Here is a 69426-nt window from a genome sequence, read left to right as displayed (position 1 = left end):
GGGCTACCTACAGCCTCCAACTACTAGGAGTCACCTCCTACAGCAGACTCAAGCCGCCATATCAGCAGCTCTTACAGCGACTGGGATTCAATGGCGACCTCAACAACGTGCAAGCCACAAATAAAGCGGCCCGAATGCCCATTAGCCTGGCAATGAGCAGCACCTATCAACTCAACCGCCAACAGCTCCAACGAGCCATAACTACACTCCAAGTGCTTTGCCAAGCCTCTCCGTCATGCCAATCTCTAAACCTATCCAGATAGAGCTTCTCCTTCACAAGTGACACCTCTACAAACTACCGACAAAGCTCAGTGACTCCAGCGCCAGCTTTACACTGAGTGCCACGGACATCAACAAACGACAGCAGCCTTAGAGCGATTGACTCTAAGTGCAATTGTGTTGCAGCGGCTCCTACAATGCTCAACACAGCCCACACAGCTCCAAGATGTGCCGACAGCTCCAGTCCCTGCTCTAGCACATGCACATAGCTCCAAGAGCAACCGCGATAGCAAGCAGCATAAGAATTAGATTTTGTACGCCCAGCTCCTCACAGACTCTAAGAAGAAGACGGGCCACTGTGTTGTTCGTTGGGAGCTGCTGGCAAAGGAGACGGGGTGAATGAAGCACTGATCCAGAATCAAAGATTTGAAGGCGGCGACTCCACAGGCCTCACGGGATCCACAGACATCCCCGTCGCACTTGCATCGCATATTTCCACAAAGGTTTCATAACCTTAGGCCACATGGCAGATAGGGATGGTCATGTTAACTGTGATAAGTTCAACCTTGGTTAAGTTTATAGTTAAGTTCAGTTTAGTTAGACCATGGTTAAGTTTATCTAACCTTGAGTTCAAAACGTTTGGTTAGATTACACAGGGTTCAGGTTGGTTGAGTTTCAATTTGGTCAAAGTTATGCCACATAAGCATGCACTGTCACCACAATGCCTTCTAAGCACAGAGCCTCTTGTTAAGCACAGTATTGAATTCAGCATGTGAATCCCTGTGCCACATCATCAAAGACCCTCTTCTTCATAGAAGCTTCAACAAGCCATAACTTGCAATCCAGGAAGAATTTGGACACGCTCCAAAAAGGAAAAGTGATCGTCTTTTCGAGCTCTACACACCTGTCATGTCAGAATCATTGTATGCAATTAGACACTGCCAATATTGAAAGAATTCAATTGGTAAGACCTTTGCAACCATTGGAAAAGCAAAGCATGAATGCAAACATCGATGTAAAAAGCAAGCCGAAAGCACAAGTGCATGAGATGACCATAGCAGAAAGCATGGCATCCACACACAAAGCATCAAGGCACATGGAAGAACAAAGCATCATGCATCAAGCAAAGAAGCCAACGAGTCGTCATCAAGCCATGAGCCAAAAGGTGACATCAATGGAATGTATTGAAAAGCAAAAACCTTGCCAACCTTGCCTATGTTTTGTAATCAAGCCTGACCACCTGAGAGTAGCTATGAAAGCACCCAGGGGAGGTATTGACATGTAAAAACCACACTTTACCACCTTAAGTAGCAATGTATGCACTAAGGGGAGGTGATGGATTTGTAACTCACATCTGACCACCTTGCAGTAGCCAAAGGATTATGGCACCAAGGGGAGGTGTTGAGAGTTGTGGTGCCATGAGCACATGTAGAGCAAAGGTATGAGCAAAGGGTAAGCTGCCACATGGCATGGAGGAGATATCCCACATGTGAGCAAGCAAATGGATGTAAGTACCCTCACCTATAAAAGGGAGGTTCATTTGAAGTAAATCAATCAAGCACTTTGCACTATCTCAAGATTCTCTTTATGAGTCCAAGCTAATCTATCTTGGAACCTAATTGACTTGAGATACATGTCATGAGCACTCTCTTCATCATGTTTCCACACAGGTTCCATCCACCTTAGAGTGCTCCATAGATCCTGAGGCACGCATGTTTTGTCAGGACTCTCCTAGAAAGTGACCACACAACATGGGGACAGGAACAACTGAGATCTGTCAGAGCAAAACTCAGGGCAGAAGCAGAAATAAATGCTAACCAGGCCAGAATCTACACTAGAGACTGGTGGGCAGGAAGAGCAAACAAGACTAACAAAGATATATTTAAAAGTTTAAAGAAAAAACACGCCCAAGAATCCCTCGACTCTATTCTAGGTGGCGACAGGAACATCAAAGATCCGGAGGAAATCCTCGAGGTAATCACAGTGCACTTTAAGCAGTTGCTGGGTGAAGAGGAGATCAACACAATAGAAAAAGCCATAGCCCGAGGAACGTGCTCAAGATCAAGAGAAAGAAGAGTCTCAGTGTTTGACAGCATTTATCTAGATAGAGACTTATCCCTAGAAGAGCTAAAAGGGGCGGTAGATCAAATGGGGAAAGGTAAGATGCCAGGGGAAGATGGACTCCCTATTGAGTTCTTTCAAGTCTTTTGGGAGATGGTAGGCCCCTGCCTCATGCTACTCTAGCAAGATTCCAAAGAAAAGGCCCCCTCGGATCAACACAAGCATGATTAAGCTGATCCCTAAAGGTGGCCCAAAAGAAAATTTAAAAAACTAGAGACCTTTGACTATGTTGAACAGTAGCTACAAAATCTTCGCAAAGGCTCTGGCTATTAGAATCAAGACCCTCAATCCTTTGCACTTAGAAGATCCATTAGACAAGGCTGCTCACTGGCCCCCCTGCTTTTCGCCATTGCGGCGGATGCCCTAGTTTGGCTCATCAAAAAAGAAGTAGACAAGGGCACAGTGAAAGGCATCCAAGTGGAAGGAGACAGAGAGATTGTGTGTCAACAATTCACAGATGACACAAATCTAACGCCCCACAATGACGAAGAATCAGTGAAGGTTACGCTCGAATATCTAAACACCTTTTGCACGGTGTCGAGTTTCAGGATTAATCATGAAAAGACAGGGATCTATGGCACTCTGAGTCCCCCCCTCTTTCTATCCAACAAGGGGTGTAAGGAAATCAGAAAGGGAGAAGTCTTTAGACTCTTAGGGATACCTATGGGATTCGGGTGCACAATGCATGACAGATGGGATTGGGTTCTAGATAGAGTCAAAAGTAAGATGAATAGATGGCAAGGACTTCAACCGACACTGGCTAGAAGAAAATTCATCCTAAACCACTACATTTACCCTTCTATTATTTACTATATCTCCTGCTAGTTCTTGACTAAGAAGTTCCTGAGACAGATCAACAGATTGTTTAGAACCTTTCTGTGTGGAGGAGATGAAGTCATAACAAGCTCACCAAGGTTAATTGGCAAACCTGCACCAAGCCGAAAGCAGTAGGAGGGCTAGGAATAGTAGATGTGGAAACATCAGCAGTAAGATTTATGGACAATGAATAATAAAAGCAATGCAAAACTCAAAAAAAATATGGGCTTACTTAATCCTTAGGAACATAAGTAAGGTAAAGATTAATAGGTGTAAACTTTGGAAACATCTCCCAGTGGGGTCTGCCCTATATGGGAAAGAAAGATGCTCTGCAAAGGGCTTAGACCTTTGGAAAGGCATGTGGACAGCCTGGGAGTCGCTGAGACCTTACGTGATCTGGAAAGGTTTCTCAAGAAAAATGGGCACCTTCATGGCAAATGACTCAATCTAGTTTTTAGTCATCTGGGAAGCTTCCCGCTGCTCAGGGATGACGAAATCAAAAGTGCCTTGAGACTCAACAAGAAAGGGGTAAGGGTCTGGGGAGACTTGTGGGATAGGAAGCAAAGGAAATGGTTAGAAAACGGCCATTTAGAGATTAGATTTAATCTTAACAGATTCGACCTAGAAATGATATCCAAGAGACAAAACTTGTGGGAAAGAAGCTCGATTGCATGGATGGCACCACCACTGACAACCAAAGAATTCAGGTGGGTAGGGAAAACTGAGCTTTTCCTGGTCCCCATTTTCATTGAAGGGCAGGAAGAGCTTTTATCCCATCTGAACAAGAAATGGCTGAGAGCAGACACAGAAAGAGTGTGGGCCAAGAGGCTTGAAAGATTATGGGACAAGGAAATTTCAGAGAAAGAGGCCTGGCTCTTATGGCTCATTATACACAAGGGAGTCTGGACTGCGAAACATGCACTAACAATTGGTCAAGGTGACGGTTACTGCCAAAGGTGCAGTAGGGCACAGGAGGATATCCCCCATCTGTTTCTAAATTGCAAGTCTTCTAGAGATGTATGGGACTCGGTCCACAAATAGTTTGGTTTTTTTTTAATCAATTATGCATGCCTACTACTGGGTGACAGACCAACGAGAGCCCCGATAAACTAGAATATCATGCACATCTCCATTCTTTGGGCCCTATGGGCTCAGAGATGCGCTAAAGTTTTTGGTAATGTTGTGACCGGTACTAACAAAATTGTAATGAATGTATGTGTGATCATAAGAAAGAGGAGCAAACCGTGAACTTTAACAACAAATTCAAGAGTGTTGCAAAAAGGAGGAGCTCATTGCAAAAAAGGAGACAAATCTACTGGCCCAGCTTCCAGCAACAGGCTAAAAAAGAAGAGCTCCCTACCACCACTACCACTCAGAGGATTCCTCCCCATGGCCAGGCATCTTCTTCGGCCAAATCCCCAGTATTGTACTATCACATTAACTATTCCCTGCCTCCCCTATGACTCAGATGACCACTGCCCCCCCTACAGTTCAAGATGACCACTGCCCCCCCTACAGTTTAGACTTCCACTGCCTCCCCTTCGACGACTCTCCCTACCACCATAGTGCCTCAGCATACGTCTTATGTTACACCCTCTCCACTGGCACCCCCTCCAATTGCTTACAAGAGACTGGTGGCAAGGAACGACCCTGCCGGTGTCTCTGTCAAAGTGCGCAATGAAGATACTCCTCCCCCAAATTTCAAGCCACCTGAACCCAAGCCTCGAAGCAAAATCCACAAACTGTGCCCACATCCTCGCATTCTTGGCACGATCGTCCTACGAGTGGTTGCCCACTTGGAGCCAAAGGAAGAACCGAGGAGGCAGCATAACATGCTTTTCATTAGTGGTTCGAATTCTGTTAAGATGATGACTGGTGTGTTTGGTATAGACTCTAGTATAGGCTCTGCTAGCAAGCAGAACTGTCGGATTTATGTTAGTCTTTTCTACTATTATAAATACTGTTGACTCTTTTTTAATATAAACCCGCATTATTTAAATTTTTTTATTTTTTTAAAAAGATGATCAAAGGGGTCTAAAATCCACCTTCACATGATTGGTGGAAGTAGATACTCTATGGGATTTGGATGAAGACTTGGTTATATTTAGTAGGTGTTCACCCCATTGTGATGATCCTAGCCTTACACTTGTGGAGGTGATAGTTAATCCATATTGATTTGCTCTATTATGTGTTGGTCTCACCATCTATTCTCTCCATCTCCTTGCTCATGAGCATCTTCTTCCTTTTGTGTGCTCAACTTTGTAACAAGATCTAGGTTTTAGGGTTTGGGATGTAGGGCTAAGGGCCTAGGGTTAAGAGTCTAGGGTTTAGGATTTCGGAGTAGGGATTACAGCCTAGGGTTTAAGGGTTTAGGATGTAGGGACAAGGGCCTAGGGTTTAAGAGTCTAGGGTTTAGGATTTAGATTTTAGGACTTATATGTTATTGTATAAGGTTAAGCATTTTAAGTTTAGAATCTAGGATTTAGGGTCTAGGCTTTAGGCTTAGGGAATTATAGGTTACTGTATAAGGTTAAGAGTTTAGAGTATAGAATCTATGGTTTAGGGTATAGAGTTTAAAGTATAGAATCTATGGTTTAGGGTCTAGGGTCTAGAGTTTAGGGTTTAGGGCCTAGGGTTTAGCGTTTAGGGTTGAAGGTTTAAGGTCTAGGGCTTATAGGCCAGTGTGTAAGTTAAAAGTTTAAGAGTCTCTAATCTAGGGTCTAGAATATAGGGTTTAGGGTCTAGAGTCTAGGCTTTAGGGTTTAGGATTTAGGATTTAGGGTTTGTAGGTTAGTGGATAAGATTAAGAGTTCAGAGTATAGAATCTAAGGTTTAGAATCTATGGTTTAGGGTCTAAGGTCTAGGGTTCAGGGTTTAGGGCCTAGGGTCTAGGGTTTAGGATTTGGGGTCTAGGGCCTATAGGTTAGTGTATCTTGTTTAAGAGTTTATGCAACATTGGCTTGGCAATATATCTAGGGTCTAGGCTTTAGAGTTTAGGGTCTAGTATTTATGGTTTAGGGTCTAGGGTCTAGGGTTTAGGGTTTAGCATTTAGTAAAAATATATGTAGCATTTAGAGTCTAGGGTCTAGGATTTAGGGTTTAGGGTTTAGGGTGTAGGGTCTAGCATTTAGTAAAAAATATGTAAAAATGCATTCCAAACTACGCGATTGATATCTAATGGGTATGATACTTTGCACAGGATTTAAAATATTGGAAATGGGCTAACCCCTTTGGGCGCTTGCTGACACATGGATTTGAGGCTCCTTAGTCCCATAAGCAATGTGGGATATTTGTGGGCCTTGCATATAATGGTAAACTAGGACTCTCTCTCTCATCCCCCTCGGGACTTTTTGGGGGGAGAGAGAGCATTGCGTGGCTATGGGGAAGGATGTGGGACCCTTGCACCGAGCGTACCCCATGGTTACACATGGCAGCAACTGCGACAGGGGGACTCCAACATGGTATCAGACCAAGTTTGTCCTATGGATTGTGTGGACTATCTAGGCAGCTTTCTGACACATATTTGACACATGCCAAAGCTAGCTATGGATAGATTTTGACAGCTACTAAGTGTCATGATTCGTGGTGGTGATTGTAAGTGCGACTCTCTGTTCGGTAGCGGCCGTTCTACATTGGCGGTGGTTGTCTTTCTGTTTGGTGTTGATGTGACTTTGAAAAGGCACTTTGGGGCCAGCTTTGATTTGCACAATGTCACGTCACACATTTGTGTGGTTGGGTTGGGTTGGCCTTTGGTTTGGTTGACTTACCTTTCAAGGTGCTTAGCCCATGGGGGGTGTTGGAAATGGGTTAACCCTCTTCGGTGACCCCCTTATGGCTTGTGCAAAATATGAAATATGGGTCCATGGAGGTGCTTGCTCACACGTGGATTTGAGGCTCCTTAATCCCATAAGAAATGTGGGATATTTGTGGGCCTTGCATATAATGGTGGACTTGGACCTCTCTCTCTCTCTCTCGTCACTCCCAGGACTTTTTGGGGGAAGAGAGAGCATTGCGTGGCTATGGGGCGGGGAGTGGGACCCCTGCACACCCGGCATACCCCGTGGTTACATGTGGCAACAACTACAAACTCCAACATAAACTAAGTAATGTTAAGGCTTGTGCAAAGTTACCGACAAGCCTGTGGGCCAAATGAACACCAACACATATTTTTTAATACCCATGCATGATGCATGATAAGAAACAAGGAAATATGCATTTCAAACCATGTAAATGATATTTGATGGGTATGATACTTCTTACAAAGGCCTTAAAAAAAGGGAGTTTAAAGCTTGTACAAAGTATCATACCCATCGGAGACAGGCATATATGCTAGAAGCACAACAAAGCATATTTTTCACCATCCAAGGGAGGATGATGCCCATAAGATACATGAATTTAAATGATAATGATTTTTAAAATTTTTTTAAAATAAATATATCATAATACTGAATAATAAAGAGATGATGTGCTAATGTTACAAGAATTGAGTATGAGAGAAATTTCTCACCTGTTGTACATTCAATAGGTTTGAGAAATCTTGAAAAGTTTCAATTTGACGTTGTATTGAAAAGTTTCAAATTTTTTAATTTGAGATTGCTATCCACAAAATATGAAACTTTTTTAAAAGTGCAAGAAAAACAAGCTTTTTAAAGTTGTATATGCAATAGCAGTAAGACTTTTTTTTTTTGAAAATGTGGGTTTATATTATAAAGAAATGGTGAATATGTACATAATCCAAAAAGTCCCTATGACTTCAAAAGGGGACATCTTCAACTGAACCAAAAGTAATAACAGAAAAATAGAAAACTACTAAATCCATCTCCCAATCACTACACAATAGTATCTTGAGGCTCTTCTTTGGGAACAACATGCACCACCACTCAAAGAACAACTATACCAGGAATTTGAGGGTAGGGGCACGATTTTATGGCTTTGACTTTCGGTCTTAGAGCCGGAGATTGGAAATCCCTTGGACTGACTTCGTTTCGAACTTTGAAGGTAACACCTGCTGCGTTGTTTCTTGGGATAGGCCTCTTAAACACCAGACGAGGTTGAGGGGCGAAAATCGTAGGAGGCAAGTGTGAGAGGGCACAATATAGGCAGGAGGAGGCAGAGGAGAGGCAGGGGTAGTATTAGCAGCTGGAGACAAAGGAAGCAAGGGAAAAGCTACATGAGGCAGTGGAGAAGCGGGAACAGGGAGCACAAGGAAGGAGAAAGTGGGCACAAGTTCCTTGGCCTACGGGGCTGTCTGACCTGGGGTATCGGGGGTTTTGTTGTGATGTAGGGTGGGGTCTGTTATCGAGTGACGAAAGAAGGGAGAGAGGGAGTGCATAGGGGGGAGGGAGGGGAGGTTGAGGGAGGAGCCCCCCCCAAACCTATTGCACACACATCAGTTCAAGGCAGGGGATAGCCCCCTTACACTCCTTTTCAACCACTCACCCCGCCCTCCCTCCCTCCCGACCTCTCACCTCCCTCTAGCCCTCGTCTCCCTTGCCCTCAGTCTCACTATCCTCCCTCACGACTCGGCCAGCCCCCTCCTCGGCCCTCCTCATTTTCCTCATCCGCCCTCCTCCAAGTCCCGACCTCCCTCCTTATTCCTCATCGTCGCCCCTTCCTCGGCCTCCCCACCCCTCTCCTCCATGTCTCACCTTTAAAAATGTAAAAATAAAAAATAAAAAATAATTTTATGAAATAAAAACATTAATTTTATTCAATAAAAATAAATTAAATACAAAATTATTTTTTAAAAAAATAATTACATAAATATATTTTTAAAAATTATTATATTTTATTTTTAAATAATAATTTTATTAATATTTAAAATAAAAAATAAATCTATATAAATTCACTTTTTAAGAATAGTTAATTTAATATATATTTTTAAAATTTTACAATATATTGAGTTATATATATATACTTTTAAAAAATAAAGTAAATGTATTTAAAATTTTTAATTAACGTAATATACTTTGTTTTTGTTTAAATATTTAAGAGAAATTATAATAATCAATTCCATGATATTTAAAATTAGAGATTTTAATTTTAATTTAAAATTTTGATTTAAGTATGGAATTTAAAGTCAAGTTAATAATTAAAATTTAGTTTGAATGTAATTTTTATAAATAAAATTATAAAGTCAAACTCCATGTAGTTAGTTTGAAGTTTGAAATCTAAAATATTTATTTTTTTCAAGAAATCATGGCAAAGTCTAATGCTCGAAAGTTGAATGTCATTGAGAAATACATCGATTGTGGTTGGTATTGTGTGGAGCGAAATTCAAATTGCTAGTTGATGATCACCTCCGAGAAAGTGTTAAGCTCCATATATAGTGTGGAGACAGTACAAAATGTTGGCCTAGTCTCACACGTAAAAATTAGAGACAATGGTTTGATGCCGAGGTTGTGTGCACACTGCAATCGCAGCATGGAAGAAAATCTGGTATATAACAGGCTAGCGACAAGAAGTACTTTCTACTCCACTTAGAATACATAATGGTAGTGTTGCTTTTCATGTCTGTGTCCACCAGGATTTCATCAAATTTTGGCATATTAAAGCTGCTTTGTTACGGTAGGCAGCCTAGGGAGATGTTTGGGTTTTCTCACCTCTCCTTGAGCCACAAGTTCAATTTTAGGCCCTCGATGTTGGATTGATCTGACAGGCTACAAGCACTCTTCCAAATTTGCTATTGCTTTTCTAATTAAGAAGAGTTATCAAAAGCGCTTTGTACAAAGACAACTAACAAGAAGAGCGATTCGGGTCAGCGCAAAGAGCGGAGGTTATAGAAGGGAAAGAAATGCATCACGATCTATATCCATCCTCCTTGTGGCCCTGAAAAGCGACATCCCGATATGGTCTTCCTCAAAGATATGTATACTATGTGAGAGATAGAGCAAGCAAACAAGCCATGTGCAGACGAAAAAGAAAAGCTTCATAGAGCAAGTAAACAAGCCATGTGCGAAAAAGAAAAGCTTTAGTTGAGTCTTAAACTTTACACTCTTCGTTCATCTGTCTCGATTATCAGATAGCTCTAATTCATGGTTTGGTTTTGATTGATCTCAGAATATCTCGATTTTTATCCATACACGATCGTGCAAAAACCTTCGTACTCAGGGGTACAAATTGATCACCGGTCCTCTCCTTGTTTTATTTCGTTGATTTGTGACTTAGAATCGCATCTCGATCTTTGACTCCCAAGTTCCATACAGATTCGCATGGAAAGCAGATATCCTAGCTGCAGCTCCAGATCAATGTTGGCCTTTATCATGTTGTGGGCGAAGGGCGAATAGGAACAGCAGAGGAAGAAGAAGCAGAAGGAGAGAGAGCCCTGTATGAGCTAGGGAAATCGCAACAGTAGGAGAAGGAGGAGGAGGAGGAGGATCGGCAATGGTGGCAAAGGGGAGAATGAGAAGCTTGATTGTGGAGTAGTAGGAGGAGGAGGGCGAGGACGAAGACTCCACAACCCACCTTCATGCTCAACAGCACCTCCAGTTCCTCCCCGATGGCTCTCGTGCTAGATTCTTCATGTTGGTGTCGGAAAGGGTTGCACCATTGCTGGGCTAATATGGTAGAATTGGCACGCAGAGCCCTCTGGCTTTCCGTTGACTTTGACCTTAAGTTTGATGCCCGGAGAGATCTCGACGATGTTGGCGCTCGTTGCCTCCCTGTGCATGCCCTCAACAAGTTTTCTTACACAAAGCTGGGCGTGAATGAAGGCGTGCTTTTCCTCCTTACAAAAGCTTGATTGCGAAGTCGAAAGCCGCCACGCGAACGCACTTCCAGCAGGTGGAAGAATGGTGCGGCGATAAGGATTTTGATGGCATTGATACTCCCTCACACTTCAGCTATGTTTGAATAGGATCTAGTTTTTAAGGTATTGTAGAGGACTCGCTTGCTATCTAGCAGAACATTTCAATGCAATCATTGGTGGGAAGCAGAAAGAGTCTGCCCACAAGCATCCTCGCGAGTGTTCCATCTCAGAGACCTATCAACAACTGCAAATGTTTGCAAATTTGCAAGTTTGTCATGGGACAGGTTCAGTTCAAGTTGCTGCTTGGTTAATAGCGACCCACATTTATTTAGATGATTTCTACGCTTGCAGGGCATAAGCCTACTGGGAACGCAATTGGCCCCCATCTCTCCCAGCACCGTGTTCACTGCCCAAGTTCCATAATCAACGAATTCCACCACCTTGTGTCTGTGCTTAGAAAAAAAGCATGTACGCAAAGTCATCACACAAATCGAAATGCACCTTGCTTCATAGATCAAGAAGATGTTGAAGGCGATGTTAGAACATGAAGCAGCAGAACGCCCAAGATGAAAGCAATAGTTTTTACAATGATGGGCCTGTCCAAGCGTTTTCCAGCACTAATCTGAACTGTTGTAACTTCAAAGAACGTAGAAAGATATCAATTTCATTGCTTACATACATGATCGATTGCCTTTCGATACGCAGCATTCAAGTTGGGTAGGGTGATTGTGCGAGCACAGTGGAGAAAAAGATCGGCTGAATTTTTGACTTGTGGAAGGTCAATCTCGCGTTTTCTTCAGTCAAGCTCTAACGATAGTTGCGATAATAAGTGTTCTTATGGCAAGTTGAAGTATTGCTCATGGGATAGGGGCTCTCGCTTGTTTTTCTTGTCAAGTATGAGCTTCGATCTGTTGTAAGTGAAAGCTTTAATGCTTGGGAGTCACAAATGCCAGGTGCTTCTTTGTTCAATTTAGGGAACGGGTACCTATTTATTTCTCGAGTGAAACTTGACTAGGCTACCCATTGATCCAATGCTTTTGGCTGGAAAGCATCTAGCGTTGACCGTACATGCTCACTGAGACTTGCTTGCAGGCAAGCGTGACAATTCCATTTTGAAATCCCATTCTGTTTGAAAAGAATCCGACACAAATTATCCTTGCTTTTTTTCTAGATTATCCTTTGCTTTTTGAAGAACTTTATACCTTTTAATTCCTTCATTGGATGAACACAGATATCCAGTGTTCCATCAATCCAGACGCTGCAAACAGATTCAAAGCCTGCAAGTTTCATTGGTGGACTGGTGGAGGAAACTCGAGCTCAAAGCTCAACAAAGAGACGAGAGGAAGGAAACTTTCAATGGACTTACCACGTGCAACTACGATTATGACTATTGACACTCACGTAATATGCCAACACCTTATCCATTCGCGAAACTTATTCTCGACACTAATATTCTTGGCGTTTATATTATTGATGCTTATATTCTTGGCGCACGAGGAAAGGCCTATTCCCTCGGATTATAACTCTTTGGAAAAGGAAGCGCGACGCCTCCCCGCCCACACTGTGTGTGGTTATAATAATTATACACAAATATTTTGAATTACTGATCCATTCAAAATTGCTTCTTTTCAATCTGAATTCTCCTCTTTTTTTATGCATGTTTTCGATGCGAGGGAGCAAGGAAATCCAAGCTAGATGCAAGATCGAAAGATATGGACACCTTTATTCATATGATTATAGTCCATGTGACAATATTGCAATGAGGATGAGTTATGAGCTCTTTTGAGCATCGCCTTATGCAAGGAGGATCAGGTCCTAACGGACCCTACGTTGTGTCTCATGTCCATTTTCCATTAAAAAGTTAGGATTCAAGTTAAATTTCGAGTTACTAGTAATGTGATCCACGACGGAAAGGCTGCCTACCGCAACCTAGTTCTATTAAGCAAATGTGACGGTCTTTATAGCATAAATTGAGTCACTATACTTTTGTTTGATTAGAGAGAGCTTCATATTTTATGCAGTTGTCATATGAGGCTTTGTAGAATTTCATCACTTTTTCTAAGTTTTTTGATGCTTGAATTTCAAGTCATTTACGATTCTCATAGCCTTGAATAGAATCCAAGTTCCATGCAAGTTTTGACACCAGATCCAAAAAGACAAGGGCAAAGTGATTCTTTATAAGAATTTACTTTTCCCTAAAAAACCAATTTACCTCATGCAGAATGGGAAAACTAAATATGTCAATTCACTACCATGCCACTTTCCCCGCATACTTTTTGATAGACATGGAATCCTTGAAATTATCAAATTATTTTGGAAGAAGATAAGAAATACAGTTTGGTATCTCTTTGGTTTTGCTCCTTATTCTCAATCCTTTCCAAAAAAAATTGTGGAAACAAAGAAAGGTAATGCTAACCAATAATAAATGTGCATGACCTTAGCTGAAGTCTAACAATTGAGTTTACAGCAAGAAATCTTTTTCTATTCCATGCCTGGCCCAGCTGTACATGTCCCCTCAAACAACTCTCTACATTTCTTCAAGCTTGTCACCGCACATATACCCACTCATATCTATATTGTAATTAAAGTGCACGCTTCTTGATGATGTTCCTCCTCGTCAAATTTGTATCCAGTCCAAGGATCATTATGCACAAGAAATTGATTGGCATTATTCTCTGCCAAATCTTCTGTGAAATTTTCTTTGACCCTTCATGGTTGAGGCTGTGGAACCAAGGAATGCTGCCTTTTTCCTCTTTTACCTCCTTCATAAGAAGGATCTTTCTTAATACCTGTTTATAAATACTTGAGCTTAAAATCTTTTCACACAGATAGAGCTTTAGTAGTGAGCCTCACTTAAGTTGATCAAAACTTAATGCTCCCTCTATGTCCGGTAGCCTGACTTTGACATTTTCACCAAGTCATTAGACATATGCTATAGGCATTCAAGTCCATTTTGGAAAACCATCGGGCATGAAATTATCTCAGTGCATAGGGAAAAGGAAAAGGAAAAACATTGGACTATGTTATTGCACAAAAAATTACCTTACTATAAAATGACCACTTTTTCTATGCAAACTTTGATTTCCCCCAATACCCCAAGTAAAAAACCCCTACAGCAGTATATTTCTATTACAATTTGCGAATTTTTGCTATTTATAAATGCCTTCTATTGAACCCATGTGATATATTTACATATGATGAGTGACCCCCCCCGAGGGCACTTGGGATCCCACACTGGACACTTGAGCTTTAGAGAAGGTGCCATGTGTCGCAATAACTCGTTAAAGATGTCAATCAAGATATTGTTGCTTGCTTCCTGTTCTTGTAATTGCTCCATATTTCGAGTGTCCCATCTTGGCCAACACCTCATCCTTTCTCAGTAGCCTGATTCAAAACAGTCTGGATGAATTCTACAATACATGATCTTCAGCCTGTTGCCTTCATCCTTCCTCACTTTGAAAAGGTTTATCAGACGTTTCATGGGATATTACACTTGTGCGATAGCTTCTAAGAAAACTAATAAGGGTTGAGCCTCCATTTGATCATTCACAGACCATGTTTTATCTTTTTAATTTCCAAAAGCTTGTCATAAACTACCCAGGGGAAACTTAATAGGTGTCCATGCTCAGAATCCTCATCCAAAACATAATCTGGATGGTATGTCACGTGGTACCATGCTGATGCTTTTGCTAATTCTTCATAAAAATCTGTTGTTCCATCAAAACCATCTTCCTCTATGCCGTCTTGATTACCTTTCAACCAGCTCCTAGCTGATGCTTTCAAAGAGCCCACAGCTCTCTGAATCCTATCTTTCACTTCACCTGGCCTCTTCTGGTACCACCTAGACATGCTTAAAATATTACCAGTAAAAATCTCTGCCTCAGTTTTAATATCATACTGATACATTAAAGCAAGTAGCTTTTCATCATAGAAACTTTTCAGTGCCTCTGCTTCTTCCAGATAATGCTCAAAGCCCCAAAATTGCAGATCATCATCATAACATTTAGCTGCCTCTCTTCTTGTAAAAGAGGAGATTCTTGTATCATCACTTTTCTGTACAACTGATCTATACAGCTTTCCAAGTACCCCTTCTGATATATATGTAAGCTTATCAGTTTTTTCCATAAAGTCAGGGTATTGAGTGGGTCGCAGGTCTGCAGGTAAAATGGCAGCCACTCCAGTTTTTGGAAAATCAACAGCGATGGAGCATAACTTTGCGAGTTCCAGACACTTACCATTACGGGCTTTTTCAGGCTCACTATCCGCAAACACAACATGTGCATTGCATATTACACCTAGACTATTATTGAGCATATACTCCACAAAATATTCTTCAATTTCCTGTGCACAAATCCCATCCCATTAGTAAAAATGAAACAAAAAAATATTGGAAACTAGCCCAGCTAGATTAGAAAGAGATGTGTCATGCCCACTTCCCATTAAATGTACATATCAGAAAAAATAAACTTAAGCTACCCAAACTACAATGCATTCATTCCAATGTACACCTGAATCGTTACTGGATGAGCTTGCACTTTTTGAGGAGGTGGTTGGTAATCCATTGGTGGATCTACTTCAGGAGGAATTAAATCCTCATCCCAGCTTACAAAATATAGGTCTCCATCAAGATCACTACCTGAACATTCATTTGGATGAGGCCTGAAATGATTGCATGAAAACCTCATCAACCTCAATTTAATCACAGCTTGTTATTTTCCTTCTACCCATAATCTCTTTCTTTTTTTTTTTCAAAAAAGAGACTTCTATTAAGTAAGAAAGAAACCCGCTAGAGCAAGCTCTGTGCAGAAATACACCATGCTAATCTCTTTCTTTTTTTGGTATGCGCACCGAGAGAGAGAGAGAGAGAGAGAGTGTGTGTGTGTGTGTGTGTGTGTGTGTTCTGTCCCTTCTTTTGGACTGTCTTTTTTAATATAAGCTTAAGTGGATTTCACCCAAGGAAAAAAAAAAAAGAGTCTGTGTGCGCGCCCACGCACGCATGTTGAGTTTCACTAAAAAAAAAGTGTGTGTATGTTTATTACTGTTTTTATTTGTGCGTAGTAGCTGTCCCACTCTGGGACAGCTATGAATGTAAATGCTTTCTTAATGCAAAAATTTTTTTACAAAAACAAAGTGTGTGTTTTACCCCCCCCCCAAAAAAAAAAAGTGTGTGTGTGTGTGAGCTCAGCCTTGTTGATCTTTGGAAGTAATTACAGCATGAGAATATGCAAAATACACAGAGCAGGATGTGCTATCGTTGCAAGTTGACATTGCCAAGGCCTTTGACACAGTTCAATGGGATTTCATCTCACAGACCATGCATTTGGCACAAAAATGCAGCATTGATATTTTCTGGCTGTACAATGACAGGAAAGCTTCATGTATATTATTGCCTGGGGGAGAGATCTTTCTTCCCTCATGCATGCTCTAGCATTATATGGCCTGGCTGCTGGTCTACATACAAATTGTAAAAACAAGAATGGAGAGAGATTGTGAACACAAGAGAACATGAGTGAAGTCCAACTAAAATGTTCAACCAAATGAAGTACAAGTACTTGGTATGTATAGTGCAAGTACTAGATCACACTAAAAATCCAAAAAAGACTAGTCTATCCTAACCACCATATCATTGTATATATCTCAACGAATCTCCCCTCAATGATATGGCTGTAGTACTTTGGAATGATCTCAGAAGTACTTGAAGAACCTAAAGTACCATGGTTGCACAAATCCATCCACATGTGGATATAGCAACCTATGGGAGTACAAAAGAAAACAATGTCATTTTGCAAACCCCCCTTGATATTGTTTGAATGTCTCATATCCCCAAGCCATGTCCATGTCGTGTGAAGAGAGGCACTGACAGGATTTTAGTGAAGATGTTACCACATTGTCCTCAGTGGAACAATACGTGAGATCAATGAAGCCATCTGTGATACAATCCCGCACATAATGACAGTGGTTTTCTATGTGTTTCATGCGAGCATGAAATACAAGATTGTTCCCAATAGCAATGCAACTCTAATTGTCATAGAAGATCGGAGTTGCGTCACCATTCTCAGCATGATGCAAGTCATGTAAAAGCTTCCTTAACCACATACATTCCACAGTGGCTGAATTTGCAGCTTTGTATTCTGCTTCACTGAAGGAGGGAGACACACGGCCTTGCTTCTTACTGAGCCATGAGATGCACGCTGAGTCCAATGAGAAGCAATAACCGGACGTGGACCTACGATCATCGATGTCCCCTGACCAATCTGAGTCGGTGAAGCCACTCAGAGAAATGTCACCATCTGAAGCATAATGCAGCCCATGGGAAAGTGTACCCTGTACATATCTGCTGAGGCCGCTCTTTGCTGCATTCCAATGCGTGACCGGGAGACAATGCATGGACTAGCTAAGAAGCCCTATGGCATAGGCAATGTCTGGCCGTGTGGAGCATAAGTAGAAAAACTGCCAACCAAGTGTCTGTACAATGTGCCATCAAAATTTTCAGCTGTATCATGCTTACTCAGCTTGATTCCCTTTTCCAATGGAGTGGCCATAGTCTTATAGTTCTCCATCTTAAATTTCTGCAACAACCCCTTCAAATACTTTGTCCGTGATATAAAAATCCCCCCTTGGGTCTGCAAAAATTCAATGCCAAGATAGTTGTGTAAGAGGCCCAAATCTGTCATGTCAAAAGTGTGACTGCACTGCTGCAATTTGCTGCAAAATACTGCCAGTGAGTATGATGTCATCGACATAAAGCACAAGCATAACCAAATCTCATTTTTGTTGCGGAACATATAAATTTAGCTTTGTATGAGTATTGATAAAGCCATGGGACAGCAAGAATTGATGTATCTTATGATACCATGCACAAGCCGCTTACTTCAGACCATACAAGGCTTTCCTAAGCTTGCATACCTTGTGCACTTGTCCCTGAACAACAAAACCCTGGGACTGATGCACATAGACCTCCTCCTTGAGATCCCCATTGAGAAAAGTGGTCTTGACATCCATTTGGTACACAAGACAACCACAAAATGCAGCAAGAGAGATGACAGAGCGAATGGTAGTCATCTTGGCCACCGGAGCAAAAGTCTCCTCATAATCTATCCCCTCTTCTTGTGCATACCCCTTGGCAACTAAATGGGCTTTGTACTTCTCAACTGTACCATCTGCATGATACATTATCTTGTAGATCCATTTGGTGCCAACCACATTCTTTTTAATGGGCGCATCAACCAATTCCCATGTAGCATTCTTTTAAATGGATCTAATCAAGGTCCTGAGCTGCTGCTCCTTCCCGCTCCCTTGCTGCCCCCTCTCCCTCAGCCCCTCCCTCCCTCTCTCCCTCGCCCTCAGTCCCTCCCCCTCCCCCTCCCCCTCCCTCTCCCTCTCCCTCAGCCCCTCCCTCCCGCCGCCTCCTCTCCCTCTCAGCCGCCCCCTCCCCTCTCAGCCCCTAATTTCCTTCTTCTTAATGAGTTGATGAGCCATTTTCTCCAATCATCATTTATTGACTATGGAAGAGATTCATACCATTGTATAGCTAGACCATCCAAGTATATAGGAATCATCTCTTACCAACTAGGGTTCATCTTGTCCTAGGGGACATGTTGTACATTTGAACAAATCAAAGACACTCTGTTGGTTTTAGTCTATCTTCTTCTATATGAACACATAGAAGGTAGATCATCAAGGATTTTAACAAACACCACTTTAATAAAATTCCATAATTCCAATATCAAGTATACACCAGGATAATTTTAATCCAGACATAATATCTTCAAATGTTACAATAATTAAAATTAAACATGATTAAAAATTCATGATTTACCAAAAACATAGAAACCCACAAAATGGATTTGGGGATTAAGATGAAGCAATTGTCCACTGAGATAGAGGTGTAAAAATGTTGTCTCTTTGTATACAAAAGGCTACCACATCCTAGAAAATTGATCAAGCCTCCTATGGAAAAGAATTTCATTGAGAGTCTAGTCATGCCCTTTAAGCAGTGATTAAGGGGTGAAGATCCTGCTAACTTGGAAGCAGCCGTCAAGCCTGCAAAGAAGTGGAAAGGTGTGTTAGCTCTAATGATGATCTTGCTATTCCTAAGTTAGGAAACCCAAAGGATCAGTTTGATCAATTGAAAGTTCAATTAATGGAAGTGAAAAGACAAGGGGGGTTCTCTACTTGCCACATGGAATTTTTGTTCCACCTAGCACCTTGTCACACTAATTTGGTAGAAGGACATAGAAATGTCCTAGGACACTTTTAGGTCCTATTAACTTAGCCATTTCCTATAATTATTCAAAAGCATCAATAAGGTATTTGGGGTTTTGATTATTTTCCATAATATCTTATATGCTGAAAAAGACTTAGAATTATTATGGATTGGAACTTGCACCTATTACTTTGACTTCTAGCTAAAGTTTTCAGGTTAATTTGACACTAAAATTCCAAGCTATTTCTCAAGTTTTAGATAAAATGGCCATACTTCTTAATTAGAATGAGTTTGTGTAGAGTTTGAAAGTCCTAGAGTCTAAGGAATGCTCTACCACGTTGCTTGCACGCATATTCGGGTCTCACCCTTCCAGATCCCAAGCCAGAGACTGGATGTTTGCGGCTCTCCCCCCAGACCTCACTCCACGACTTCGTCTTTTGGGACGAGGTTTTTTCCAGGTTGTTTTTGACACTCTAGAGGCTGTGAGCACTGTGCTCACAGCTGAGTTTTTACACCTGGGACACCAGAAGATCTTCTTTGACACCTTCGATATTGGGTTCGACCCAGTGGAGGCAGATAAGGAAATCTTTTCGCTCTTCATCAGATTTCCTGGGCTTCCCCAGGTTTACCATCGACTTCTTTCTGTTATTGGGGAGCATTTCAACGCGGTTGCTGAGATCCCACCCCTCCCTGGATTCATAGTTGCACGAAACGCCCGTTTCGTGGGCAGAAACGGAAATGACGAAACGGAAACGGCGTTTCGTCAAGAAACACCGTTTTGTAAACCCTGCTTTTGCCCTAAACCCCGCCTCTCTTCATCTTTCGCCGCCTCCCGTCCGTTCCACTCCTCTTGTGCATCCTTGCTGCTCTCTCCACCTTCTCTAAGCTCTCTCCATCCCTCCATCCTTTGCTCTTGGACCTCCATCCTTCTCTCTCCATCCTTTTCATCCTTTGCTCCATCTTCTCCATCCTGCAAGTTGCAGCTTGGCAGCCTGCTCTCCAGACTCCATCCCTCCATCCTTCTTCTCTCCATCCTCTCTTTAATCTTACCTTCTACCTCTCCATCCTCCTCCTCTCCATCCTCCTTCACTTCTACCTCTGATCCTCCAAGCTCCTTCCACCTCTCCATCCTCTTTTACCTCTATCTCTCCATCCTCCTTCTACGGTCTACCTCCCATCCTTTCTCACTTGTGACCTCTCCATCCTCCTTCTCACCTCTCCATCCTCCTCAATGCCGAGAGATGCTTATTGGGTCCATGTCTCCCTCCTGGATAGTTATAAAGGAGGCGGTGGCTCCAAGAAGTGGAGATGCAACTATTGCGGCATAAGCAAAACGGGGTCTGTCACACGGGTGAAAGACCATCTAGCAGGTGTTCCCAGCAAGGATGTAGGACCTTGTGAGTTTGTGCCTACTCCAGTGAAAGGTGGCCTAACAGAATGGAAGCGTGTGCGTATGGCAGCCTTGGCTGCAAAAAGTGGAGGACAAGGGCTGCAAGATGAAGAAGAGGCTGCTGACACTGAGCCATTGGATGATGCCAGCACATTGGATTCTACAAAGAGAAGTAGAGGGGCATCAACTACATCGAGCGCGGGTCCTAGTGCCAGGAGAACACCCTTGCCACATGGATCAATTAGTGTGGATGCTAGTGCGGGGAAAAGAGGATCACTGCAAAGGTCTAGCATTCAAGCACGCTTGCAAAAGCAAGCAGTGAAGGAGACCACTAGTGAGCTCACAAAGCTCTTCATACAGTGTGCAATACCCTTTCATGTCGCGAAGACTACACGATGGAGGAAGGCCATGAGAGCCGTAAGCCGCATTGGGTATGAATGGGAAGGGCCTACATATGAGGCAAGAGAGCTAAGAAGAGAGAGGGAATGTGTGGAAGACCAAATGAAGCCCTTAAAAGAGACTTGGAAAAAATATGGATGCACACTCTTATGCGATGGATGGTCAGATGCACGCAAGAGGAATGTGTACAATATTTTAGTGTCTTCTTGCAAGGGAACCATGTTCTTGAGAGCCATAGACGCTTCCACTGCAGGTACAGTGATTACAAGGCTGTATATTTGGGAGCATTTACGGGCAGCCATTATGGAGATAGGTGTTGAGCATGTGGTGCAGGTGGTGACAGATAATGGCAGCAATTGTGTGTCAATGGGTGCCATGTTAGAAGATGGGTTCCCTAAGATTGTGTGGACACCCTGTGCCTCACATTGCCTTGATCTTTTGATCGAGGACCTAGGGAAGATACCTTGGATTGATGCCATCTTCTCCACAGCCCGCAGTATCGTGAAGTTTGTCACGAAGAGACCCAAAGTCCTCAGCATCTATCGGGCTTACAGTGACCTTGAGCTATTCAAACCTCCAGCCACAAGGTTTGCTTACATGTTCATAGTGGTGGAGAGGCTTGTGCGAGTGCGCCAGGGCTTGTTGCGCACGGTTGTGTCTCGGGAGTGGGGAGATTGGGATAATAGAGGCCAAGCAAAGTCTATCAAATTTTTTCGCATGATCATGGATGAGTCTTGGTGGAATCAGGCGGAGGCATTAATCAAATCGATTAATCCTATCTACACGGTGCTTCGCATCACGGACATGGAGGGAAGCACATTAGGGCTCTTGTATGAGTTTATGGACAAGATTGGAGAGGCCCTCAACAGAAACACTTCCCTATCGCCTGATAAGTAAGACTTTTTACTTTTGTAATATGTATAATTATTGCAGTTACTAAATGGCAATTTGGTATCAAGAAGCCTGGAATTTTCAGATATATATTATGTATGTACTATTATCTATAGTCTATGAATTTTGCATGCATAATGCATTCTAATTTCTTGTGGCATGATTTAGGGTTGAGTCCATCCGTGCTATATGGAATAAGCGGTGGAATTGGTTCCACCGCCCAATCCATGCGGTGGCACATGTATTGCATCTGCTCTGGCGCAGTCAAGAGCAATATGAGAATGACGAGTTGGAGGAGGGGATGCAATAGTATCTACAAAATTGGACGGGTGGTGACTTGGAGATGCAACGAAGAATGGAGGATGAACTTCTATTGTTCCGCAATCACAGTCTCTCCTTTGGTCCACCTACGACTAGGCTGGACAAGTTCCAACGCCACTAGTTAGAGCTTAGTCGTTATAAGTAATTTGAAGTTTTATCTACTACAAATATGTTTAAAGTTATCAAGTTCCTGATACTTATCTCGGCTTAATTGGCTTATGGCAGAAACGCCTTGCTATACGTGTTCTCTCACAGGACTGCAGTTCCGGTCCTTGTGAGAGGAACTGGAGCACTTGGGCCCTCTTTCACACAAAGAAGAGGAACAGATTGAGCACGGCTCAATTGGAGCGGTTGGTGTTTTGTCATTGCAACCTCCGTCTCCTTGAGTTCACCGCCGGCTGCCCCGAACCTCGCCAAGTGAATGTAGACAAGGTGGACGTGGAGAAGATGAAGGCCATACCAGATATCCCACAGGAGGAGCTAGACATATACACCATGTTGTATGAGGAGCTGTCAGCACCAGCATACCACACACGATCATACACTCAACCATCTGGAGATGGTGCTAGTACTTCAGTTGCACCCGATGGTCCTGATCCTGATGTTGATGATTCTTCTTCAGACAGTGACACAGATGCCTCAAGCTTATCTGAGGACGCAGAGGATGACGATGACGAGGAGTCCATGGATGACAGTAGTCCTGCTGCTTTTTTGATATCATCCATGGGTGTATCATCTATGGAGTCTGGACATTGGATACTTTCAAGTTTCAAGTTTCAACTTGTGTGCTAAGTTTAAACTTTAAAGTACTTCAAACTTCTAAATTTCAGATTCTTGTAATGCCAAACTTGTTAGTCATGACTCATAATACATGTTGATTTCAGATTATTGAAGCATCATTCAAGAATTTAGAATCACAGAGGCATGAATGATGCATTGATGCTTGAAGGCTGAAGCTTCAGCCTTCAAGTATAGATAATTGTAATTTGTATTATGTATGATTTGCACTCTATTGATAATTATATTATGTATAAAAAATAAAATTTTATACATAAATTGTATCATATTGCCGTTTCTTCCGTTTCCGTTTCGACGGGGCCCGGAAACTCCGTTTCTTCCGTTTCCGTTTCGGCTGGTAACTATGCTTGGATTGCCATTGACTATAGCAAAGGCAACCAAGGCTTTGGCGTACCTAGAGTTAGGGTCCTCTGTAAGGATCCCAACCTCACGATGGACCATGTCATGATCCAGCACCCGGATGGTTCCTTTTTTCGCCAGAGAGTAGAGAGTGCAGGATATGCAGGACCATTGGACACTTTGCCAAGGATTGCCCCAGGAAGAAGAAAAGGCCCAAGAAGCCCTCTGGTACAACTACCACCCAACAGCCTCGACAGGGGAGTGCTTCTCGGCCTCGACAGGGGGGTGGTACAGGTCTAGCACCTGCTCCTTGACCTCGACAAGGCGGTCCTCCTCAGAGTGGTGGTACAGCTCCTATTCGCCAGAGTGCTCCTCATCGACTAAACGCTCCTTTAGTACCTCAGCTTCATCTAAGTGTTATTAGGGGCTCCATTGATATCTTATTTATTCAGGAGCACAAACTGGATTCTAGAGATTGTACCAAGTCAGGCAAGTTGCTTTCTGGCCATACTTTTTGGTCGCCTGCCTTGGGCACTAGGGGAGGCAATTGGAGGGCGTAAGTTTGGTGTCCTTAACCTGTATGGCTCCAACATTAGAGGGGAACGTGTCATTATGTGGAAGTATTTGCTCTCCTAGGCTCCCATTGTGGATTCATGGGTGATTGGAGGTGACTTTAACATGGTTGAGTTACCGTCAGACAAAAAAGGGGGTAGAGAAGGACTTCACTCTTTGGAGACAGCAACTTGAAATGCCTTCTTTTTCACTACTGTGGCAGAGATACTTGGTTGGACGATGCCTTTCTTATTCAGCCACAGTCCCTCCTATTCTCTTGGTCGAATAGGAGGCTGCAGATGCCTATTCATGCACGCATTGACAGATTCTATGTAGATGATTGGGCACTAGACAAAGGTGGATCAGTATGCATTGTTGCTGGGGTTTCCACTTCAGACCACTTTCCTATTGTGCTGGCTATCTCAGAGCCTCACTTGAGAGGCCGGTCTGCCAGCATCAGGATTCTAGATGCCTTGTACATAGAGGAGAACCTTACAGAGGCAGCCCTGCAGATATGGGTTTCTCATGTCCAAGGTGGGCAGCCATCTCCATCACATGTAGCTACTGTCCTTTCTGGTATTAGCGACTTCTACCAGTCAGTTGCTTGTACCAAGAGACGAGATATTCTCAGACGTGAGATTGGTGTTCGCCAGCAGTTGGCAGCTTTGTAGAGGAAAGAGTAGAAATGGCCTTCAGATGCTTGGATTCAGGAGCGCCTTGCTGCAGCAAGGGTTCATCAGCAGATATTGATTGATCAAAGAGCAGAGTATGCCTTTCATGCACGGGAGTCAGATGGGTAGCAGAGTCAATAAACACTTTTTCTCTACTCTTTGCCCTAGACATAGTAGAGAGAGTGTATCCCAGCTTATTGACTCACATGGGGTTTTACAGACAGATCCAGATGACGTCATGCGCATAGCTTTAGATTTTTATGCCGCCCTTCTTACTGCAAATCCTGACACACAGGATAGAGAGGATGCTAGACACGTTATTTGGCAAAGCATCCCTTTGTTGGTGAAACTGGATATGCATGTTTTGCTTGATGCACCTTGCACCAACACAGAGTTTAGAACTGCACTTTTAGCCCTTCACAAGGGCAAGTGCCCTGGTTCGGATGGCCTCACCCCTTCTTTCTTCATTGCATTTTGGAATATGATTGGAAACTACATTACATCGGCCCTGCAGAGAATTTGGAACTCGAGCGAGATGCCCGGGTCGCTTACAGAGGGTCTCATACACCTTATCCTGAAAGGAGGTTGCAGAAATTTAGTGTCCCAGTGGAGGCCTATCACACTTTTGGGGGCATGTTACAAGATTCTGGCCAAAGCAATCAGCCTTCGATTGCAGTCCCTTCTCCCAAATCTTATTCATGACACTCAGACGGGCTTTGTGCATGGCAGAAGCATTTTTTATAACATTTTCTCCTTTTGGGAAGCTTCAGAGTGGGCCATACAGAGCGGCCAGAATCTAGCCATTCTACTCTTGGATTTTGAGAAAGCTTATGACAGAGTAGATTGGGGTTTTTTGGAGGGCACCCTTCTACGTTTTGGCTTTACAGATGCTTGGATCATAGGTGTTTCCTCTTTGTACAGATCAGCCCACAGCCAGGTACTTATTGGTGGGGTAAGGGGTGAGAATTTTCAGATTTCCAGATCAGTCCGTCGGGGATGCCCCCTCGCTCCTTTTCTTTTTTTGTTCGTGGCTGAAGCTATGAGTATCTATATTAGATCTCAAGCTTACATCTTTGGGCTGAGACTTCCCATCAGAAGGGAAGAGAAGCTACTCAACAGTGAGTTGGCAGATGACACAGCAGTTTACTTGGATGCCAAACCACAGACGCTTACTTCTTTCAGGACAGCATTGAATGTATTTTGCTTGGTGGCGGGGGCACAGATAAATTGGTATAAATCCAATGGCTTTTGGATCAATGACGAGGACACTCCAGTTTGGGGGCTTGACATAGGATTCACTTGGGTTCAGAGGAGTGTGCCAGTCAGGTATTTGGGCTGCCAAGTCGGCTTGGATATTTCTTCCACGCAGTAGTTTGCTCCCGTGTTAGAGAGCATCAGGAGGAAGCTCCTTTTTTGGAGCTCAGCCAAGCTGGATCTTGCCTCTAGAGTTGTGGTGGTCAACCAGATCCTCTTGGGCACGGCCTGGTTTGTTTAATCATGCTGGTGCCGTTCTAGGGATTGCATCACTCAGCTCAGGAGAACGATGAGAAATTTTCTTTGGAGTGGGCTTGATGACACAACAGATATGTTAGCCAGGGTGGCTTGGAAGACCCTCATCCTCCCTACACAAGAAGGGGGTCTCAATATTATTGATCCAGATTTACAGTGCAGAGCTTTACTCTGCAAGATGGTGGTGCGGGAACTTATGCCAGGGCAGCATTTTTTATTAGCAGCATACAGATGTGCACACCTTCTTTAGGAGGAGACTGGATGGGCAGTATTAGGTGGATTTTCACCACAGTACACCTCAGGTCTCCTTCGTCCCCTCTCATGGTTGCCATCCTGAAAGCATGGGCTCGTTTCAGGAGCACTCTTCGGAGGATTCCCCCTTCCTCTTGTGAAGAGATTGATAGGCAACCGATCATATGGAATGACAGTATATTGGATGATCTTGGTAGACCACTTGGTGCTTCACTCTACATGCAGTGGTCTAGGTAGGAGAGGGGACCCGCCTCATCATTGGGGTCATGGAAAGCTTTCCGCAGGCTTCCAGAGGAGACCAAATCTCAGTTGACATGACATCTCATATGGAAGGACAGTATATTGGATGATCTTGGTAGACCACTTGGTGCTTCACTCTACATGCAATGGTCCAGGTGGGAGAGGGGACCCGCCTCATCATTGGGGTCATGGAAAGCTTTCCGCAAGCTTCCAGAGGAGACCAAATCTCAGTTGACAGGACATCTCAGAGGGATTGCAGGGGAAGATCTTGCACATTGAGGCAGCCCTTCCAGCGGATTGAGTAGACACAGATGATATGCCACTCACTTGCTCCACTTGGGCAGGTGCTTTTATGAGAGGCGGTGTTCCTCTTCAGGTTTTGGCCTTTCAAGATGCACATGAGGATGCCTTTGGGTGAATGCGGAAAGGAGGCGGGGAAGCGGTGAAGTGGAGGCACGGAGGGAGAAGGTGGAGTTGACGGGGAGAGAGGGCGGGATGAGGGCCGAGAGGGACCGAAGGCAGAGCAGCTGATGAAAGGGCGAGGAGGGGGCGGAGGCATAGATAATCTATTCTTGCCATTGGATATTTGTGCTTAAGAGTAACATTGTTCAACCTCAGTAATGGACACACAATCAAAGGTACCATCTTTACCCCAGTGTGAGGAATTCTTTCAGTTTTTTTTTTGTATTGCGCTGCCACCAAGGCCTAGCCAGGGGTTGACCTGGAATTCTTTTAGTTGCCTACGCGCCTCAGCTTCTATAAAGCTCAGCCTATAAGGTGGTCTATTCTTAGCAAGTTTTGCCCTTTATATAACTTCATTCTTATGTTGAACATTCCTTTCTGGAGGTAACCCAAATCTCTAAAACAATTAAAAAACTCATTGGGAATTTGATTGGCTAATGAGGACAACTCCCCATCTTGGGTAGCCGAGAAATCATTTGGCGCATCCATGCACGACTCAATAGATGCACAATAAAGAAATAAAACTTGCCTAGAGTCCTTTGAACATTCAAAGCCAAGATCAAAGGACCCAAGAAAGATCCTTGTCGCCTCAAAGAATATACAGCACACCATCAAATTCAAATTTGTAGATGTGCTTCTGCCAATCCACCTCAGGGTTCTTCTTCAAGTGCCACGCCATTCCAAGTGCTACATCTACGTGAACAAGCGTGGTAATTTCAAGATCCAACGTGCTCCATAATCTTGGATGCATAGTTCCAATTGTGTGACCCTTTGGTCTCACACCTCAGTTGGACTCCCATCCACCATCCGAGCTGTATAGGCACAGTCATATGGGCTGGTTTTCAACTTGGAATCAATGTGGACACTAAGTTAAACAACACAATGACATTATGCTCGGCAACTTACCCTATTGATTCCATTCCAATAAAATCAAAATATCCATAGCTACGGGTTTTGATAGGATATTACACGTGCATCCTTAAGCTTTTGAAAATAGAAACATGCAATAAAGCAGCCTTTAACATGAGAGAAGGACTTTATTTCTTAGGCCTATAGCTTGCTACATTAGGCACCGGTATGAACACTGGACCCAAGTTCTATTATTCCTTTTCCTTTTTCTTCTCTAGAGGGTCTTGTACTACTCCCTTGTGAAGGTCTTATACGGAAGGACACCTTGGATTGGGGAGCAAATCTAGATGGCCTCATTTATGGATACCTTAGTTCCTTTCTTTTTTAAAGAAAGAGACTATTAAGTAAGAGAAAAAACCCGCGAAAGCAAGCTCAAAGCGGAATACATCATGAAACCATGAGGATAAATAAATCCCCTCAAAATGAGGTGGAAAACAACCAAGGTTGAGGCTGAAAGTGCCACCTCAACCCTGTAGATCTACCAACTTATATGACCCAAAATCAAAGTAATCTCATCCACCTATTTTGAGATGCCCACTAAGCAAGTAGGAGGCTGTCTGTTGATTTTGATAACTACAAAAAAATGCCTTAAATGATTTGATTTTTACAGAATTCCATAAACTTAAACAGTTATCCTACAGCTGTATTTTAAGCTTCTTTAATTAGCTTTATTCAGGGTCTCTCTCTCTCTCTCTCTCTCTCTAATGGAAAATGTCCATTTGGCCATTATTCATTTGTTTAGCTTACCCAAATATTGATTGCAGAATTCAGACGAGAAACCCAGCAAATTCTCACCTTGGACCTCGCTGAGGAAAAACAATACAATCCACCATATGATGCAGCCATGGGACGTCAACAGCTCTTAACACACGAACGTCACCAGGATGGACACATGGGTTCTTTGTAACAGTTACATTTCCCTTCACAATACAAACATTTTGAGTTATACCATTCACCCCAACAACGGAAACTGTTTCGAGACCATCATCAAAGACCTTATGTAGATTTTCTGGTGGTGGTGAAACACTAACAAATACTTCCCCATAGTCCAATGCTGCTGTTTCATCTAAACACCCCATCAAAATTCGACCCTTTGGAGTAAAAACTCGTGCCTTCTTGCGAAGATCCATAAGCTGTACTGCTCGGAAAGCATGCAGCATCCTCATTAGGAATGGCTCAGAGCTTGGGCCATAACCTGCTGATAGCATTTCTACCATTACCTTGTGACTTTCACCTCCACAGAACATCTGTAAAACGTCAACAGCAACATCCCTATCTTTCAACATCTGATCCAGCCTCTGCATCACTTTCATCTGCTTTGTCTCAAAAACAGTGTCATGCACACCTAGAGTTGACAGGAGAGTTATGATCTGGCGATTTAGGTAACACGGGATTGAATGGCTCCAATTAAGAATGTCCAGACCTATTTGGGTCGATGGAAACTTGTCCATGCTTGGCCGTAAAGAGAGCTTGTAAATAATATCTCTGTCAACTGCTACAACACCTTTGTAGCCACCATACCTTATTTGATACAATGAAGGTACTCTTCCATACAACCTCCTTAACCTGCACTTTTTTGCCACTTCAATGGCAAAGCTTACAGAAATCTTTCCTATTCCATCGGAGAAGCAGTAAGTATGTGTTTTGTCCCAAATATCAAGGATTTTTTGAACTTCATAATGGTGCACATCCAGAGATTTGGTGGAGGAACAAAACGATTGTCCCATTCGAGCAGCACACTTTGCAACATTTCTTATTTCTAAAAAATCCCCCATCCAGTTACGAATGCTTTCTGAGGAGATCCTCCTATCGGATGAAAACATCCAGACACTGTTTTCCCGTAACTGACTTGTAGAGAAGGCAAGAAACTCAAACCTTTTCTCTCCTATAGTCAAACCCCTGTTCAATAGAGAAAGGATGTGCTCGTATACTTTTGTATGATCATTCTGCACAGATGATCCTGGAACAGTACTTTTGGGGACAACCAGTGCAGTTGAAGCAATGTTGTCATAATCCTCCTCTACAAAAGTTACTCGCAGGAAATTGTCAATACTGTCTATGAAGTGCCGTGTCACACGATTTGACACATCAACTTCTGGCCCCATGAAATAAGCTCTGGTAGGAGTGACATAAACTCTGCGAATCCACACAAGACCATCATCCAAGCGATGCTCACTCAATCTACTCCTATGCATGCTTTGTTGAAACTTATGGACCTCAGATTTTATCCAATTCTCAGGCTCATAGCATGTATCTTTCCTTCTCCTTAACCTATCCAGCAAGTAGCATATGTGTTTTGTAGGCATCCGTGTAGAAGGCTGAAGCCACTGAAAGAAATCCTGCCCAAGGCTAGGCCCACTAAGATATCCATGCTGTACCAGAGAATTCAGTAAAAAAACCAGCTCAAAAGGAAGCCTCTTGATATAAGGGGAAGATAATATTGGGACAATCACTGAGCTGCTGTAAGAAAGCCCTTTTCTGATAGACAGAGCACGTTCCTCCAGGGGGAACATTTCTACTTTAAAATCTGAAAGCTTAGAGAGTAACAAGTCCAGTGCTTCAATATACGTCTCCGGAATTTCAACACAATAGATAAAAGTTTGCCCAATGCTAGAGTCAGGTGAGAAGTCTGTTGTGCGAACCCACACTACCTCAGTATCCTCATAAAGTAAGCTATAAGAGCTTGCTGGATAGGAGTCTGCCTCAAAAATTTTAGGTGCAAGCCATACCTGTCAAAAGATATACCGTCAAATTTAAATGGAGCAGTCTTCTATCTGAGTACCATCTCAGCAACCTACTATCTGTTTCCCACCGTTTAATTATCTTATGCTGCATGTAATGTCTGTCACAAAGTCAGTAGATAGGTGAACTTATTCTTAATTGCAACAAGGAAAGATATTGATGAAGCACAAATCAAAAACTAGTAAGGCAAAGGCTTGAAAAAACCAGATACAATAAGCTGAATGGGTAAAGCCACGAAACAGGCATCTGCACCTAAGACAAATACGAATACAAATACTAGACATCTGAACCCATGGGAGAAAGATAGATCCGCAAGGTGAGTGACGGTAATTTGCATGCTGTTTAAGGAACCAGGTCCACTGGGCATCTAAGAATGGATGGGAAGGTCTCAGCGGAAAAAGGCTCTGGTGGGAATCAGTGCTGCAGAGGGATTAAACCCTTGATAGAGCGCTGATGTCAATCAACGTGTGTGGTCTGCGGTGGTCTCCTCATAGTAGCTCTATCGAACAAGTGACTCTGTCACCCCCGTCACTTGTGTCCCTAATCTGGCAAACATGGAGGGAAGATCTATGCTATGCTATCTGATTGGAAAAAATCATTAATTACTCTATGAGTAGAGTCTAGCTGGGTCTCCCCATCTCATCTCTGTGTCCTTGGTAGCTGGCCTCTATGTTGTACAACCTCATGAATGAAGATCACTAATCATCTCTGAATAGGTAACCCAATAGGCTAGAGAGAGTAGATAGTGGTGGTGACCTGGGATCTCATTTTACACAGGACATCTGAAAGCGAAGTGATCCTCTAACTCAACCTCCGGTAGATTGTTAGGAATTGAATAGACAGCAGATAGGTCATGCAAAGCACAACCTTTATGCTCTCAAGATCTACTTTATCAATCTCTTCTCCTCTCACATATGATATGAAGATAGAATAGACAACAACAGAGATAAGAGATTCTACACAACGAGTTGAATAATCTCAGCGCAACTAACACGCAGAAGTCTGCTCATTATAGATCAAAAGAATCTTTATTTCAAAAACCGAAACTGACAAAAGACCAAGCCTCATCGCCTACTGCGCTTGTCGGCATTACAATTGATCTAATGATCAACACTACATAAACTATGGACCCTATAGACTCTTCTAACAGCTGCTAGAGCTCACGAGGAGCAAGACTCACTACACAGGCTCGAAGCCTTTGACAAAAAGAGATGTAACCAACTGCTGCGACATCTTTTGTAGAGGATCACCGCCATGCATGCTGCCTAACACCGCCACTAGCTGCAGCCACTGCCACAACTCCTAGCTTCTGGTAAGGTCGCCCACCCTGCTGTTACGTGGCCAAAAGCCATGCAAGTGACCAATCACTAGTCTGCCTCATGCATGGTCCAATTACAAGCCTTGGACCGAAATAACACGTGACCTAAAGAAGGTGAGCATAGCTACCCCTCTCAAACCTTTTGTCGCCCCATGAGGATGAGCACTAATCTCCAACATTCCCCCCCTCGGCCAAAATGGGGAGACTTCAACATGCTCACAAAGAACAACTAACCAATATAGCAAACTCACAAAGAGCTTCAATATGCTCGCAAAGAGCCCAGTATCCAGAAATGCTTCACAAAGAGCAAAACTGCTCACAAGAGCCCGACTACTCACAAAGAGCCCGAACATGAGTCGCCTTCCCTAAATCAAAAAGCCCATTCCTGATCCTTCACTCAGCCTCTACATATATGGATGCCTCTTTCGCATCTTCCACAATCATGGCCTTCTCTTTTCCTTGATCCGGCTTTGTTAGCTCATCATGTCTCTTAGTGTAGAAGAACTTCTCCACATGGCCCTCCTTGCCACAATAATGGCACTTTCGAGTATCACGACTCCTCTTTTTGTTGTCAGTTACAGCATATACCTTGTTGTCGATCAATGTACCATAATTGCGCTTTTCTTCACTCATAAGCATTGCCACACAATCAAGAAAATCGAGGTCATCATTAAGACGCAATATTAGAATTATTTCTCCATATTGCTCTGTGGGTCGACTCCTCAACAAGATCGCCTTCTTGTCTTTGTCCTCCACCCGAGCTCCAAGATCACTAAGCTGTCTAAGGAGAGCCCCTAATGTCTCTGATCCATCCATTTGAAGATCAAACATGTCTTGCTTTAAATTAGACTTCGAATGCTTCATTCGAACACCGAAAAGTGTATCTAGAGTATTTTCTGCAGCTCTCTTATTTATGTCAAGATGATGAAAATAATCAGGTCCAAGATCTCTTCCCATGAAGCCAACTGCCTTCTCATCTCTCTGCTCCCAAAGTGATATTTTATCGGCATCAGAGGAACGTTCTTTTGGCTTTTTTTTAGTACCGGCCACCAAATGCCACAATCCTTTTTGCATGAAAAGTAGACGTGTGGCCGATTGCCACGATGTGAAATTCTTTCCATTGAACATTACCAGGATAGCTCCATGCTTGTCCTTCCTGGTCGAATCCATGCTCACAGCCTCTGCAGATTGAGAAGAGCTCAGAAGCAGGCTTCTGCAAGTATATGTAGAGATGTTCTTTGACCGCGTCGTCTACTCCTTCGCTTCTTTACAACTTACAATTGATCTAATGATCAACACTACATAAACTATGGACCCTATAGACTCTTCTAACAGCTGCTAGAGCTCACGAGGAGCAAGACTAACTACACAGGCTCGAAGCCTTCAACAAAAAGAGATGTAACCAACTGCTGCGACATCTTTTGTAGAGGATCACTGCCATGCATGCTACCTAACACCGCCACTAGTTGCAGCCACCGCCACGACTCCTAGCTTCTGATAAGGTCGCCCACCCTGCTGTTGCGTGGCCAAAAGCCACGCAAGTGACCAATCGCTTCTACAAAGGTCAAAGGAGGGTTTCATCGACCCACCTGGCGACACATGGATCCACCATCTCCACTCCTTGAGGATCTCGATCGGGTAGTTGTGTATTTCTTCAACACGATTATCTAATTGAGACTAGATAGGCTGAGGGCATATCTAGAGCAGGCCACATGTGCATTCTATTGCGATCTGTGTTGGAGATTAGTGTTCATCCTCATGGGGTGACAAAAGGTTTGAGAGGGGTAGCTATGTTCACCTTCTTTAGGTCAAGTGTTATTTTGGTCCAAGGCTTGTAATTGGACCCTTGTAATTGGACCATGCATGAGGCAGCCTAGTAGAGTTTCACAAGAAGCTCTCTAGGTGTTGACCATGTTCTATATGTGTAGCTGTATGAGATCACCTAATGACCTGATTAGCCTTGTGATAAGTGAGCAAAATAGGGGGGGATTTCAAGCAAGGAAGAGTGCTCATATGAATTGATCGGGGCTTGCTTGTTTATAGCATATACCCAGGATATCCTTGCCTCATCCAAATCAACATCATGTAGTAGAATAGAATCATCTCAAAAATCAATAAGTGGTACCTATTGTGTAGCCATCCTCACATTGAAGTTGGGGTAGCCATGCTCACATTGAAGTCCCCAACAAGGATGCCTTCCCCGTGGTTTCGAAAATCCATGATAAACTTAAATGGAATGCCCGTACTCGTGAAAGCAGCCATCCAAGTGGAACAAGTAATAGGCATGTCATGTGTCTCCCCCCAATCCACTAGCAATGTTGCATCAATCTGCTGAATTCTCCCTGCACTCCCTCTAAGATGACTAAGCATCTGAGATTTCCTATCCTCTAAAAGCTTTCCAAGATCCCACAGTGAAGGGAGGTCCCCTCTCCCAACTAGACCACTGCATGTAGTGAGAAGCACCAAGTGGTTTGCCATGCTTATTCGTTCCACATTATGGGCTGCATGTCGATCTCTTCACGAGAGGAAGGAGGAACCCTCCGAAGAGTACTCCTGAAGCTGGCCCAATGTTTTAAGATAGAAGCCATAAGAGGGGAAGAAGGAGATCTGAGACGGCTGAAGAAAAGATCCATCTGGTACTATCCATTCAGTCTCCTCCAGATGAAGGTGTGCAAGACTGTATGCTGCAAATGAAAAAGTCCTTCCCACGGCTCATGCCTAGGCATAAGCCCCCTCACAACCATCTTGCACAGCAAGGCCCTGCATGATAAATCTAGATCTATTATATTTAGACGCCCTTCTGAAGTGGGGAGAGTCAAAGTCTCCCAAGCAACCCTCGTTGTAACATCTTATGTGCCATCAAGTCCACTCCATATAAAATTACTTACCGATCTCTTAAGATGAGTGATACAATGGGTAGAATGGCATCAACAAGAGCAACCAAAACAAGCCGTGGCTGATAGGACCTAGTTAACCACCACTCTCGAGGGTAGATCAAGCTTGGAAGAGCCCCAGAAAAGAAGATTTCTCCTTATACTCTCCAACACCGGAGCAAACTGTTGTGTTGGAGAGATGCCCAAACCAACCTGGCACCCCAAATACCTGACGGAGACACCCCTCTGAATCCAAGAACCCTATGTCATTACCCCAATCTAGGGTGTCCTCGTCACTACTCCAAAATGTTAGAACATGAAGTCAAGTGTGAGTGTGTCCTAGAGTCCTAGGGCATCCTACAGTTGTGTGGGTGTGAATGTGTGGGAGCCATGTATTGGCATTGATGGGTCTTTTTTATCAGGCCTGGCATATGAGTTCCAGGATGTTGGTGCATTGGTCTCCTAGACCTCTGAGTTGGTCATGCATCCATGCTAAGACATGAGCCTCGGAGTTATGTTGGGACGTAGTGCTCAGTCCGACCTTTGAACCATGGTCAAGCTTCAGCCTCTGAGTTAGCATGGGAGCCATGTCTAGTTCTGACATTGCACAGATTAGTAGATTCGGTCATTGTCATATTATGTTCCTGGTTCCATTCCAGTAGTCTCTCACCTTTCCTTCATGGGGGGGAGTTAGAACATGAAGTCAAGCGTGAGTGTTTCCTAGAGTCCTAGGGTGTCCTATAGTTGTGTGGGTGTGAATGTGTCTAGTAGGTGAGCAATTAGTGCCACCTCCTAGTGTTAGGGGTGTGAGAAGATAAGACTGCCCAGCCTATAAATGAGGCTCTTGTACTTGCTTATGAATCACTCAATCTCAATCTTGTGCATTGTGCCTCATCCCGTCTCCATCATGTGATTGACTATCTCTCTCCCTGTTCTTAGTTCCTTCATGTGTTCCTGGTTCCTTCACAAAAGCCATTGGATTTGTGCCATTCGTGTGTGCCCTCGCAGCTGTGCATAATAAATCCAAGTTTGTCCTGAAAGATGTGAGCATCTGTAGAGTGGCATCCAAAAAAACGGCAGTATCATCTACCATTTCACTATCCATGATCTCTTCTTCCCGTCTCAATGGAAGTTTCAACCTAAAAATATCAGCTCAAGATCTAATGTAGATATTCATAGCTTCAAACAAAAAGAGGAAGGGGACAAGTAGGCATCCTTGACGGACCAATCTGGATCTAGAAACTCTCTCCCCTTACTCCACCAATAATCACTTGGCTGTGGGCCGATCTGTATAAGGAGAATACACCTCTTATCCATGCATCTGTAAAACCAAAACGAAGAAGGGCGCCCTCTGGAAAGCCCCAATCTACTCTGTCATAAGCTTTCTCAAAATCCAAGAGCTAGAATGGCCAGCAGCCTCTGGCCGGTCAACATAGCCCACTCTAAAGTTAGAATGGCCAGCCTCTAGCCGGTCTGCATAGCCCACTCTGAAGTTTCCTAGAATGACAATACATTGTCAAAAATGCTTCTGCCCTACACAAAACCACATCTCGTCCTGTGTATGACTCCAAATGGATCTTTTCTTCATCCCATCTCAGATCTCGTCCTGTGTATGACTCCAAGAAATTTCTTGGATTTGACCATAAGGCAATATTACAGCTCAAAACGATGCAGGTCATGGCCTCGGTGCTCCGAGTCTCATAGATCCCAACGGGATCACTGGTGTTTGGGAACTATCAAGAAAGACGCCCATATTAAACCGCATCCCACTGTCCCGCTACTGTAGGAGGATACTTTTAAGGGTCTTCTTCCATATGAATTTGAGCGTGATGATCACTAGCATTGTGTTTCATAATGCTGCAAGATGGGCCAAAGTATCTCTAAAACAAGTGGCAAGAGGCTGATCATGAGTGGGATCGTGACCTATGCACCATGCACCCTTAATGGCATGCTCTGAGGCCATGAAACTAGTAGCATCATTGATGGCAATGATGGAGTTGTGTGGAATCCCCCGAATTTTGTGTTTACAACCTTGATGGCTCTCTATTGTTGCTGCTGCTCAAGAATCGTGGCCAAAACGGTGGCCTTTGCAAGCTCTCACATTGTAGGTTATTGGCCGCCTCAGGTAAGTTCAGGTCAGGTTACCATAGCCAGCTTGGGTGGACCATGTATGAAAGCGCCGATGAAACTGACCAGCTGAACGGAGCGTCTCATAGTTAACAGAAAAGGCCAACATAGAGAACCCAATCAGCAACAATGGTCTAACAAGTTCCAAGGTCTTAATTAGGAAGGTGATACATCTCAATCACGTGAGTCTATAGTAAGTACTTAGAGGATGAGTCCAAGTTATAATGGGCTTGCTCCATAACCTCTAGTCTTGTCATGTTAGGAGCTGCATAGGCTAGAGGAAGTTGAGTCTAGCTACTTTCAGAGTGAGTGGAGCCTCAGCCGAGCTGAACATCAACCGTGTCTGTGCATTGAGTCTACAATGGTTGTTTGTATCCCATGGGCTCTATTCTTAATACAAGAGTTGTTTGCTTCTCTAAGTTATCTTCCCATTCTTACATGCTTGTATTCATGGCACACATTCATCACCTGTCTCCGTATGGTTTTGCCCATTCAACACAGACCCCTTAATAGATTTTGAAGTCTAATTCTACATCTCGAGCAATGTGTAGCTACTGCACAATGAGTAACCACATGAGTGCAAGAGAGATCATCTTGCTGATGTGCACTGTCCACACACCTAGTGTCGATCACGGGTTCACTCGTCAACGGAGGGGTGAGAAATTAAGACCGTCAAGCTTGTTTGGGAGGAATAGATGTGATGAAAGTTTGAGTGGGTAATTGAGTGGATTGAGCTTCGTAGTCCATAGAACCAATTGCACAAACATTGAGAGTAGCTATTAATTCTAACAGGCAATGCTATGGCAATTGCTTGGGTTGATATATTACTATAAAAGTTTAATCCAAAGAATTTTGAGTCGTCCAAGGAATTTGTCTACCAGCCGAGATACGAGAATGGTGATCAACTTGGAAGGCGAAAATCGATTCTAGATGCCAGACGAGCCTAATCAGACCTAAGAAGAACACCTGCTCATGAGATAGAGATGGAGCATAAACCATATTATGAGCGGGACACATCAGCGGAGCCAATTGGTGGAAGATGAGCCCATCAACAAAATATAGCAGAGCTCAAGCAATTTGCTATGCCAAGTCGGCCATGTATTGCTCCAATAACAAGGCGAGCATACAGAGACCACGTTCATAGCGACAGTTGCCGACGTGGAGTGTGTGGATACTCGGCTCCAATTGGTCATCGAGCTATTAGAACTAGAGCACCGAGTCCTGTTGGGCTGGAGAAGCACAACCATAGCCACAAAGTCCTAAGTCTACCAGAGTTCAAGCAATAAGGAACAAATAAAAAATTCTAGGTGGAATGCAAAGACCCAAATCAAAATCAAAGAGCCCAGCTAGGGTAAGAAGAATTTAAGTCCAAGGGGAGTAAGAAGGCACAAATCAAGAAGTCCAACTGCACAAGACAGCATAAGTCATGCAATCTGGTTGGAGCACGAAGGCCCAAAGCAAGAAGTCCATCACCAACCCCACGAAGTCCCAAAGCAAGAAGACCATCACCGACAACACGAAGGCCTAAAGCAAGAAGTTCATCATCGACTAGCCCCTGTTGGTCACAGATCAAAGGTCAAGGCTAGTAGTTCCTGATCCAGTAGACTTAGTGCTTGAGCCAGCGACTATTAAAGTAAAAGAAAATTTAAAGGTGTTGATTATAAAGACCTGTATAGCCATCTGCGTGCCGTATAAATGGTGTTGTGACAAAGGAGGAGTACATGAATCACATCCCTTATACCTTAACAAAGACAACACAATGTTAGTTTGACCAATTTCCAATTGGTAACTTCACAAATTGGTAAGAAATGTCCATGTATTTTCTCAAGCGGTTCAAAAAATAGATAAATGAGGAAGATCTCCGCACGAAGCTCAGTGAGTTGAAGCAAAAAGAGAATAAATCTATTCAAAATTGTGTATTGACAATACGGGCCCTTTGAGAAGACTACTAGATGATAAGTCACTCCGTGCTTGGTTGATCATGGGTTGTACTCAGATTGACTTACGGTCTTCAAATATTATCAACCCCACCAAGACTTATGAAGAGTTGCTAAATTGAGCAATAGCCCTAGAGAAGAATGGACCTGCCAAGAAAAAGGCCGAAGGGAGTAATGAGAAAGATTCTTCTTTTCTCATGAATGGCATGATGTACTCCCGCATTAGAGCTTGCTCTCGCGGTTTTCATTCATACTTAATGAAGTAATATTTTTGAAAAAAAAGAAAAAGAGAAAGATTCTTCTCAAACCAAACAAGTTCATAACAGAGATCACTCAAAGTCAGGTAAACTGCTTTCAAGTCGTACTTTTTGGTCACTTGCTTTGGGCACTAGGGGAGAAACATGTATTTCAGTTTCAGACTCATTCCTCCCCCTTGTGGTTGGAAACAGTATCATCATACCCTCCAAATTATGAGCGGGACACATCAGCGGAGCCAATTGGTGGAAGATGAGCCCATCAACAAAATATAGCAGAGCTCAAGCAATGTGCTATGCCAAGTCGGCCACATATTGCTCCAATAACAAGCGGTTCAAAAAATAGATAAATGAGGAAGATCTCCGCACGAAGCTCAGTAAGTTGAAGCAAAAAGAGAATAAATCTATTCAAAATTGTGTATTGACAATACGGGCCCTTTGAGAAGACTACTAGATGATAAGTCACTCCGTGCTTGGTTGATCATGGGTTGTACTCAGATTGACTTACGGTCTTCAAATATTATCAACCCCACCAAGACTTATGAAGAGTTGCTAGATTGAGCAATAGCCCTAGAGAAGAATGGACCTGCCAAGAAAAAGGCCGAAGGGAGTAATGAGAAAGATTCTTCTTTTCTCATGAATGGCATGATGTACTCCCGCATTAGAGCTTGCTCTCGCGGTTTTCATTCATACTTAATGAAGTAATATTTTTGAAAAAAAAGAAAAAGAGAAAGATTCTTCTCAAACCAAACAAGTTCATAACAGAGATCACTCAAAGTCAGGTAAACTGCTTTCAGGTCGTACTTTTTGGTCACTTGCTTTGGGCACTAGGGGAGAAACATGTATTTCAGTTTCAGACTCATTCCTCCCCCTTGTGGTTGGAAACAGTATCATCATACCCTCCAAAGCACAGTGGATTCTTTTGTTGATTGATAAGGTTCGTCTCCTCAACCTATATGCCCTAAACAATAGAAGGGATCGTGTCCTTCTCTGGAACTTCTCTCCTGGTCCCCCATTACAGATTCTTGGATTATTGAAGGAGACTTCAACATGGTGGAGTTGTCTTTAGATAAAAAAGGGGGAAGCGAAGGTGGCATTCACTCTTTGGAAAGAGTAGCTTGGGATGCCTTCTTATTCCAGTACGGTGGGAGAGATGCTTGGATGGATGATGCTTTTCACACTCTACCTCATTCTCTCCAGTTCTCATGGTCAAACAGGAGTTTACACATGCCTATTCATGCATACATCGACAGATGGAACTACGGATGCTTGTATTCAGGAGCGCCTTGCTGAATCAAGGGCTCACTTGCAGATTTTGCTAGATCAGAGAGTAGACTATGCCTTTCATTCACAAGATTCCTTTTGGACTCAGATGGGGAGAAAGAGTCAATAAGCACTTCTTCTCTACTCTTGGTCTAAAGCAAGATAGAGAGAGTGTATTGATCCAAATGGAGTTTTGCAAACAGATCCTAATGCTGTTATGCAGATGCTATAGAGTTCTATGCCTCCCTTCATTCCAACAAATCTTGATTCACCTACTAGAGATGATGCAAAACATAGGATTTTATAGAGTATTTTGGTTTTGGTGATATCTCATATGACAGATCTACTTGATGTCCCTTTGAACAATCTAGAATCCAGGACTGCTCTTCTTGCCCTTCACAAGTGGAGATGCCCTCGATTAGATGGGCTCACGCCTTACTTTATGATTTGGACCATGTTACCTCAGCCTTGCAGGGTGTTTGGGACTCTGGTAGTATGCTTGACTCACCTACAGAGGGTCTCATTCATATTATTCCAAAGGGAGGTTGCATTAACTTTATTTCCCAAATGGAGACCCATCACTTTGTTGGGAACATTCTACAAGATTTTGGCCAAAGATATTATTAGTCTACGCTTGCAACCCATTCTTCCAAATCTTATTCACGATACGCAAATAGGCTCCGTGCATGGCGGAAGTGTATTTGACAACATTTTCTGCTTTTGGGAAGCTGCGAATTCGGCTATGCAAAGTGGCCAGAGCCTTGCCATTATGCTCCTGGATTTTGAAAAAGTATATGATAGAGTAGATTGGAATTTTTTGGAGGGTACCCTTGCATGCTTTGATTCTCAAATGCTTGGATTAGAGGTGTTTCCTTTTTATATAGATCACAGCCCATAGCCAAGCGCTTACCGGAAGAGAATGGGGAGAGAGATTTCAGATTTCTATATTGGTCTGCTAGGCAAGCAATGTTGCTTGGGAGACACTGATTCTTCCCAACAAAAGGAGAAGGCCTTAACATGATAGAGCAAAATTATAAAGCAAAGATTTATTATGTAAGGTAGTGGCTAGATCACTCTTGGCAGGGACAGGAACCATGGAAATATTTTTTTATTCAAAGTATTCAATCCTGCTCTCCTTTCTCAAGTGGAGATTGGATGAAAAGTATTAGATGGATCTTCACCTCAGCCCATCTCAGGACTCCTTCATCCCCTTTTATGGCTGCTATCCTGAAAGCTTGGACTAGCTTCAAGAGTACTCTAAGGAGAGTCCCCCCCCCCTCTCTCAGGAAGAGGTTGATAGGCAGCCTACCACGTGAAATGGTTTTGCATACTCAATGATCTTGGCAGACCACTAGGTACCTCTTATCATATGCAGTGGTCTAGGTAAGAGAGAGGGCCTGCCTCATCGGTGGATTCGTGGAGGATCTTCAGAGTTCTTCCACATGATCGCATATTCTTACTGGGGAGTGTAGATTGATGCAACCATACCCTTGGATTGGATTCTTCCGTGTGATAGCCTACCACGTGAAATGGTTTTGCATACTCAATGATCTTGGCAGACCACTAGGTACCTCTTATCATATGCAGTGGTCTAGGTGAGAGAGAGGGCCTGCCTCATCGGTGGATTTGTGGAGGATCTTCAGAGTTCTTCCACATGATCACATATTCTTACTGGGGAGTGTAGATTGATGCAACCATACCCTTGGATTGGATTCTTCCGTGTGATAGCCCCCCCTCTCAATATTCTTGGTTAGGGGCATTTACAAGATCAAAGGGTTCCTCTTCAGGTCATTGGACTTTGAGGATCAGACGAGGATGCCTTGATTTCTTATGTTCATGCTATCCACAGAAAATATACTTATGCATTTTTTATATCAGCCTATCAAGGTTGCGGGCTTTGAGGAGCAGTGTTTCATTGATTGAGGATGGTATCTCGACCCCAACCTAGATCTCATTCCCTTGGGTTCATGGAGGATTTCGCTTTGGAGTGTCCCCATAAAATACTTGCACTGGGATCCCAAGGAGTGGGAATGGATTGCAAGGCACCGAGAGAAGAGTACCCCTTTGATACATGGTTAGTGATGCCAGGAAATTTCATCTTAGCCTTAGAGGCTAGGGACCCCCCAAAGCTCCGCATTTGGGGAAGTTTTCAGAAGTCATTTTACATGAAACTCTAGAAATCCATCAGGAATAGGAAAATCATTCTCTTCTTTTGGCTCTCCATTAATGGTGGGATCGCGCTGAGCTAGTGGAGATCAAAGTTTGGTCCAAACTCCACTTGCACTCCTTGCCTTTCTGATGTGGAGTCCACCACAATTCTGGCGAGCATAATAGCATGGCACATTTGGAGATCCAAATGTACAGAGGTCTTACATGGTTCCCAGGTCCATCCAGCACACACAATATTTGTACAGACATGGTGCACAATTTGATAGCCATCTGGGGGAGTATGCAGGGATCAGTTCACCCCTCCCACACTTTAGCTAGTATATGGACAGACACTACTCATACATTGATGGCCATCTGGACGAGTATGTAGGGATCCTCTAGGGACCCTTCTACTCGGAGGGCTATTTTCCTCAAGGAATGGAGGGGTTCCCCCTTCTTCTCTAAGACTTCCACAAGGTTGAGGTGGCATTTTCAGCCTCAACCTTGGTTATTTTCTACCTCTTTTTGAGGAGTTTTTTCCCATTCATTGCATGATAGATTTTCGCGTTGAGCTTGCTCTTGCGGGTTTTATTCATACTTAATGGAAGTCTATTTTTTGCAAAATAAAATAAAATATTTGAGGTTTCCCTAAGTTGAGAGACAAACGCATCAAATAGGAGTTGTAAATTCTATAACAGTAATCACTGATTGAGAAACCAATAACTTAGATATGCCTTCAGTTTTTTCTTCTAAATCAGTAATGGACTCCAACTGAGTTTCTAAATTAAGAGTTGTGTTTGTGTGTCGAAGTAGTCCTTCAGTTCCGCATGTTGCTCCTTTGTCGCAAGGTTGTCTGCTCCAAATCAATCTCACCACCCTCGCCCTTCGAGTGGAAGCATGCTGGCTGTAGGGTCTTCAAGCATGCAGTTCCCTTTAGCCATGGTAGGAGAGTAGGAGATGGTCCTGAGGATAGAAAGCAAGGCAGGATTCAGCAAGTAGACAAGGGAATAGAAGAGAGAGAGCAGGCTGGCAATCTGCTTAGAGTTATGTGCTTCGAAGGAGAGAGGAAGAGAGAGGCTCTGCAGAGGATATACCTTTGTAGAAGATCAGCTCTGCTAAATCTTAATGGCAAAGTGCAACAGTAAGCTGCTGTCCGAAATTCTGCTGCAGCTCACAGGCAAGCTTCTACAGGTTCATTGACCTTTCTAGCTGCCACTGAGTTGCAATTATGTGTGGGACTGGCCAAGTGTGGCTGTGATTCAATTCGCAGCAACTGTGGCTGCTCGTAGTGTAGATGTTTTCAGATAGAAGCGGCAGAGTCCCTATAATTCAGGCCCTATGGTTTTTTGGTAAAACAGTTCTGGAAGCAGTCCAAAAGCAGAGGCAAATCAATCCCCTAGCTTTTCTAAAAGGAATCTCGTACCTTTCCAACCTTTGGCCCTGTAGGGTCAAGCAAAAAGGACCTATCCAAGAGCTGTGATCTGCAGCACCTCTTCTTTAGGTGTGCCCATGCACTGCTCACCTCTCTATATGCGCAATCCACAGTTTACTAACTGCATCTAACCTGCAAACTCATCGCACAAATCAGCCAGCCCTACATCACATGGTCAGCACTCTTCCACGTAGCCCCTGAAGCAATTGCAATCTACTGGGACAAGCACCAGCAGAACCTGCACCCCCACTTTCACAGCCTGTTCTAGCTGTGACCCTTATTTAATGGCCTGTTTAGCACTCAGCCCCATCTTGGGTGAGTATGTACAGCAAAGTTTCATGTTTTTTGCTTGTTCTAACAGCCCTCTTGCATCATATTCAATTGAAGGGTTTTACACTTCAACACATGTGGGCTAGAGTTTAGACTCCCACAAGCCTATGCCCATAGCTTTGGGAGTCTAGGCTCAAGATCCAGACCACAACATCCGATTTCATATCTTACCCAAATCAGAGATGCGTGGTGACTTTCATTCATGAGGACGTCTAACACAACATAGGCGAGATCAGGGCGTACAGCCAGACTCCACTCAGAGCATGATCACTGAGTTTTCTAGCCAAATAGCACGGACTAGCAGACCTCACGGAGATGGAGGAGCCGAGGTTCAAAGTGAGAGACACGACAGACTCGCCAGCTTGGGGATCTTCCCTCCATGTTCACCAGACTGGAGACATGGCTAACAAGGGTGACAGTGGCACTTGTCCAAAGCAGGGCCATAGTTAGGAGACCACATACATCAACTGCCGCTAGTGCTCTATTATAGATTTTCTACCACCACGGGCTCCCCTTGTGCTTGACCCGTCTACCAACTTCCAAAGGATCATTGCAGTGATGCCACATGTGCCATAGCTCCCAATCCTCTCCATAGGCTCATACATTTTTATGTATTAGTGTTTCTAGGATTATGTTGTATCTGTCTTGGGTGTTGATACCCACTGAGAGTGCTCTTAACGGAAGCAAGAACGAAAGATGGAGAGAGAGAAACAGAGAGCCCTTTTTCATTCATTTATATATGTGTTTGAGTATTGTACATAACCGGGCTAAAGGCACAGTGACCTTTAACCCCCACAACCTCCCACTTAAAGGACAATGTGCCTTTAAGGGAGAATAACCAGTGAGCATACTATCCAATGCCCATCAATACACGACAATACTCAAACCGCTGACTAGGTAGACTCTTCGTCAGCATATCTGCAGGGTTATCATCTGTATGAACCTTGACAAGCTCTATGCGCTTGTCCTCAAGTACCTCCCTAATGAAATGGTACCTGACCTCAATGTGTTTGGTCTTTGCATGAAAGACCGGATTCCGTGCTAGCTGAATAGCACTCATGGAATCACTATGCAATGTCGGTACACCTGTATGAATCCCCAAATCTCCCACTAGCCGATCAAGCCATATAGCCTCCTTGCAACCCTCTGTGGCTGCAACATACTCAGCCTCTCTGGTAGACAAAGCAACGCACTTCTGTGCGCGAGACATCCACGACACTGCACCACCTGCAAAGGTGAATACATAACCAGAAGTGGATCTCCTACTATCCACATGCCCTGCATAGTCTGAATCTGTGTACCCAAGTACACGCATGTCTCCTCTACCAAAGCAGATGCACATCTCCTTGGTACCCTTCATGTACTCATGATGCACTTAACTGCCTCCCAATGCCTCTTTCTTGGATTAGCCATATACCGGCTAACAACTCCCACTGCAAATGCAATGTCTGGTCTAGTAGCTATCATAGCATACATAAGACTCCCAACTGCTAATGCATAAGGAACCTTGGCCATCATGGCCCTTTCCTCATCTGATTTGGGACTATCTGTATGACTCAGTTTCACATATGGAGGCAATGGAGTACTCACTGCCTTCCCCCCCTCCATATTGAAATGCTGTAATACTTTTGTAACATACTCGTTTTGTGAAAGCCAAAGGAGTTTCCTACTCCGATCACGCGTGATGCGCATACCAAGAATATGACCTGCAAGTCCCAAATTCTTCATATCAAAGGCCTCATGCAACTTGGCCTTTAATGCATCTAGCTCATAAGTATTCTTGCTAGCCAATAGCATATCATCCACATATAGTGCCAAGATTATCAGGCTATTATCCTTAGCCCTTTTAGTATAGAGGCAATGATCAATTTCACTCCTTCTAAAACCCTGGGACCGAATGAAAGCATCAAACTTCTGATACCATTCTCTAGGCGCTTGCTTAAGACCATAGAGACTCTTCTTCAGCTTGCAAACTAAATGCTCTTTGCCCTTTTCTTCAAAGCCTTCCAGCTGCACCATGTAAATTTCCTCATGCAAATCCCCATGCAAGAAAGCTGTCTTGACATCCATCTGCATAAGCTCCATATCCTCTGCTGCCACTAGTCCAAGCATGCATCTAAGTGTGGTCATCTTCACAACCGGAGAGAATATCTCATCAAAGTCCACACCCTTCTCTTACTTGAACCCTTTAGCGACCAAAGGGCCTTGTACCTTGTGACCTTCATTTTGTAGACCCATTTACATGGCAATGCTTTCTTTTCATGTGGCAAAGAAACCAAGTCCCAAGTCTTATTCTTCATAAGTGAACTCATCTCTGATTGCATTGCATACTCCCACTTGCGTTGATCCTCACGCATCATAACCTCTCTGTAACAAGAAGGCTCCCCACAATCAGTAAGCATCACATAGTCTACCCCTGGAACAAACCTATCAGGCGGTTTAGACACTCTAGATGATCTTCTCAAGGGCATTTCAGCTTGTTGTCCCACCTGCATATCAGCCACATTTGGCTCATCATTTTCACCAATAGATGATCCATCATCTACCCTTGATTGTATACCTGTGGGAGTACTTGGTGGTACCATTTCTTGTACATTTGGTGCATGGACAACTTACTGTCTATCAATATATGCAAGTGGATTGACATCCTGGAAAGTGATTCTCCTCATTTCCACATCCCTCATGGGTGCCTTATGCATCTTCTTCTCATTGAAGACTACATCATGGCTGCCTATGATCTTCTTTGCTTCTGGATCCCAGAGACGATAGCCCATCTCTCCACTTTCACCATAACCCAGAAAGATGCATTTCCTAGACTTATGATCTAGCTTCTTTCGAAGCTCTTTTGGCACATGTGCATATGCCTCACACCCAAATATACGACCCAAATATACGCAAATGAGAGTAAGAGGGCTTCTTGCCACTCCATGCCTCTTCAAGAATACCACCATCCAAACTCTTACTAGGTGATCTATTGATCACATGCACTGCAGTCTTCATTGCCTCAGCCCAAAAACCACCAAAAAGACTTGCATTGGAAAGCATGCATTGCAACCTTTCTTGAATGGTACGGTTCATCTTTTCTGCAACTAGATTTTGCTCTGGAGTACGAGGGGATGTGAGCTCCCTCTTCATCCCACGTGTATCACAGAAATGCTGAAAGTCATGAGAGAGACTCTCCACCATTGTCAGTCCGTAGGCATTTAAGCATTCTACCTGACTGATTCTCAACCAAGGCCAGCCATTTCTGAAATACCTGGAACACATTACTCTTCCGAGCTATAGCATAAGCCCACACTTTCCTAGTTGCATCATCAATGAATGTCACATAGTATTCATCCCCGCCTAATGACCGTGTAGGCATGGGACCACATACGTTTGAATGCACCAAATCAAGCTTTTCAAACTCTTTCTTTCCCCTTCTTTTATGAGCTGATTTAGTCTGCTTCCCATAGAGACAGTGCTCACAAAATTCAAAATCAGAGAAACTCAAATGCGGTACATAACCCAAATGGCATAAGAGTTTCATTCCATTCTGGCTCATGTGCCCCAACCTGCAATGCCACAAAGAAGTGCTTGGCTGCTCAGTTATTGCAACAACATAATCAAATACCCCTGATACATGTAAGGGATACAAAGTCCCATACTTGGCACTCCTAGCCAAAAGCATAGAGCCCTTCTGAATTTTCCAACTCTGAAAGCCAAAAGTGGTATGAAAACCAGCATCATCTAGCTAACCCACTGAAATAAGACTCTTGGTCAACTTAGGCACATGTCTCACATGTTTTAAAACAAATGCAGACCCATTTGCAAAAGAAAACTTTATGTCACCTACTCCCACTATGTCACATGCATAGTCATTTCCAAGATGCACACAACCTGTCTTTCCACTGTCATAAGTAGAGAACCATTCCCTATGGGGAGTAACATGGAATGAAGCACCAGAATCCAAAATCCAATCCTGGGAATATGCATCATCTGAAGTGGTAAGCAACTCTGCAGATAAACTAGACATGAAGAGAACGTCATTGTCACTATCATGTGTGACTGCATTGATCTCCTCGATCTTCACTTTTCCTTTGTCCTCCCTTGGAGTCTCTTCCTTTTGATTTGCACCCCAATTTGCATTCTTTTTCTTATCCTTTTGCTCTCTTTTCAGCTTATAGCAATCCTTTTTCATATGGCTCTTCTTGCCACAGTGGTAACACTCAATGTTCCGTGCCCTGGATTTGCTACGAGACTTCCCTCTTTCTTGGGATTTCCCCTGAACTGTGATCTGCACCTTTGCACATTTAAGGCTGCCTCCTGCTTGTTGCCGTCCATAGACTTCCGTCTAATCTCCTCGGCCAACAAGCTATCCACAACATCATCAAATTTTAGTACTCCACCAGATGCAGAGTTACTGACAGCTGTACGGAAGGTATCCCATGAGGATGACAATGAACATAAGAGAAATATTGCCTTAGTCTCCGCATCAAAATTCATCTTCTGAGCCTGAAGCTGGCTGAAAATAATATTGAATTCATTCAAGTGAGAAGCAATGGAGACTCCTTCCTTCATTTGCAGCTCAAACAACCTCTTCATGAAGTAAACTTTATTAGAGGCAGTTTCCTTTTCATAAGTGGCACACAATTTCTTCCACAAATCTTCCGTAGTCTGCTCATTTACTATTGTGAAATAAACTGACTCTGCAAGATGAAGTCTAATAGTAGATTTTGCTAATGCATCCAACTCATTCCAATCATCCTCAGACATATTTGCAAGCTTAGCTTCAATCCCTGCCAAGGGTTTAATCTGCTTCTTTTGAATAAGCACATCCCTTATTTGTTCTTTCCACAAAGAAAAGTTTGTCCCATCAAACTTTTTAATGCTAAAAAACTCCTTTTCAGACATGGAAGAGGATGCCATGATGCAAATGAAGCAAAAATCCCAAATGCTAGTGCCTACAAGAGAGAATCACACCAAATACCAAGTGCACCCAAATGTGTATGCCACAATAGAGTGAAATATCACCAAAACTCATGTCTCAAAGCATCTGACTCATATGCATATACTATGCATTCATATGAGCAAATCTGGCCCAAAAGAAAATGCCAACTGCAATGGCAATCCAAAATGCCAATAAGTGCCAAATGACTCAAGCATAAACACCGTCCACTGGCATATGCATTAATAATATCTCATCCAAGAGAGCATAGCACTATCAGTGCATCACCTGCAATGTGTCAAAGCTGTCCCTCAGCATAAAATAGCATCCATGTGCAAAGCGTCCATAAAAATAGCATCTCACAAGGCAATTTGGGCCTATCAGCGCATCCAATAAGGACCGCAATGCATCCAAATGGCCTATAAATCATCCATTGCAACCCAATGCACACCACGAATAAGCGCACACTGCTCAAACTGCAACCTAAGTGATCTGACAGGTAGGGGTTTTTGGGCATCCGAATCGCGTAAGACCTGACAGGTAGGGATTTTTGGGCGTCCGAAACGCAATGGGACAGACGGTTTTGAAAACCGTGGTCTCAATCACTGGGTCCAACACACGGACTGAAAAACGTTTTTAGAAACAGAGCTATTTGTAAACTCCATCGGAGTGCGAATGATAAGCAACATAGAAGTTTTAGGACCTCCTGAGTCCACTAGAACTGATAGATCTGCAAATGGTTGCTCCAAACTTGAGTTCCAACACCCGGACAGAAAAATACAGAAATTGACATAGTGAGTCAGAAATCCAATGAAATGATCCCAGATTCAAAAATGAAGGTGTTTCCAAGCTCCTGAAGTGAAGTGGACACCAAAAGCAAGCAATAGTCGCTTCTACAAGTCAATACGGAGTCTCTGTCATCGAACGGAACAAGGAAAAGCTCAAAAAACGACTTTTTGTTTGAAAATACTTAACAGGCTCTCAAAACCACTTCGCAAAACCAAAGTGACTTTTCCAAAGGTTCCTCCAAGGTCTTTACACACTCGGATGCAAGTAAAGTCACCCACAAAGCTTCCCACAGAGCTTCTCCTTCCTCCCACAAAGCTGTTGAGCTTCAAGCATTCACGCACGCTCAGCTAGATCACCCGGGCTCTAATACCAGTTGAAAGTGCTCTCAACGAAAGCAAGAACGGAAGAGGGAGAGATAGATAGATAGATAGATAGATAGTTTTTTTAACGTCGTAGGAACAATCCCAAGGAGCCAATTCTGACTCATCCGACGTCGACCCCTGAGGATCAAACACATAACACCCAACGACAGAAACAAAGAGCCACACAAGTTTTGGTGGGTGCAAAATCACCCTAATCTTCTTTTTCATTCATTTATATATGTGTTTGAGTATTGTACATAACCGGGGTAAAAGCATAGTGACCTTTAACCCCCACACCCACTTAGAGACTCCACCCATTCAACTCATTTTATATGGTTCAACCTCATAGACCCTTAAGTCTTTCAAAGACTTTTAATAAACTTTATTTCTTTCTTTCTTTCTCTGCAATAGCCTTGAGCACTCTAACATAGAAGAGCATCCCATTTTATGAAAAGACTCCTGACTAATATAGCCAACTAGCCCTTGACTTCCTCTAGTCCCACGTTAGCTTCCCTAACCCTGCTGGATTAAGTCCACTAATCCAAGAATTAGCGTCTAGGTACATCTTTTTCTCACATCAAAATGTGGGATGGGCAGTGCAATGTGGGAATACATTTCCCTCATGGTTAAATTGCTGGACTCTAGCCCCAGTAGCAGCCCAGCAGTAGCATGGGAAGCTGCTCTTAGCTCATCTGCTGTGCAATGGACTGTGGTACTGTGATACTTCATGAGATGGCAGCGTACTTTTAAGACCAAGTTGCCTATGGAAAAGTTGCTCTCAGGCACGTGACCATTCAATGCACAAATGTGAAAGGTCTTCAGAGTTCAGAGCAGTTCATCCCACCAAACTGGGTCCCTAAAAAATGGTAGAGTGCAGGGAGCACATTCCTTCTAAGGGTGTTTACAGACTAAAGCCACCCGTGCTTGCCGATGGGCCATGGGCTGAAACTAAGTGGGTGATCTTGCCCGTCCATGATTCTTGGGCGGTGCCCATGGTGCAGGAGACCTTGAGAGACTTCCCCATGTGACGAGGTCCTTATGGATCATTAAAGTCACGAGCACCAAAAATCAAACGGAACGCTTGTGATTATTTATCTTCATACAGGCTCCGGCTGGCGAGGCAAGAGTCAGCTTGTCACATAAGACCTACAATTCGTAGCGACTGGGGTAGTAATTAGTCAAATGTCAGTTGATCGTATTTGATTAGCTATTTTATATTTTTCCGCAAACACAATTCCAAGGTTTGAAATGTGAAAGCTGCCGATGGGACGTTCATGGGCGAAGGGTTGTTGGATCTCCCTCCGCCTATCTCCATGTTGCTCCTCCCGTCAAGATTGCTCATGCGCACAAACAAAAGTGATTAGTTACGCATGGATACGCCATCTGCGTGAAGTTTTGAATTCGAGCTTTCTTTAATTCACGCCCGCACAATTTAAACTTGTTAAAATTGAGATTGCGACTCGTAATCGAATTTCATAACTGAAGAACTGATTCAGTTATCATCTATCTATGCATCAACAATTGTGGAAAAGTGGACTCTGTGGATGCACCATCTACTAGCAACCCCAAGGACGGCAAAGTGAAAACCTTGATCAATAGAGCTTTGCCGCTTCGTCTTTCTCTGAGCCTGCAGGTGTTTACTTGGAATATGTCTCTGAACCTCCATTCTAGTTTGTAGTTCTTCCCCCCTGTAGTCATGAGCAATTGGAACCTTCTGCTGAGGTAGTCTACTTCGAGCGTGACGTTATCCGATGCCCAAAGCTCATGCAAAATAACGCCACTGACAAGACATCCCATATGCAGCGTCGTATCTCGGATTCGGGTTATGTTTTCTTCAGCATCCCCCTTAATCTGTTTAGAGTTCATTGGCTTAATAACAAGCTTTGAGCCCCTGAGCCATAATTCGCCCTTGCGGGCAGATTCACATGACAATCTTGCTGCTGCCGCCGTCTTGAACACCACAATCGCCGATCCCGTTGATTTGTCAGTATTCCTTGTGGTAAAAAACTGGTAACCAGAAACTGTTCCGACTCCGACAACGCCCTCCAAATAACTAACGAGGTTTTGAGCTGTAGCTTCATGTGGGATTCCAAAAACTTGGACCTTGCGGCCCTTGGCACCGGTACGCCGTGAATTTTGAGAGGCGCAGCTGCAGAAACGAAGATATTCAGCAATTAGTCGATCGTTCAAGATCTGAAACCGAAGAAATCGCTTTCGTTTCAATTCGTGCTGCGCCGGCCCGCCCTCGGGCCGAGAAGCACGCGATTATATGAGCTGCGCAGATACAAATTCATGAAATGCATCAAGGAATGAGAAGGAGTGGCTGTTGGAAAGGGAAAGGTGGATGCAGAGGAGTGCCTGCGGACGAGGACTAGGGAGGTCGCAAACTGCTGGGGATCGAAGTCGTGTAGCTGATACGCCATGGAAGCTGGAGCTGGAAGGCTCGTGGGAGGGATCAGGAAGCAAATCTTTCAGTTCTAGTCATGGAAAAGTTGAGCTGTTGAGGATTGAGAAGCTGTTTTTGCAAAAATTGGGAGATACAGAGACATAGAAGAAGCTGATGAAGCAGCTTTTTGCAAAAATTGGGAGATACAGAAAACTCCACTAGTTGGACCAGCTGAACTTGGATGTGATGACTGATGAGTCACCTTGTGTTGACTCGTTGACTAGAATCTTGACTGATGCTTGAGCGTAGTCTACACTCTCACATTCATCTTTATCACTCTCAAATATGTTTGCATCATACTCATTGTGCCGCACAAGAGAGCTCTCCCTTGTGGCATCTCGTGTCCCCGCAACAATGGAGTCGCCTCGGAGGGGAGAGCTGAGCTATTTGTTTTGCGATGCAGAGCTTGGTGAAGTAGCAAGCAAGTCGTAGCAAAGAAGTAAAGGCAGGAGTGCTTGATTGGTTGACGAGAATCTTGACTTGATGCTTTTGAGCGTAATGTTCACTCTCTCAATACTCACCTTCACCGAAACTCCAATCACTCTCAAAGATATCTTTTAATGTTCAATCTCTCAATACTCACCTTCATCGAAACTCCAATCACTCTCAAAGATATCTTGCACTGTGCACATGAGTGCTCTCCACCACATCTTGATCCCGAGAATCTTGACTTGATGCTTTTGAGCGTAATGTTCACTCTCTCAATACTCACCTTCACCGAAACTCCAATCACTCTCAAAGATATCTTTTAATGTTCAATCTCTCAATACTCACCTTCATCGAAACTCCAATCACTCTCAAAGATATCTTGCACTGTGCACATGAGTGCTCTCCACCACATCTTGATCCCGAGAATCTTGACTTGATGCTTTTGAGCGTAATGTTCACTCTCTCAATACTCACCTTCACCGAAACTCCAATCACTCTCAAAGATATCTTTTAATGTTCAATCTCTCAATACTCACCTTCATCGAAACTCCAATCACTCTCAAAGATATCTTGCACTGTGCACATGAGTGCTCTCCACCACATCTTGATCCTCGATCAAAACTCTCTCATTTAGGGTCAAGGTCAATAAAGCCTTTAATATAACATTAGCCCCCCCTTCCCCACCTTGCCTCACTTGCTTCTTTTTCTCCATGGGAAGACCCAATAGAATGGCATGAAAAAGATGACATATGCTTATGTGTCAAGCCTTTATTAAAAGTTGAGTCAATCAACTTGTGGCACAGTAATGGCCCACCTATGCTTTTGGTATTGAGTATTTAGGTTTTCCACCAAGCTAATTTTGTTCCTCTCTTTTTTTGAAAATTTTATATTCTCCCTTTGGTTATTCATGAGATGCCTTTACATTTTGGAAAAAGTGAAAAGATCAATAGGCACAACCCCTTGCACTATCAAAAAGTTAGGAGTGCACGAGATTGGCCCCTTGACAACTCACTAGCATTCCCCTTACACCGTTACTCTATTAAAAAAATAAGCCCTCTAATGGCTAACGGTTGGAACTCGATGTGTCATCGTCGACTCCTCTAGGCAATGACAATGGTTGAAAATCAGAGGATGATGAATCCCGGTGGGTACTACCTATGTCATACTAAAAGACTATCATTCATTCGCGTCTTTCCTTCCCAATTATTAGTTCACTAGATGACATGCACATGCCATTTTGTCTCACATAGCAAGACATTTAATGGCCGGTCCTTGCAACTGCATACCCATGCTAATTTCCTACCTTGTCAAAGTAACTCGATCTAAGCGGTTAAAATTGTAAACCTACATAAAAGAAATATTAAATTGTGCAATTTGCAAGCTAGATTGTCAAGATTCTTGATTGGAAGCTGACATGAAGGGATGTAAGGCTGGCTCCCCAACAAGTTGATGACTGGTAAAGCGGATGACATCACCTCTCCAGCTCATGGGCTTTGCTTGCTCGCCATTTTTCAACTTGTCTCTCTCCCTTTAAAATGTCTTTTGCCTTCTACATTATTATGGCTATCATATTTACCTTGCTCTCTTATCCTAAATTGGTTAATTAATGTTTTAAATTTTCATTATTCCATGTCAAACAATATAAATTGCCAATTCTCATTCATTTTCCTCTAGACTGGTGGGATGCGACTAAATGAAGGAGATGCAGTACTCCTACCACTGCCCCTAAGTATACATTCCTTTTCTTCACATCCCCACTTTCAAACATGCAAACAAAATATGTTAGAATGCAAAATTATAGTGTACCTTTCTCCCCGTGAAACTATCCATCCTTCACCCTAAACTAATTGTTAGATTTTGAATTATGGAACGATCTAGAGGACCTTTTGGGGAAAATATGAAGGCCTCTAATAGTGGCTCAACACAAAAGAAACTTGCTCCCCCGCATCTATAAACATCACAACATGCCTAACAAGCCTTTTGGGTGCATTGTGTTATGTTAGATTTGTCTTTAAAATTCATATTTAGAACCTCCTAGACAAATTAGCTAGCCCATCGGATAAAGTTGACTACAATGTCTTTTCGTGATTCATTTCAAAATTATGCGACTTTCATTAGTTAATCAAAGCACTCTTCTTTACTATGCTTGTGCCTGCTGAGCCATAGCATGATTCGTGAATTAGGGTTGTATCTGGTATAGCATGATCCCATAGTAAATCATTTCAAAATCGCTCACTCAAGAATATTTTCACATAAAAAATTGTTGCTTCTCTTTTGCCATGAATAATTCCAAAAAACTAAAATAGGATAAATTAATAATGAGGGAGCTTTAAATCCATCCTCCAATACCTATAAATGTGGATCACTTACTTGTTTACAAGCTTTTTCAGTCACCTTGGAATTTTCCCTATTATATGTCTTCATCATAGGGCTTTGAAGAATTATTAAATAGGTAATGTTTCGGACTTGAATGGGTTTTAGAATTGAAAATACCGTGGTAATTTAGAGTGTTTTCTTTTAAAAGGACATATTTTAACGAGTCTTTAATTTGCAAGGTTATGTGACCCACTTGACTTTAGGATCTTTTCTCCCCCTTTCTCGCACATTTATGATTACTTATATCTATGTAGCATGATGAAGGCACTATCTCTATGTACATCCCAAATAACTTCATGCTTATATACGTATCATTATTGCTCTATATAAACTAATATTATGATATAAAAGTTAAAATTGTCACATAAAAGAGATTATAGGCTCTATTGACCAAATTAAAACCAAAAACTTTCTAAAGAATGAAGAATTATGCATTTTCGACACAAAAAATGAGCTCAGAACACCCAAAAACCCCAAAAACAATTGTAAGCATGGACACTTTTTTATGACTTTTCTCTATCTCGTCTACTCGGAAAGGGCCCCTTTTTCATCTGTTCTAGCGCTAATGAAAATGACGGCTCAAAAGTACCAAGGGGGCCCTTTTCTGTGCAGAAGACATATAGAAAAGCAGCAAAAAGTATCCATGCTTACAATCATTTTAGGGGTTTTGGGGAGTCTTGAGCTCATTTCCAGTGTCGAAATGTATAATTATGCATCCTTAAAAACAAATTGGTTTTTGTAAAGAATTTGGTATTACATTTTGGTATATCTTGGTAGTATAACCCATCTATCCATTTCTACAATTGGTGTACGTATTGACATGGGAAGATTACATATAGATGGAGATGATATGAGTATAGGGATATTGCCTTGGGCATGAGGAAGGAGTAGTATAAATCTTATAGGCCCCTATGAGAAAGATTTTGCATGTCTTTAATACATATTCATATAACATTGTGAATCTAGTTTATGTTGTGCATCAACATGTTTGATATCCATTGCATTGAGATCCTGGACAATGTTTTGATTTAATTCTCATAAGTTTACATATTCATAATCTACAACACTGAATAGTCATTTCCTTTGGGTAAAAGGGGCCATGGTTTACTGGTGAGGAGGGTTAAGGTCAAAGGAATCTCTCAAGAAAAATCACCAATAGTTTAGGAATGGTGAAAAAGCTCGCAACAAAAAAACTCGCCAAAATAATTTCCCCTATGGCATGGCCTATACTAAAGCATCACCGTAAGATTAAACTGTAAGGATCACTAATAGCCATTGGTTTAGAGGCCACTTAAGGCCAAGTATTAACAACCTCAAGAAACTATAAAACAAGTTATAAGGTAACAAGGAAACCTATATAAATTTATGGGATAGCAATACACGCTAATAGACGTAGGGAGACCAGGATCTTGTCTCCCTATGAAATATGGATAAGCAAACTAGGAAAATAATTAAATACACAAAGCTACTTTTTCTACATAATATACACAATCTTGATCAATCTATTGATTGCAATGATTGCAACTCAAATAAATTGCACACAAACTTGAGCAATCATAAATGAGTGAGAAATCAATATGATAATTTTTCTACTTTGTGTGTCTAGCTAGGATAGTATGACCACGGAGATGGGGGATATGAATGTTAAGAGGATAAGTGCTATGCATTTTCATCGGTATATAGGATGATGAACATAGAATACAAGATGATGGACATAGAATCCTAATAGCATAGAACTACTTGGATGATGAAAGTGCCATGCACTTTCATTGGTATACAAGATGATGAACATAGAATGCTAATAGCATAGAACTACTTGGATGAATTCTATGAATTTCTTAACTATTCTAAGTTTTTCAATCTACCAATGTTATCATTGAGGCTTCTATAATAGTTTTCTAGAAAGTTGATTTGTGTTCTTTCTAATGTGAAATATTCAAGATGTTTGTCAAAAGGATAACAATTTTAGATCATCATTGAAGCCTGTCTCCCCTAGAATCACTTTGAAAGTCCTAGCTTAATGTGTTGTGGGATGGTGGTACATTATTCCAGCCTACCTTCAACATCTTGAGAGTAGAGCATGAGAAGATGAATAGCTTCTACTTTTGATTTCAATCTCAGGCTATGTCATGAGAAATTTAAAAAATCGTCCTTCAAGGGGCAACAATGAGTTACAAATGATCGAAAGATTTGTGTGTAGTTATAATTGGGCCCTTTTATCATGAAGATTGAATTGTGTTTTGAAATTATAGTCTTCTTTAAACCTAAGGGATTATTATAGATATGATTTATGAATTTTGACTTACATGAGATATCCCTGCCATAGCCGCCCAGCCCCCCCCCCCCATCCTTCCATTATAGTTGTATATCTTCTCTAGCATTTTGATGTTTTTGCATAACTCTAACATATATTTCTAGATGCCTCATATGGATTTATGGTTTTAGGTGAGTGACCATGCTCACGTCCCACCATGTGTTGCTCAGTTCTTCTCTTGCCTTAGATGCCTTGCCCTAGATTAGTGTATTCCATGTCTGGATCTTGGACTACTAATTCCACATCCAAAGTCTTGTAGTGCCAAAATACATGTTGGGTATTAAACAAGTGGAGTGAATAATTAGTCTCTTTTAAAGAAGGATGATTGCTAACACATGATAAAAAGGGGAATGTATTTTATTACACTCAGAATAGGATGCATATTGGTTGGATTTTTGATTAATTACTTGGATTATTGATGGTTAGTACTTGGAGTGGCTATGCTAAGATTGACGTGTAGGTCAATTTTGTTATAGGTAACACACACACGTGCGCACACGTGCACACACACACACACACACACATTTCCTTTTTTCCTCTTGACCACACTAATTATTTTTGCTACCCTTTATATACCTTTGAAATTCCTTTAAAAGTGCCTTTCCCCCTTTCTCTCTCTCTAGAATTTTTTCCTCACTCTCTCTTTACCCTTCTCTCCCCTCTCTTTCTCCTAAATCCCCCCCCCCCTAAATCCTCCCAATTTCTCCCACTCTACCACCTCTTTAGTTTTCAGTGGTTTCTTATTTCCTTTTTTAATTTCCCTTAATTTCTTCCTTTTTAAATTGTATTTAATCTTAATTCCCCTAAATTTTATCGTATTTTCCCCTGATCTCTCCCTTGATTTTTCCCGCAATCTTTTTCTATATTTTCCCTTAATTTTCCATAACCCCCCCCCCCTCAAATTCCCTTATGTTTCCCTTATTTGTCTCTAATTTTCTTCGTATTTGTCCTCAATTTCCCTTATTTTTCGTAATTCCTCCAATTTTCCTAAATTCCTCAAGCCCCCTGTATGTTCCTTTGTTTACTTTTTTACTTTGTCCCTTGTCCATTATTTTTCCCTTTATTTTCTTGCATGATTTATTACTTCTCCCATCCCCCTATTGTTTCCCCAAATTTTCCTTAAACTTCCCAAACTTTCCTTAGTATTTCATATTTTACCCTTTATTTTCACATTGTACTACTTCTTAAGTCCCGTTTTCTTAATCTCTTTCTAATTCTCTTAAGTTTTATGCTTTCAATTTTTCTCTCGATTCATTTCTTCTTCGTAATTTTCTCCATAATTTTGCCTTAACATCCCATATTTTTCCTAATCTCTCTCTCTCTCTCTCTCTCTCTCTCTATCTCTCTCTACCCTCTTCGTATCTCTCTCTAACAACACCTCCCCCCTTTTCCAAAACTCTAACAAACTGCCTTTTCACAATCTAACCCCCCACCCCACTCCTTTTTTCCAAAAAACTTCTTAATATACCTTATATTTAATCCACCCGCCTTGCGTTCTAGGCTACCCTGCCTTTCTACATTCATTACCCCAATAAACCCCCTGATTGACTGCATGCCTCCCCACCCTTTTTTTCTCAGTGTCCCTATTGCTCTAGTTCTCCGAACTCCTGTAACTGTATGCCGCCCTTAATTTGCGCACCTTCCCTTTTTTCCTTTTCCTGACTCCACAACTTCCCCCCCTTGCCTGTAGTTAAAACATTTGCATAATTCTTTCTTGCCTTATCTCTTTTTAGGCTTCTAATTTCTTTACACTAACATTAAATTTCTTAAGTGTAATTTTTATTATTTGTAAAGCTAACTTCTAAACCTTATCACATTTTGTTTTTCTTTCCCTTCCCTTCTTTTCCATTTTTCCGTTTCCTAATATTGCAAAACTTTTTAAATAGTCATATCCCTTATCAACCTTCTTTATAGCCTATTTTTTCTCAATTATCTCTCTTAACCTTTTTCCCCTCCCTACCTTCTATATGCTCTTAACTATAATTTTGTCCATTAAACTTAATTTTTCATTCATGCTTTGGAAATGCTTATTTCTTCAATGTACCTCCACTTTATCACCCCCATTATTCTCTTAACATAATTCTACACTCCTAATGACCATACCATCACTCCATACAATTTTGCACCCATAATTTTTACAAACTTGCTTAGTAAAGTCAGTGGTTAAGTGTTTATTTTTTATTGTGACTCTGATAACAAGGGACGGGTGTTTATGACACCTCTCTTCCCAACTAAGGTTTAAGCAGTTCTCACCACGTTTTTCTTATTGGATGGTGGCAGCTAGGTAGATTCCCCTCTTTAATAAAATTGATGCTGCCAACGACTCATCAAAGCTCAACTTCTCAGATTTCCTTTTTTCTTAAAAAAAATGTTCACCCTCTAGTATGCCACTTCATTCATAGTGGAATTTCTATTTGTTTTAAAGTTTGTCATTAAACATCTCTCATTCCTACTTTAAATTGTCTTCTCTTCACTATGAAAGGGGGTGTTGTAATGTCTTCTACACCTACACACACACACACACACATGCGTACGCGCATGCGTGCACACACAGCTATTTGCAAAAAGTGACCAAGGGAATTGCCATAAATAAAGGTGAGTATGTGTGTGTGGTGGTAGTAGTAGTATAAAATATAGTGTCACAAGGGCCCATGTTGAGGTGGTGGGGCTCATCCATGTACCACCCTTCCAAGTTGATGGCCACGTGTGTGTGAGGGATGAGTTTTCCATACCTAAAAAATTACTTTATCCTAATGCATTAGGGATCCTCATGGGCCATCCTTCCACCTAAGTGGCCCCATGAGTTCAATAATTAGAAAAGGCCAAGGATGAGGAAAATTAAAATGGGAAGGAATCTCTAAGAGGCAAGCATCTTTTGGCTTTATTATATTTTGGGAGAAAGGGATAGAGGAGAAAAGAATGAGGAAGCTAAGCATCGTTTTTCTCCTATCAAAAATATTAAAATATGAAAAGAGGCACCTTAGCCTAGGATCCTTAAGCATGATGTATTTGAAAAATAGGAAGCCAAGCTTATCACACACGATGGAGAAATAGTGTAAGCTATTGGTGCAAACCTCTTTCACACTAAAACTTGGAGAGAGACCCCTTCTTTTGGTTATAAAAGGAGGAGCTATTCCTTGGTGTGGCAGGCTGATTCTTGTATATAGCCGCCATGCTCTTGTATATTGCCCAATTTGCATTGCACCTTCTCCTTTGATGTCTATATCATTCTTCCTCATCTTTCTCCTTTGCTAATCATGCTCTATTGATGTTTATACCATCTTTCTTTCCCCTCTTGCCTCTCCTTCCCATTTCTCCTTTACCCATATTGCCACTCTGTATCCCCTTTTCACTCACTTCTATGGTTGTAGAGCATGACTATGGGTTATGCGTGTCATCTTGTGGTGGTTTCAAAATCGCACTATAGTTTTGGTGTGGCTGCTGGGATTTGAATCTCCACAACCATGCCTTATGAAGATCATGTCACCATAGGAAGCTTCTTTGTTGCTTGTGCGTAATCAACAATCGTGTGAGGTATGATTTAGAAAAGGGGGTCAAAAATTCAGCCCGGTGAGTGTACAAAAGGTTTAGGCATGTATGGCTTGTATTCCGGTGGTTCATGAAGCAAGAACCGGTACCTCATCAATGGAAGCGAACAACCCGCATGCGATAATCATCTATGAAGAGTGTGGAGGATGTGGCCATTGAGAGACTAATTGTATTGAGTATCTCATACGTGTCATCCATCTTCAAGTGATCATTAAGAAAGTTCTCTGACAAGTTGCACAAAAGAAGATAAAATGCCAAACCATACTCCACTAGAAGAAGTCACCTAGACGTTGCACGAACTTGAGGAAGTAGAAGTAGATGCACACACCTTGCATCATCTCCTCACTTTTGTCATGGCATTTTTTTTTTGCATTGATGGATAATATTATGCATCTTTGTGCATCACGTCAGTGATTCTATTTGTTTGGTTACGTGCCCTTCTTTTTCCTATTTCCCTTTCTGTAATGGTGGATGTTCCTCTCTTCTATGGTTAGATAGACGAGAATCTATAAGGGTATCTTGTTGCTATCAAATTTCGATGTGTGTCCCCTTATTTCCTCATGGAGGATCGATGGTTATTGGTTCTCCCTATGTCCGTGGATGGTTTTGCAATAGTAAGATATGAGAAGAAAATTGATGCGGCTCGACAAAGCTAGCCACGTTTGACTGCAGCACTGGTTGATTATTTTGGCAAGGGTGAGGAACCCAAGAATGTGTATTTGTTGATAGCAAGGTTAAGGTAGGGATATGGGGAGATGGTGTTACGATGTGTGGATTGAGTGGCTGGGGGCTCCTAGATCACCTAATTACTATGCAATTGCAACCAGATAATGAGGGCTTCATTGCCAGAATGACTCAGTATGTATTGAGCCATATGGTGTCTGGTGGAGTGGATGAGTTTCCTCTCAAGTTAAAATGGAAGGACCCAAAGACCATGGAGCATGCAAAGGCAATTTCTTTGAAGTTCAATAGAATGTCCAATGATGGGGCGTTTATTCTCCTTGCTCTAAAAGATTTGAGATGGAGCATGCAATTTTTGAAGATTAAAAAGGGACATATGGTTTTCAATGATAAAGATAAGGTATACTACAATTTCAAAGGACTTAAAGAATATGCCTACAAGCCAAGCTTTGTCCCTTCAGACCTAGATGATTTCAATGGACTCAAGTATAGAAGTGACATCTTATCAGGAGTGGATGAGTTCATTAATACCGAGAAAGATAAAGAATTCAAAAGCAATGCTTGCTCTGGAGTGGATGAATTCTTGCATATTGAGAAAGCAAAGGCATCAAAAGTGTTGTCTCTTCAGAATTAGATGATTTCAATGCAATCGTCTATAGAAGTGACATTTTATCAGGAGTGGATGATTGTCTTATTTGGAGTCGATGAATTCACGCACGTCGAGAAAGATAAAGATATCATCGTTGAGTTCAGTGGTACTGTGAAGGCAAAAGACTTCAACAAAGTCTTATCTGGAGTCGATGAATTCACACACATTGAGAAAGATAAAGATGTCATCAGTGTTGTCTCCTCAAACTTGGATGATTTCAATGCACTTAACTATAGAAGTGATATCTTGTCGGGAGTGGATGAGTTCATTGGTACCCAATAAAGCAAAAGGTTTTAGAAGTGATGTCTCATCTAGGGTGGATGAATTCATACACTGTCAAGGAGCACAAAGAGTTCAAAACGTGGGCTTATCAAACATGGATGACATGGATATTGACTCAAATGGTCCAAAGATTACTTCAAAGACAAGAATGAAATCAACAGAGGACTATTTGGTATTTGACTTTGATAGTGATAAGATAAACGATGCAACATCCCATGAAAACAAGATCACAAATAAATTCGACGGGAAGAAGTGTACAAATTTCAAAAAGGATGTACACAATGCTGTTGTAATTAAGAAGACCTATCAATTGATAAAGGACCTTGAGAAAATGTGAGCAAATGATGCTACGGCAAAACGGCCTTTATTTTGGCCAAATATTGGTAACGACTTGCACCCATCGTTTGATGTCTTTGAAAATGAGTTTGATTCACTACTCCCACGTCCATATTGTGGACCGAGAGAGAGAGAGTTTATGCCAGAAGTAGACATAGACATCCACTTTTTTATTGCAGTTCGGCCATCGGATGATGAACATGAGAATGTTAAGTTCTGGGTTGCAAAAGTGCTGGACATGAGCATGGATGATGAGGTAAAAGTTGCAACATTTATAGCACTATGGTATGAGCCAAGGGGTAGGAAGGAGAACCAGGATAATAATAAACTGTATATTGGCTATTTGAAAAAGGAATGGGTCCCAAACCATGAAGCAGTTTCAGAGCTTTCCATAGAGGCAGTCATAGTATCTTGGAAATCAAGGACAAAGAAAACAAGGAAGCACATGGGTATGATGTAGAAGAAAAGAAAAGAATACCGCTACCCATTATTTCACACATTACAGAGTTTTTAAAGATGCTCACTAAGGAGGAAGTAGAAGGAGATAGCAAAAATGAAGAATGCCCATGATAATACCATTCAAGCATCAATAAAGACTCCAGATGAGGGTCTTCAGAAAAGATTGAATGAGGATGGCATCCAAGTAACAAGTGACGATGAATCGGACATTCAAACAAACAAGTTGCCCATTTGTTCTTAACACATTTGTGTGTCAGACTCCTTTATACAAAGACTCATGGAGAGATATATTTCTTGTAAACATATGACAATGTAAAATTGCAAGCATATCTATTACTATTTTTGGAGCACATTTAAAGAGTCTTCCCATCATGTCTCTTGTCTATTTTGACCTTTAAATTTTTTGGGACTTCAAGAGTGTTATAGTTTTCTACATCAAATTTTAAGTGCATTCTTTTGGGTTAAATTATATTAATAAGTATTTATTTTGAAAGTGATTTTTTATGGATTTAAATTAATAACTCATGATTTTTTTAAAAACATGAATAGGATTATTAAAAACAAGAAGTACAAAAGTAGGATTTCATTAAAGTTTTTGCATTAGTAGTGCATCATTATAGAGACAAATTGTGAAATTTATTATGTGGAAATGATAGTGCCAAAAAGTGAACTTTTGATTCTCAAATGAGATTTTCATAAAGTAAACTTTTCATTTGGGAAGGATTTTTGGGATTGATAATACATCCAAGTGCACATCACATTATGCCACATAACGTATAATTTGGCATTTGATTTATATAAGACCAACAATGGGATATAATATGTGAAATTTGGATGATTGGAAATCTAAAAATTGGTTAAAGGTATTACAGGTGAAGTATGATTATAGAATCGTAAATTCATTTGAGATATGCTAATTATACACATATATTTACTATTATGGAAAATTATATAGGAATGTATGTCTATTGGCATGCCTATATAAAAGCGAGATTAATCGAAAATCCCTTGTGTGAATATAGATTAATTTTATGATATGACTGATCACCCATGATATACTCAGAGTTACATATGTCCTAATATTGAAGTAGGTATTACTAACCACACCATGAGTACTATAAAGGAACAAATGGATGTTCATGATGGAATTGGATTGTATATGAGTCACTTACGGGTCATGTCTAATTACACAAAGCTAGGGATATTTCAATACATCCTCCAAACTAGAACATAGAGCGGTCTCTAATCACTATCCAAAGTGACTGAATACTAAAGGGTTCCAGTCAAAATAACCCTCCATCAACGACTAGCTATGGACGTAGTACAGATTTTGAAGGCACACAACACTCGAGCCAAAATGGAGATTTGTTGCCAGAGATTTGCACTGGTAGTGAGACTAGGAAGGAGCCGCTATAAATTAATTAGGAGCTATACTAAGGTGCTGTGCCATAGAGAACATCTCCCTTACTACCTAATGGAGGAGCATCCAATGCATTCACCCCCTGCGAACTGAGAGGAAACTAAGTACACAGTAGCAGAAGGGATACAAATAGCACTAGCAGGACTTCCCACATGCTAACACTGAGGAAGCCTGAGGAGTTTGACCCCGACACCATAATACCTGGACACTTTTCAAACTACAAGCATGAGAAGTAATGGAGCCTCCATAGGTAAGTGCACCAGTTGCTAAGCTTATAGTTTGAGGGAGTTTGTTGCACGGTATTTCCCTAGCCTTTGTTGTTCACGCCTCCCCGTCCAAGATTTCGTCTATGCTTCATAGATAGCTTATTGGAAACATTCGGTCATAGAGGAAACGTTTGCTCCTCCCCTTGGACGCCAAATACTTCTGGAGCTTATGGGATGGAGATTGGCCTGCTGAGAGACTGGTGTCTAACTTTCTTCTTAGTCATACCTAGGATTCTTCTTGCATGTATCCATCTTGCATAACATTTCTCTACATTCGATTCTCCTTCACTGTGAAGCTATGTATGTGCTTATTCTACGTGATTCATATGCAACGTGGCAAATAAAATAGCCTCCTTCTGCGATGCGCAGATACAGACACTCCTTAGTATTCCCTTATGTGGCTATTGTCTGCTACACAGTTGTTACGTCCACAACCATGATGAGTTAGTCGTATAGTTGCTCGATTCTCCAAATATATTCTATTCCCCCCCTGTTTCTAGCGGCCATGGTTGAAAAGTGATTATATATGTCGCAGTGCCCTGTGGTCACGTAATAGTAGCAAGGCTTAGCTTTCTTAAAGATTTATTACGCTATCATTTACTATGTTATACTCGAAAACACGATAAGCATCTCCCCCTCACTAGAAAGGAACCACACCTGCAAAAAGAGAGGTGGTCTGGTATAGGTTGAGGATATCGTTCGCATCCTAAGATAGCCTCAGGGGCATGATATTATGAAGTATAAAAAATGGACTAGGGAGATCCTTGAGACAGAAAACATTATTGAGATGTGCCTCGGCTTTCCATGCAGTCTCTCTACCTCGTATCCTTATTGTTTTTACTTGGAGCCCTGTGTTAGCATTATGAAGCGCAAGTAATAGATAGATCTTGGTAGCATGGTAATATACAACTCAAGCAGAATCGTACTAAGGCGTTAACTAGTCAGACTTGCCTGAGTCAGTTGAGAGGCTCTTCTTGTTAAGTAGTCCATATACTAACATGGTATATATTATGGAGTACATAAACTACATAGTCCATATGCTAGCGTGGATGCTTTTTGACTGTTACTAAGGGATTCCCTTTAGATTAACCACGGAGACACAGATATAGAACTGGCAAAAAAACCTACTGACCTCATTTTTTATCAACTGAGAGCACGATATGTGCACAATCACAGTGATAGATGCTGTCATTTATAGTCTCCACAAGCTCTAGTTGCCATTTTGATTGAAACAGGTCACTTTGGAGAATGAAGGGTCATTAGGCTTTTCATTGCCCCTCCGAATATGAAGGGTCCATCGCTAACCTAATGAATTTCAAGGGTCATTCGCTTATTTACCCCATAACACGTATGTACAAAATTCATTTAATCCTTCTATAAGAAAGGGATTAAATCTTTGAATTACCCTATTTTATGCTCAAGAGTTGCTGAACAAATTCCTCAAGGGAGCTAAAGTTCTCTTCATGGGGATATCCACAAGCTTGAGGCAACACTAAATCCCCCTCATTCAAGATGTAAAACCCATTTAGTAGTAGAGATATTGGATGAACCCCAACTATGCCAAATTGGTGAAGGCTAAGATTGACCAACTGCTTCAGGAAGGATCCATCTACCATGTCAACTGAAGTGATTGGCTATTCAATATTGTGCTAAAGGAGAATGGAAAGTTGTGAGTGTATGCCGACTACCAAAATCTCAATGAGCAGACCATGAAGGACCCATTCTTGTTACTATTCATGGACACCAATCTTGGACAAGGTCGACATGTATTCGGATATGGTGGGAATAATCAAATAACATTGGTCAAAGAAGATTAGGATAAGATGGAGTTCATCACCAAATGGGGGGCATATTCAACTAAAATGATTCCATTCAAGTTGAAAAATTTGTGAGCCATGGTGGAAACCTTCCAAGAGGACATCGACAAATTCCTTGTAGTATTCTTGGATGATTTCTCAATCCACATCAAGAAGAAAACACTTGAAATGTCTCCAAAAGGTGTTCCCAAAAATGTAAGGAGAAAAAAACTTCTCTCAATCCATATAAGTGTGTGTACTATATGTTTACTATATGTTCTTAGGAGTAATACTAGGACACACAAATTTTGCAATGGCATCATGACTGAAAAATAAAATTCCATACACTTCAAAGAGATGAAGGAGATGACGAATGTCAAGAAAGTACACTCATTCGTGGGTTTCCTTAGCTTCTACAAATGCTTTATCAAAAGGTTCATGGGAGTAGCCAAACCAATTCGTTATCTAACAAGAGCAAATATGAAGTTTAAAAAATATATATTCAGAAGTAGATACAAAGTTTGAATGGAGAAAATCCAAAAGCGAAGCATTCCAGATGATGGCCTGGTCCTTAGAAAGCCAAACTGAATTCTATCCTCAGATTATGGCCTAATCCTCAGAAAGCCAAACTAGAATTTGATCTTGCATGTGCATGTGAATGCATTTGAGATGGTCATCGGGTTCATCTTGGCTCAACTCAAAGAGAACTTGTATTTCTTGATCCACTATGTGAGCCAAATGTCCTGATTGGCGGAGATGAACTACTCAACAACCAAACGGGAAGCATAGTGCATAGAAATTTTGGCACCACCTATTGGGCAACCAATTTTTCTTCTATGTGCATCATCAAGTGTTACTCTTCCTACTTAGTAAGCCATGATTGATCTGATGGATGTTGGGTTATTTTGAGTACAACATAGTGTACAGGTAGCTATATTGTGTGCACTCCTCTCTCTCTCTCTCTCTCTCACACACACACACACACACACACACACACACACACACACACACACACACACACACACACACACACACACACACACACACACACACACACACTCACTCACTCACTTAATCACTCCCCACTTTATCATGGTATTAGAGCAAGGCATCAAGTCCTCCTTATGCGAGGCATCCTCATCTCCATCTCTAAGCATTGTGAGATCTTCGTGAGAGAGTGTTTTCCATGAGAGAGAGTCCAAGACTTTGTTTTGTCAAGGTAACAAGCCCTCCTTCGTAAGGCATCTCATGGGTAGACTCTCTCGTCGGTACATGGGAAAGCCTCTTGTAGAGAGCACCAGACTACCTCTAGCATGGAGTTATTTACACCACACAGTTGATGATATATTAGTCATGATTCTAGATGAGATTTGTGAGTGAAAAGAGTACCTACTTCGACCATTCTTTGCCATAGGATGCGCTAGTATATGATGCAGACTCAAGCCTCATTGGTCTCGAGAAATTAGATGTAGATGTACCACATGCTAGCATGGATAAGCGCACAGCTTTTGATCATGCACATTTCTTAGTAAGCCCTCAAAGTGAGCTAATAGTTGACAGTAAGCCCTCACCCCACAAGGCAGTTTTGTCTACATCATCACAGCCTGATTCTATTGATGTACAACCATCACTTTCATGCTTTGTCCGACTCCATCTACTATCACACCAGATGGACTCTCTCAACAGGAGTTCACCAGTGATCATGCAATTATTCAGCAGGTAAGTCCTCAGTATGAGGCACTCACATCTCTAGTAGCATGCACAGATATATGCCACATCACATTCAGTTCTTTAGGTGCTACATTCTAGAATCGATCACTGATGTTTTCACGTCTAATACAGAGCTTATCACATCCTTGGGCACAGTTTCCATCAACACTATAGATTGGCACATCAATCTTCATGATATCTCAGCATTGGCTCAGTCATGCCTCATTGCATCATGCTTGGATCCAATTATCACCACCTCCAATCAGCAGATCATTCCTCAGCATGAGGATATTTATGCATCAGTGGAGTCCTGCCCCATTGTAGTGGACATCATCAAATTTAGCCATAGCACAACCTAGGAAACCTCAA

At 42.2% G+C, this 69426-nt stretch overlaps 1 protein-coding gene across 1 annotated transcript; it reads right to left on the bottom strand.

Annotated features, from left to right (window-relative positions):
* Nucleotides 1–13761: 13761 nt before the first annotated feature.
* LOC147890101 (putative RNA-dependent RNA polymerase 1) lies at nt 13762–52767 on the bottom strand. The gene is made up of 5 exons (XM_087390209.1): nt 52711–52767; nt 51932–52537; nt 28638–30571; nt 15412–15562; nt 13762–15244 (listed from the first exon to the last, which is right to left on the bottom strand). The coding sequence occupies exons 1-5, from the start codon at nt 52765–52767 to the stop codon at nt 14450–14452; spliced, it is 3543 nt and encodes a 1180-aa protein (XP_087246335.1). The 3' UTR covers nt 13762–14449.
* Between the last annotated feature and the right edge of the window lie 16659 nt (nt 52768–69426).

Source organism: Dipteris shenzhenensis, chromosome 19 (genome assembly GCF_047967505.1).
Source record: "Dipteris shenzhenensis isolate YYH24624 ecotype China chromosome 19, Dip_SZ_1.0, whole genome shotgun sequence".
Taxonomy (NCBI): domain Eukaryota; kingdom Viridiplantae; phylum Streptophyta; class Polypodiopsida; order Gleicheniales; family Dipteridaceae; genus Dipteris; species Dipteris shenzhenensis.
The sequence above is the reverse complement of the archived record's forward strand: the minus strand, read 5'-3'. Positions and strand labels throughout refer to the sequence as shown.

Coding starts and splice junctions, on each gene's coding strand:
- LOC147890101 (XM_087390209.1), bottom strand. CDS start 52,767: ATGGCGTATCAGCTACACGACTTCGATCCCCAGCAGTTTGCGACCTCC. Junction 30,572..51,931: donor GCAAAGCTCTATTGATCAAG/GTTTTCACTTTG, acceptor ATCTTTTGACAG/GTATGGCTTGCACCTAAAAT. Junction 15,245..15,411: donor CTCATCCAGTAACGATTCAG/GTGTACATTGGA, acceptor ATTTGTGCACAG/GAAATTGAAGAATATTTTGT.